Here is a 72,089-nt window from a genome sequence, read left to right on the forward strand (position 1 = left end):
TATATATATATATATATATCTGTGTGTGTGTGTGTGTGTATATATATGTGTGTCAATATATATATATATATATATATATATGGGGGCTGAAATTTGCACACCCTAAATTGCAAACCACACTTCCTTTCATTTTTTTTAATAATATTTCATCTCACATCTTTTTGCACTTCCTAAAATACCCTCGAAGTGAGATTCTCTCTCTCTCTCTCTCTCTCTCTCTCTCTCTCTCTCTCTCTCTCCCCCCCCCCTCCAAAACCACTACAAAACTCTTACTCTTCTCTCTTTTTTCTCCAAATAACGACAAAGTCTCTTCTCCATTAAAAATTTACCAACCTCAACCCTTTGTCTTCCAAATCAGGTCACAATCCCAACTTTTCTCATGACCAATTGCCCATCTAGAAACATAAAAACATACATTTATAATAGATTAAAGACAAACACATACATTAACAGTAACATATATATGTTACATGGAACACGACCAATTGCCTATCTGGAAACACAAAACACAAAACCATAAAGTACCAGCTGCCAATTCAAGTTTCACTTAGGGTGGTGGCAATAACCCCTAAATCGGTAAAGCTAACATATAACACTGGAAAAAAAAAGTCGATATGCAAACATTAAATCTTGTCCATATCTTCATCTTCAAACTCAATGCATCAGCACCTCCTTCATCCTAATCTTCAAGACCCCCAGTAATGCCCTCATTTAAGATGTGTTTTCTTTGGAAGCTCTCCATAAGCCTTCAGCAGTCTAGCCTCATCAGGCATGTACTTGAGAATCAAATCATCTTTGTCATCCTAATAGTCATGGAGGCCAACAAGAATGATATGCCCAGCTGCAATCCAAACCAACAAGAAGGCAAAAACAAACAAGAAGCAAACTTTTGGGTGTGCAGGTTTGTATATTAGCTAGTGACATACAAGAAAGTAATTCACAGAATTTAGTTTGCCTAACCCCATATAAAGAATTCATCAAGTTCAAAGAATCTATTCATACCAGGAAGTTATCCATCTCTTCAATCTTACCAGAATACTATGTACAACAATGTGCAGAACAAAATATGACTACCACTAACATAGGATGCATAACAAAAAAACAGAATGCGTCAATCAAAAGAAAGAAAGAAAGTAAACAAAAAATTTATGACTAACCCAAAAGGCATAAAGATGAAATTTTTTATATTTCCAAATTTCGATTGAATTGCAGAACAGTAATAATGATTGAATTGCAGAACATTAACAACATTTCTTAGTCAGATTGAAGCCTGAACTATATCTTCCACTAAAAAATGTCACTCTTCCACGCCTCTCTCACACATCAATCCCTCTCCTTCTCCAAATCCCTAACCTCCTTAACCTCTCTCTTCCTCCACACAACCTTTAAACCCTTAACCCCAAAGCCCACATTCATCCGAATGGGCGGCAGGCCCAGAACCTTCCCCGGCGGTGTATCCAAGTGGTAGTGCAAGCGCTTGTAGGTCAAGAAAGCCAAGTAGCTCCTCAAGGTCCGCCTCTGCTGCGAGAGCCAAATCTATGAGATGCGAAAGCGGGTTAAGCTCAAAGCCTCCATGTCGGAGCTCGAGCTCCCCTGGGAGACCGTCAAGAAGAGTCCCAATTTTTTCTCCATCAGCGCTGATGAGCAGGTTAAGTATCTTGGCCAATCAGTTCCAGAGGCTGGGAGGGTTTGACTTGTAAACCCAGAGGGATGGGCCGGAGCTGTTTCGGATCATGGAGGACCTGTTGTAGGTGAGGTTTTTTCCCAAGGGGGTGTGCATAGTGTGAGGCCGTATAGGAGGATTGGGAGAGAGAGAGAGAGAGAGAGAGAGAGAGAGTATGATTTCAAGGGTATTTTAGGAAGTGCAAAAAGATGTGAGATGAAATATTATTAAAAAAATTAAAGGGTGTGTGGTTTGCAATTTAAGGTGTGTTAATTTCACCCCCACATATATATGTATGTGTGTGTAGTGTGTCTTGCTATAGTAAGCACCGTATCTCTTTCATTGGACAAATGCTTCACCTGTTAATTGGGTTTTATAATTTACTACCTTTGTTGTGTTCTAGCTGTTTGTTGTTTAATATAAAGTGTCTTACTTGCAAAAAAAAAAAAGGGAAATGATCATTTACCCAATTTTGGGGTCAATTAACCTCAATTACCCACCATAGCAGATTGACTATTTAAACAAGAAGTTACACTTTTTAACCCCATTTACCCATCATTTCAAAACGATCTCGCTTTTCCCCAAATTTTCTGACAATTTTGACCTTTTATAACTGAATTCTTTCAAATTCGTAACAGTAACGAGATTTAGGGAGAGAAGCTCTCCGATTTTGGAGAGAGAGAGAGGATCGGCTTTATTCCCAGAGTGAGGATCGACTAATTTCCAGATAGATGAGCTCACCTGTTTTCAAGGATAGAAGCTCTCAAATTTTAGAGAGAGAATGGAGCTGTGCGATTTGTACAGAGAGGAGCCGTACGTTTTCTATAGTGAGGAGCTCTTCGATTTCTTTTGAGGGAAGACCTGCTATTCATAGAGCGAGAAGGTCTGTTGCGATTATCACATGGAGCGAGATGGAGCTTCTCTTTCGGTTCCTCCATTGCGGTTAGCTTCTTCTTCTCCATGCAATTGTTTTATATTCAGCACGTTTTGATTTTCTAGGTCTTTTCTGTGTACAATTTTGCTTTGTTAACTACTAACTAATTTTCTTGAACCTGAGCTTCGTGTTAAGGTTGAACTGGTTGTGAAGTTTTATTGCAGTTATGATTTGAACTTCCACTACACCAAAAAATGAAACACACAACGGGTAAAAATCATTGTCTGATTTGGGTGATAACCGTTGTGTATCGGCGCGTTGTGTGATTAAAATTTGCACAACGGTGCTGCACCGTTGTATGATATACAAACACACGACATCTTTTTGTTATCACCGTTGTGCCTTCTCTTGGCAGATGCCAGGCACAGTTGCCGCATAGCATGGTAGGTTCATCCTTCATACAACAGAACTTGTTTCCAAACTGTTGTTGGAAAGCCTAGTCAGACAACGTATTCTATAATTTCACCGTCGTCTGATATAGCATCACACTTCAGTTGTACACAATGGTTGTTGTGTGAATTGACTTTGGACAACATTGTTCAGTTCTTATCGTCGTGTGATTGTAAATCAGAAGGCATTTCTTGTTTTAAAACCATTGTGTGATATGTAAAGAATGCATTGAGTGAATGACCCAATTTTTTGTATTCAGACAACGTTAGATTGCTACACTATAAAACTGTTGTACGATCATTTCATTTGCTCTATTTTGTACATATATAGCTCCATTGTACCTAATGAATAGTGATTAATTGGGAACAATACTGATTGCAAACCATCAAATGAGTAATCCAACCCATACTATAAACTTCAAATGTAAAAAGGGAGCATTCCCCAATCATCCAAGCCAACATTAAAAAAAGAAAAGCATTCTATAATACATGCCCATCTACTTGGGACATCAAAAGTTGATACAAATACATATTGTTTCAAAACAAGATAGCATTCTAGTGCCATGCCATTAAAAATATCCACAAACCATCAAAAAATAATATGATTAATGAAAAAAACATGAGCAGCTGCTGCATGTGAATATTATATGCCAGCAGAAGCAGAAAATGGTTCTCCCATAGGATCAATATTTTCCCTCTCTTGTGACTCGACCCTGTATAGAAAAAGAAAAATTATTATTAGTCACAAACAAGTTAGGCCAAGTACTACTACATTGTGATTGTTGGCACTTCAATTCAACTTTTTCAAGCGATGGAATAGAGGAGCCAGATTTGTAAAAAAAAAAAAAGAGATTACTTGATCTAACTTCTAATCACAAGAATTGAAGCACAAGAATAATATCAACTCATGTGAAAATTAGTTTCTAGGACTGCACTAAATTACAACTTGTATGCCAAGTACAAGAGAAAGCAACCCAGAAAGCCAAAACTAGCAGATGGAAGTGAATAGTACTAAATTATAGACCAATTGAACTATGAAACTACACATCGAAACAAAAAAAAAACTATGAAACTACATAAGAAACTACACACCTTTATAAACATGATATTGAAAATTAATTATATGAACAAGAAAGCCATTTCACTCAAAACCAATCGAAATCGATAAAGACATTACAGTTTGTGGTATCTGTGATAGTACTGGAAGGGAGAATGAGCCAGCTATGGAAGCCATATCCGGACATGCCACTCCACATCAAAGATAAACAAAAAGCTACAAAAATCACCACAATTCCATTCATTTTTGGAGATCCAATATGATTTTACAGAAAGTAAAATAGTGAAACTCAGTGCTAGTAACTACCTCAACAATCTGTTGACAATGTAAAACTGGAAGTATCACCATATACTTCTATGAGATATGGTAATTGTTTCAACCAATTACTTTTTTGAGGCAACAACAAAAGTAGTTCGCCAAGCACATGCTATATATAGGACGAAATGAGATTTGCAATCCTGATAACTACAATATCATCAATTTAATTTTACAGAAGTGAGTCATTGATTCTCTCCCTAAAAATATGAATAAAACCCATCCCAGAAAAATATGCAAAGTAGTTAGGCCCAATCGTACCCATTAGAATAATGGAATCACAATGACATCAGAAAAGCAAAGACAAAAATTTCTTCTACTTAGCAACATACAAAGTTCACACACACACACACAAACACACCCACCTATGTGTGCAACTAGTGATTCAATTTTGATCATTAGGGGGGTGGAGGTATTCACGTGACTGTGTTTGTTTGTTAGTGGCAGGGGGGTGGAGGTATTCACGTACTCAATCCTAGTGTTTCTACATTTCAAAGAACTGAAATTGTGATTGGAGTGTCATTGTTTTTATTATAAAACAAGCTTCTTATAACTTCGCAGGGATTAACATTCAAAAAGCATATCCTCCATGAACTTCCCGGAAGTAAAAAATTATTTTAGTAGATCCATATAACATTGAAAATCCAAATAGAACAGCTACTACCTCAGCTAAATGCTGCAAAAACACTAGACTGCACAAGAGCAAACACAATATCATGTGCTGCTACAATTTCAATAATTTTTGACCTCTTTTGCAAAAAAGGCAGAACCATGGCACATGTAGTCTATATCTATCAGAGTTTACAATGATTTTTATGACTAATGAAGCTTAAGTGCATTAAGATTTTCAGCAAAGATTGTTCAAAGAACCGAATACAAGTTCCAACCTTCAATCTTCAATCTTCAATCACAAAATCCTACTTTTAGCCAAAAAAAAAAAAATTTAAAACAGAGAAGTTTTACCATGCGGTTAGCCAAAGTATCACAGATTTTCAAGGTCTTGATCTGTCTGTAATTGCTCGATCAGCTCTTCAAATAGGTTCTCATGGAGATCCTGCACACAAAAATCAGATAAAGAACTTTAACAATTTTGGTTAAAGTCAAGGAGTAGAGAGCTGAAACTGGGAGTACAACTTTCTCAAAATCAATATATATATATATATATATATATCTCCAAATTGAATGAACTTTAGGTATGAAAAGGTAATGCCAATACAGTCCAAACTGTTGCAAGAGTAAGTCAAACTCATTAAAACTTTAAAAAAATGAATGTAGGAACTAACCTAGCATGGTCAGACAATGAACAGCAGCAATGGTGGTTGTTATATGGTTTTTTCAGAAAATTTAACTTTTTAATGTCACAACATATCTCTTGAACCATTATCTCACTCTGCTCAACCTTCGTTTCGATTTCTGGATCTTATACATGATCGAGTTCCTGCCTCAGAGGATCACAAAAGAAATAAATAAACAAAGTAAAAGAGCCACAACATATCACAACAAAAACAAATTAGCCATATATAGCAAAAACAATACTAATGGACAGAGTTCATTAACAGGCCTCCATGGCTTGTGTACCGGCAGTAAGAGAAAAAGGAAAAAAAGAAATATGATAATTGATCATGTCTATGTTGTGAAACAACATTGCTGGGAGATTATACTTGAATAAACTTGAAAGTAAAAAATTAGAAATATCCCAACATATCTGCCAAATTTTATTACTTCCCAACCTTCCCAGATGCTATAGCAATATAGAATTTCATAATTCACCATTATATAGTGCAACTTGTCAAAAAGAGAAGAGCGAAGAGAAAGAACAGGAATCACACCCTTGGATAAAATGACTGCGGAAGTAAAGCCTGTAATTCTTTGTAAACTTAGTATGCCGGACTACAAATCCCTTGCCAATTGCTTGATGGTATTAAAATTAATAAGCACAAACCCAATTGATGAAAATCCCAAACTGAAAACAAAACCACTCAAGAGCAATCAAATCAAAACTACTTGCCCTCTGTGTGTTTCCTCAGATACTACATCTAAAAAGACATGACTATGCCCTCAGATTCAGCTAATTCAGCTACTTTGCTCAACAAATAGAATAACTTATTTTCATTCCTTGTGACTCCTAATGGGTTTCCACCATAAAAATGTGCAAAAGGAACAAACTTGATCCTTAGAGATTCAGCTACTTTGATCTTCATATACACAAGAAAATTAACTTATTTGCATTGCTAGTGAATCCTAATGGGTTTTCTCCACAAATCTATGCACATATTCATAACACGAAAGTAAAAAGGTAAAAGATCTGGGAAAAAATTAACTTATGAGGTGACTTGGGGACCTTTCTGGGAGGCTTGGGACGGGTACATGTACCCAAGGCCTACATGTCTTTCCCTACTTCCATAGTTCCATATTTAATCCAGTTTGTTCGCTGCTGCATTATAATATCAATGTGCAGCTACTTGGCTCTGACTCTCTGACCAAGAAAAACATGAACATGTTAAAAAATTAAACAAATAGATGCAATCTTGAATTTTAGTTGGTGTATATATATATACTCCTAAATATCTCTTTTTTCACCAAACTTCTATTTGTGGTAGTTATGGATTTCACTGCACAAACACAATTCATTGCCAAATAAGCAATTACACCAACAAAGAAACCCACAATTGAAACCAAGACACTGGAAACTTAAACTACTTAAAAAGAAACAATCAATCAACTCCCTATTACAAAACAATAATCATATTACCAATCAACATAAACAAAAGAATCGCAACCCATATAACAAACACAACCCAGAATTGCAAATTCACAGCTACAAACCTTGGTAGCGAGCTGCTTCCTTGAAGCCTTTCCTCAAGTTGACTTACAAGTAGTTTGCTTAGCACAGGTCATCTGAAACACATAATCAAATTCGCTTTAACATAGATCATCAACAAATTACAAGTCCAAGCCATATCAAGAACAGATCTGAACCATACCACAATAAACAATTACCGAAACGCTCAATAACCCAGTATTCTCCCTCATCCTCACCTCACACCCCTCTATCATAACATCGTCCTCCTCACACCTCCTTCTCTTTAGTCGTAACCAGCCTCCGCTTCTCTCTCTCCTCCGTGTTCGTGAACGGCGGCCTCCGCTGGTTGTTGCGATAATCGCTGAGATCGGCCTCAAAGCCTCTCTTCTTCCCAATACCCTGAACTAGTAAATCGAAGAACCTCTTCTTCTTTTTTCAGTATGAAGAACCCTAATCTCAAGTCAAGATACATGAGAAAGGGGAATTACACACCTCTTAAAGTTTGAAAATCGGAAATCGAAGAAAAGAGAATCGCAGAGAGGGAAGTGAAATGAGAGAGAGGGGAAGTGTGGAAGTTTTTTAGCTGAAAACTCTCTGAGGCCAAAGTGGGAGTGAGAGATGGAAGGATCGGGATTTTGCTCAAAGTGAAGAAAGGCTCGGGGTTTTGCTCTTAGACTTGAAAAACAAAAGTGTGTGTAATGGTGCACTCGAGTTGTATAAGGCACCACGCATTAATTTTTTTTTTTTAATTACTCAGACAACATATAGAGTTATATATGTTGTTGAAGTGTAGCAAAGCTGAGTGAACAAAGATGGAAATTTCCCGCCTGTGCAATCAAAATTTCAGTTTTGGCGCTGAGGTTAGACATTTCTCAATCAGACAATAGAAATAGTTCATTGTGTTTTAGGAACTTGTAAGCATAACAAACCATTGAAGCCAAATTTACTTATTTTGGGGAGAGAATGAATGCTATTTTGGAGACTTCTCCAAATTTTGCCACTCACTTGCACAACGGCACATTAAAAACCATTGTATGATGATTTACAAGTACACTCCTACAACACAAGTAACTAAACTGTTGTACAATTTAGTGGCATCTAGGGCACAATTTGGAGCCAAATTTGAGTCCATCTAGGAGGGAAATCAGCCGCATTTTTTTTTTGATTCACACAACAGATTATTCTTGTAACCGTTTTGCAATGACCTTCTAAAAAAAAATTTCATAATTTTAACCACCTTATACAACGTAAGTTTAGTAAACATGTTGTGTGATTCACTTTCCCACATCACACAACGAAAATTTTTTTTCGTTGTGTAAAAAGTGTTGTATGTTAAGGTTATTGGCCTAGTGTTCTAGGCCTTTTTTTGTGTGCATTGTATTTTGGTGTTATCTTCGTGTTGTTTTTGGCTGGTCTGAATTTCGTGTTTGTTTTGAGATTGGCTCTGAGGTGTTTTTATACTTTAGACTATATTACTGGGGTTCAATAATTTTTCTACAGGGGGCCAATAATGTGTTCTAGTTGTTACTCAGATCCTAATTTTGTTGGTTAATGATCTTTTCATTTTTGTGCAGAGCTATTTGTTACATTTTCTGAAGCGTTTCGGTAGTGTTATTACATTATTGGGGCCCGGTAATATTCCTAGTGGGGGTAGTAATGTGTTTTAACTGTTATGAAGTCTCTTAATTTGTTGTCTAGTGATACTTTTGTTTAGTTTAAGAGTAATTTGTAGCTTTTTCTGTTGTTTTTTGGTAGTTCTGTTTAAATCATTGGGGGGCAATAATGTCTTTATTGGGGGCCAATAATAGTTTTGTTCTTTTACTTTCTTTCAGGATTATTCCCGACCCCCTGGTTGCTAGGTGCATTTATTCTGGAAAATGTTATATGATTCCTCTGAATCAATGTATGAGCTTTTCTGACTTGTATGAAGACGTTTTCCATACATTCCAGTTTTTGCCAAGTGATGTTATTGAGCTTCAGTATTCTGTACCGGGTTGTGAAGCATGTTTTCTTCTTTCCGAACGTGATTTCCAGATGCTGTTTTGCAGTGCTAGAATACATAAGTTAGAATGTGTTGATATTTCTGTTTTAAAGATTGGTGGAAGTTGCAGCAACACGTGCGCCGTGGAAGTTGCAGCAACACGTGCTCCGTGGAAGTTGTTGATGAGGACGATTATTTGGGGGAGGCATTTAGGATTGAAGTTCACAAGTTGTATTTGTCTGATGAGTGGAGTTCCTATATTCATCACGTTGGGAAGAAGTTTCATGGTGCAGCTCAACTCCGTGAGAAACTCAGGAAGTATGCAATTGTAGTTGGTTTCGAGTTCGTTTTTTTTTAGAAATGATTTGGACCGTATTTATGCAGTTTGTTCAAATGTTGGAACTGAAGGCTGTGATTGGCATCTTCGCGCACTTTCATCATCTGCCAATGGTTGCCTTTATTAACGGAGTTGAATAATATTCACACTTGTAAGGGTGTAGTTAGGACTCAAAAGCACAAGCTTCTGGGATCCATGGTTGTGAAGACTTGTAGTGCTGCCGATGTTAGCTATAATCTTTCACTGAAGCCAAGGGAAATTATGAGTAAATTCAAGTCTACATATGGTTTTGATATTTCCTACAAGGTTGCCTTGAAAGCGAAGCAAAGTGCTAAGGAAGCGATTTATGGTTCCGATGCAGATTCATTTAGCATGTTATCTTGGTATAAGGAAGCCATTTTGGAGAGTAAGCCGGGCTCTTATTTTGTGTTAGAAGTTGACCCATCCACTAATCGTTTTCATCGGCTTTTCGTAGCTTATGGTGGTTGTATTGAATGCTTCCAATTCTGTTTGCCGGTGTTGTATGTTGATGGAACTTTTGGTAAAAGCATTTACAAGGGTCAGATTCTCTCTACAACTGGCAGGAATGGAAATCAAGGTAATTTCATAGTTTATTGCCCCCCAATAATTTGTTTAGTGGGTACTAGTAGACTGACGTTTTTGTGTTCTGGTTTTGTGCAGGTTTTTACCCTCTAGCCATATGTGTTTGTGATTCTGAGACGAAAACAAATTGGACATTCTTTTTCATGCATTTCAAGAGTTTACTTAAACCTCAAGGAAGAGTAATCACATTTATTTGTGATCGGGGTACCGGACTGTCAAGTGCTTTCGATAAGGTATTTGCTGGACATCCTCACCTGTTTTGTTACAAGCATTTGGTGGCGAACCTTGCCGCTAAGTATGGGGTAAAGGCAATTTTGTGATGATAGAAGAAGTTAAGAAGAATTTTTTTAAGGTTGCATATTATTCTACCGAGAAGGAATTCCATTTCAATTTGCGGTTGCTTAGGCAAGAGGGTGGGGCTGAGATTATTGACCCATTTCTTGCTGAAATTCCAGTTCAACATTGGTGCCGTGCATTTTATACAGGCGGCCGATATGGAATAATGGCCAATGGGATTGCAGAATCATTTAACTCCTGGATTTCACTTGAGCGTTTGATGCCGATATATTGTATGCTGGATCAGACCAGAATTAAGCAAATGGAGCAGATGGGTAAGAGGAGGGATGAGGCACAACGTTGGACTACAGAACTGACTCCCAAAATGGAAGAAAGGCTGAAGGTGCAGATGGAGAAATCTCGTCATTTCAGTGTCCATTACTCTAGCCCTGGTGTTTATGAGGTTCGATCTGAATTTTCGTACGTAGTTAACATTTCCGAGCATTCATGTTCATGTGTGAAATTGCAGATGAATTGTTTTCCTTGTCCTCACGGCCTTGCTGCAATACAAGCTGCTTCTGAAAATATCTATGGTTATATTGATAAGTACTTTCGTGTTGAAATGTTCAAGAAGAGCTACAGTTCTCCTATCCATTCAATAACCAATGTTGATATGTCTTCTTCTGAATCTGCTACTGACTTTATATTACCTCCCCTTGCGAAGAGGTCACTTGGAAGGCCCAGGTTGAAGCAGTTCAAGTCTATTGGAGAGGTCGAAAAGAAGCTGATTCGTTGCGGCCGTTGCAGAAAAATGGGCACTCATAACAAGAAGAGCTGCACAGAACCTCTCGTTCAGTAGTAGTACATGATTCTGTAAATGGTTGATAAGTTTTACACATTTCTATTGGGAGGAAGTAATTCTTTTATTGGGGGCCAGTAATTGTTTATATTTAGGGTCAATGAACCATTATTCTTTTCAGAATTACATATTTTAACTGTTTTTTTAATTTTCGATTCCTTGAAGAGAAATAAAATGAAATTATTAACAGGTTTGAGTTGATGTTGTTGGTTATAGAAGGTTTACTTTGGGCCTATAGACAGATTATTGCCCCCCAGTAATGCGAGATTATGAGAACTTTAGAACATATTGTAATTGGAAACCTAAACTTTACTTTTGCAACCTAATTTAACACCCAAAAAATATACATGTGACCATCTTCCTAACTATTACTGGGTTCCAATAATTATCTTATGATACCCCAGTAAACCTGATTTTAGATGAACTTTGATTTCATCATGTATTGGATTCGAAGATATTTCATCATCTGACCAAAATTTGAAGATTATTGGGGGGCAATAAACCCGTCTATTTAAGTGCATGATTCTACAAGAAGCTTGTTGACAGGTCCTGTTATAAATTGAAAGAAACAGAGGTATATTACATCATTCAATACTGCATGTTATTTAACCATAATTCCAAAATAAATTTAACTGCCCAAGTATTTACATAGCCTATCCCAGTTTTGAAATCCTAATGTTAAATTTCTACATATACTATCCTACTTTTGGAATCCTAATGTTAAATTTCTACATAGGCTATCCCGGTTTCCATTATTCACTTTCTTCCGAATTGTTGGTGCATGATTCTCTCTAGTATTCTTTTTCTCATGTTGTCCCCGCCTTCCTTGCTTGGGTCTTCGCCATTCACTATGCTCTCCATGAAATGGAGCATAAACGGTTCGCAATCAGCACTGTATTGAAGTAAATAAATTCAGTATTTATTGGGTTGGAATAAATAGGTAGTTCATATTTGCAGCTTTTAGATGTAGTCAAACCGTGTTGTTCATGATTTATTGGGTTGCAATAAACAAGTACTTACGATGTTGTGTTATGCTGCGGGAACTCGAAGTCTTCATAGAGTTCATAGTCTGTCTCCACAATGTTGTTCTGCAATATCCAGTTCCTGGTTTCTTTTTCCTCCTCGGTCATTTCCTCTTCAACGATAATTAGGTATCCCTCATCTTCTCCTTTGCATTTTTCTCGCGTGACCTCTGGGTCTTGGCTGTCACCTGATATTTGTCAAGTTCAAAACATGTATGAACTTCTTGATGTGCCTCACCTGTTTTTTGCAGATATAAAGGATTAGTTATTGAAATTAATCCTCAACAGTATGGAAACAAACATGTCAGTAGAATTTGTCACATACCACTCTTGACGCATTCAGGTGGTACTTCTCCTCATTTGTGAATTCATTGATTGGTGGCCTCAATCAGTTCATGTGAGTGAAGCACCTTCTTTCATTGTCGATTACCAGCAAAGTGTAGTGCATGCTTGTGCTGTGGTGAATGGGTACTAGCACAGTTGGGAAACGGAAGATCGACCAAAGTGGTTCAATCAACATTGTTTCGACACCACACTCAAACAGTACGGTGTCTTCACCTGCTTCCTTCTTCAGCTCATGATTTATCGCATAGTATTGTGTACACAACATAACCAAGTTAATACAAGTTTACCTTTCGTAAAATGTACGATTGATAAACTTTTTTGGGAGGCAATAATACGTCTTCTACCCCCTAATAGACCATCACCAAACACTCTACTTACAATCAAAAAGCTGCATTCATCATAGACCTTTTGCAGATAGATGAAATAAACGATTACTAACCCACTATCAAAACATTATCCGGGGGCAATAATGTGTCTATTGGCCCCCATTAAACACACAAACAACGACTACATTTTAGTAATTCACAGTCTACTAACATTAAATAAACAAAAAAATCCTACTGCTAGGTTTCAATTACTTACCGCTGTGTCTACACGGAGAAATCCAACTTTAGCTTTTAGCTTTCCGGCGTCAGACTTCAACAAGTCAATATAAACACTGACCACCTGCAATTGTGACATATTACTCACCATCAGAATTGCCATTTTAATGTGGGGCAATAATCACATTATTGGCCCCCACTAATTTATGTAATAACTTCACCAGGTGAAGACATTACTGGGGGGCAATTATCAAAGTTTTGGCCCCTAATAGACGCAGCAGACAAGACCAGTTTGTTATACTCACCCAGGAGTCGAAGCTTGGGGTACCCTTCACCCCATCATCCAGCTCAATGTCGCCCAATCCTATGTCATCAGTCCACAGTCCAGCTTTGATTAGTTCCTGTTACATTTATAAGTCAATTCTACGTAAATAGCTACGTAAAGTGCATGATAACACAGTTTGCTCGTTTTGCTTACCACAGCCAGGTTCTCATTTTTGAAAACCTGCTCCAAATTGAAAATTTCTTTTATTGACCATCGAAGAAACCTTGGAGTTTCAGTCTGTTTGCCCGGGATCCAGTTCTTTGCCTTTGTCTTCTCAAGGAACCAGTAATAAATCAGAAGCAGCCATCCATTCATTGTTGTAGGGCTGTTTCTCCTATATTTTTGCATCCCTTCCATCAAAAAGTTCAGAATCAACCTTGGTCAATTGTACTTGTTGATGGTCCTAATTTGTTCGCAAACAGCGACCATATCCCATGTAATCTGAGCCCCGGTTCTGGTGAAGAAGAACGTGCTGAATAGGTACGTGATCATCAACACTGCCAGCTTCCGTGCGTCCTTCAGTTTTGACGGCTTCTTCAACTCAGTTATGAGCTTTGTTTCCACATCATATCTAAGTACAGCATGCTTCTTTAAAGGGCTGCCAAAAATTGGAGAGTCTTCCATTTCTTCCCTGACCACCCTCTTGTTCCATCGGTAGGGAGGTGAAACAAAGCCGTGATGTCTGCTTCCGTAATTTCCATAACAACATCACCAAACTTCTAATTGCTGTCCTTGTGGTCGAAGTGCCTCATTATTACCTCCAAGTCTGCTTCATGCTTAATGAGCTGGTTCTCGGTTATCTTGTCTTCCCAGAATGGTTCAATCATCTCACCAAAAACTGTACCCCTCAAAATTTCCTTTGTTTCTTCTGGTATTCTCTCCTTGTGTGAATCTACCACTCTCCAGAAGGAACTAAGTGTGCACTTCTGCTGCCTCCATTCAATCTTACCTTTTTGGACCTCCTTCTTCGGTTCTTCCTTATTCATGATCCCTTTTACTGCCTTCTTCCCTTTACTCTTCGGCGGTTGAACATTTCTCCTCTTCCTTATTTCTGCTTTGCCTGAATTGGCTTATTCTTCAACTGTTTTCCTTTTTGTCTGTTGTCTTGTTTTTATGATAAACCTTTTCGTTGTCTGTTCACCTTGTGATTCTAATTCATTTGAGACTGATTGCTCGTAACCTTGATTGACCCCTTCTTCTGCAGATGCTTCATCGGTAATCTCTTCTGCCTCTTGTCTCTTCCTCTTTCTAATTTGGTTTAGTTTCTGCTGTAGTGGCTGGTTAAATGTACTCTCAGTTCCCGCATCGGAACTCTCCGAACTGTGGACATATTCTTCAGAATCACTGAACAAGGTGAATTTAGGTCTAGACATTCTGTGCACCAAGAAAAAACCAACATTAAAAGTTTTCTTTCCCTAAATAAATACAATATTAAGGCTCAATATTGTGTCTACTGCCCCCAATAGACCTAAAAAAAAAAAGAAGCAATTTCAATGGTTCACAGAGTGTTGCCCATTTTTACAAGCAAAACAACAAATAACTTCTCAATAGGACAAATTTTTGGGAGTCAATATTGTGTCTATTGCCCCCCACTAGAACCTGATTGAGGCTCAATATTGTATCTACTGCCCCCCAATAGACCAAAAAAAAAAAGCAATTTCAATGGTTCATAGAGTGTTGCACATTTTTACAAGCAAAACAACAAATAACTTCTCAATAGGACAAATTTTTGGGAGTCAATATTGTGTCTATTGCCCCCTACTAGAACCTGATTGACGCTCATTATTGTGTCTACTGCCCCCAATAGACCAAAAAAAAAAAACAACAATTTCAATGGTTCACATAGTGTTGCACATTTTTACAAGCAAAACAATAAATAACTTCTCAATACAACTAATTTTTGGGAGTCAATATTGTTTCTATTGCCCCCCACTAGAACCTAATTGAGGCTCAATATTGTGTCTACTGCCCCCCAATAGACCAAAAAAAAAAACAGCAATTTCAATGGTTCACAGAGTGTTGCACATTTTTACAAGCAAAACAACAAATAACTTCTCAATACAACAAATTTTTGGGAGTCAATATTGTGTCTATTACCCCCCCACTAGAACAGCAATAGACACACAATTCCAAATACCAAATTACATGGGATAAATGAACCACAGTTCAGTCATTAGTGGTTGGCAATAATCTACCTATAGCCCCCTACTAGACCAGCAGATATATCTCCTTTTAGATTCAAATAGCAGATTATAGTACTGTAATAAACAGAACATTGATCATTGACCCCCAATACAAAGTCTACTGGGTGGCAATAGAGTTATGTTTTTAGGGTTAGGACTTCAAAATAGGCTTTCAATCAGTTTGCATTACCACTCAATGGAGTGTTTAAAAACAATAAACAAATTCCCAAACAGTATTCCAGACATACAAATCAGAAACCCTAGTTCTCACAGATTTTCGCACATGCCAAGTCAACATCACTGATTTCATAGATATGACTCAAAATGAAGCCATCAAAAAGTGATAATGCAATAAGTATGTAATAGATTCGGCAGAAAACAAGAAAAACTGGAAAAACTAGTCGGAAATCGAATTTATACCTCTTTCAATATTTCCAAAGCCGGAGGAACGTGAAGCGTTGCTGGACCGAGAAACTTGCTAGACCGTCTTCGGAGAGAATCGAGGACGTTTCTTCGGGATTAGAGTGAGTGAGAGAGAGCGAGCGATCGAGAGGGGGAGAGAGAGAGAGAGAGAGTGAGTCGTATATGGAGGGACTTTGGAGTTTCAAACCGATTTGACTTGGGCGTGAGAGAGAGAGAGAGAGAGAGAGAGAAAACAGGCACGATTTGAGACGTGAATTTAGTGGTTAGTGGCAGGGTTGTAAATCGTGATTTTTTCAGAGCTTCTATGCGTCGTGTCACTGGTGGTTTGGGTAAGTGGGCACAAACAAAAGTAGGTGGAGTGTTTGGGGAAATGTTGGGCCAATTTTGGGTAAGTGGTCACAGCCCAAAAAAAAAAAAATGCTTCACCAGATCCTCCATTAAAGATGCAGGTAGAGAAACCACTTCTTATTTTGTAACTACGTACTGTTTCTGGCACGTGCAAAACTAATCACTAGTTTCAAAAGCATATGTTTAACCGTAAATTAATGTCTGTGTGGGGACGATTCATGTTCACGGAGTCATGGTCTTGTTTTTAAATGATCTTCTAGTTCAAAGTGCTATTGACCTTTCATATAGTAACTACTTAAACAAGCTGGCATCTGGAATATTAATTTCTAAATGTGCCTTAATCTTATGTGCCAAATCTAAAATATAGGAGGGGATATTCCCAGGGGAAGATTTAGGATGTCCGGTCCGGGTGAGTGAGAAAAATAAGTTAATTTTTTTTTCCTGTTAAAAGCACAAAAATCTTAAAATGAATGAGTTAATTAAAATTGCTTAAGTGATACGTATTTTATCAATTAACATTAAGTTGTACCAATAATTTAGAGAAATGAAGGAAGAAAAAAAAAAGGAAGAAACTAACTCTAGTGGTGGTTGCACCAAAGACGTGGCATGCATAAACCAATGCCTTAACCATTTGGTCTGTGGGGAACTAATGTAAATTAAGTTTCATGATATATGTAGATTTATTGGATTTATAGGAGAAACTTGAGTTGGGTTGCAGTCCAGATAATCTTGTACGTGAATCAGCTATTGAATATTCCAAGTCAATTTAAATTTACTTTGTAAAAAAATTTGCACTTAAGTGCTGGGATGACTTCATATCTAAGATATATCTACTTTTTACATTGATATTTAGGTTGGGGACATTGGGCAAAGAACAAAAGAAAGAAAAATAGTATACTGTTTAAGGAAAACTGAAATTGAGAGAGAATTGAGCCATACTTTCATTGATAATAGGGGTCTCTTTATATAGAGGATTACAAGACAGATAATAAGAGTTGTACAAGGAAAGATAATCGTACAGTTAATTGGATATCTATGAATATCTCTGAGAATATCTCTAATTTAAAACCCTATTACAACTAGGTCAACTAACCTAGAGTTTGGGCCAGAGACATATTCTGGATTTACTTGAATACTCCCCCCTTATGTCTCCCAAACGTGGTGCTCCTCTCCTTGCCTCATTAAAAACCTTGCCGAGTAACAAAAACATTGTGGGACAAAAATAACCTCGGTTAAAGGGGAAAAAAGCACAACACACCCTTCACATTTCTAAACCATACATGTAGACATCTCCCCCTGATGACAACGGTCATGGGAGTTCAGATAACTTTCACAAACGATGCTACCAACACATTTCTCGGAAGTGAAATTTAGGCACTGACTTAGTGAGCAAGTCTGCCACACTGTCCTCAGATCGAACCTAATTCATTTTGATTTTGAGGAGAGTCTGTTGTTGCTGATTATGCTTGGTGTTGTTGTTTTTGATGTAGCCTTGCTTCATTTGTTCAAAGCAAGCAGCATTATCCTAAATGTTCGTAGGATCATCTATGGTAAACTTCAAACCACAATTGTTCGAACATGCATAAATATGGATCCAATCTATTTACCAACATAAACCGCGATAGAATCGAAAACTTGTGATGGAAACGCGTGGGCATATCCCTTACCAATCAAGTAGTCACTTTAATGAGCGTTTGAACCTCTTTGTAAAACCCGTTCCGTTGTCTAGAGCCACTTGACTTAGGTAAATGAAGTTCACCATGAACCTTCATGTATATTCCGTATCTATATCCCCATTGTAACGTCCCAAACCTTAGACATTCACTCATTCACTAGTTATTGGACGATAAACGACAATCGCTCACGTTTTACTTAAGTTTCGATACTATTAGGAGCCCGAATAGTTGACTTTTTGTTCGGGTCAAAGTTTGAGAAAGTTTTCTTGATGAAAGTTGTAGAGGACGTTAAACTGAGTTCGGGGACAAGTGGTACGCTAAAATCGAAGTTGTAACGAAGAAGTTATAAGGGTTTTAAGTCAGTGGCAGTTTTGTAATTTCATAGAATTCATGTCTATAAATTGAAATCTGGACTTTCCATTTCGGGAAAGCCCCAAAAATTTTCAGCTTTCTTCCTCTCTCGCCGACGTAACTTTGCGGCATCACCGCGGCCTCGTCTGGCCATCTATGGCCATGAAATTGGTGTCAATCTCTTCGTCTTGAAACAAGGTTTCTATCCATATATGCTTTGCACCCTATCATTCACCATAGACAACGAATCAAAGCCAACAAGTTCACTATAGCAGCTCGGGTTTTCTGGAAAAATTTTCAAGATTTCGGCCATCTCCGGCGGCATTTCTGGGCTTGATCGATGCGCCTCGAGACGTGGATGTTATCCCTCCAAGCTTTTTTCCACAAATCGAAGTAAAATTGACGAATCGAAGGTTTGAATTTCTTGAGCACTATTCAAATTGGGTACCCACTGTGCATTTGATGTTTCAAGCAGTTCTAGGTGTTTTTTGGTTTGATGGTAGTTGAAAAAAATGTTTAGAATGATGAGAAGGTGGTGCAGCCGGATTTTGGTGGTCATCGGAGGTGGTGGCCAGCGGCTTGTGGACCCCGCCCGCTGTCACTGTAGATGACGCGTGGCGGCACGTAGAACAGTGATTTAGCTTATGTTTTTAGCTGGTTAAATCCTATAATCGATGTAGAATTTATATATGTGAGTTAGGTGAAGACTGGAGAAGTTTTGAATTGATTATGAATTTTCAAAAAGTTAGAATTTCGATTATCAATTTATGAGAATCTGACCGTCGAATATCTCTCGGTTCTGCCTCAGAACCTTTAAATTAATGAATTGGTATTAGAGGTAAAATTTGGGTTGAATCAAAGAAGAAATGAAAATGTTGAATTATGAGGATATGACGTGGGAATCGTGTTTAATTTCCGGATAGTTATTCACAAATTATAATTGTGTACAGGGTGACGTACCGAGTTACTGCTCGACGAGGGAAACCGTTTGCATGGTCGCCTAAACAGTACTGTGATTTGATATTTATTTTAACTTAATTGTGCATGCAGTATATTATTATTTTCCGATTGAGGTTTAATTTATTATTTGAATTATTGAGTTTTATGATTTTATGAGCTTTGGTTAATTGAGATTTATTTATGAATTACGAGGGTTAGTATTGAAATTCCTTCTCAAGGGCTTTTAGTAGATTTTCTAGATAGTTATTTATGAGTTATTGAGTTGGGAAATGATTTTGGGAAGTGATCGATTAAGAAAATATTATGAGAATTATTGATTTCGAATATCGATTTATATGAGGATACACGAGTAGGAATGTTTATCAAATATTTGAGCATGATGGAATTATCGAGATTTCTTGAGTTTTGAGCTCTGCACTTACCGGCTTTGAAGTTATATTGAGATTTCTTTCCGAAAGCATTTATTGATTTACCGAGTATTTGATGTATGCTTTCGAGGATTTATTGAGATATTGAGCTTTGAGTTATCAAGATATTAAGTTATGCTTTTGGTGAATTATTGATGATCTATTAAATTAATATCGGGTTTCTTTTCGAAAGCAATTATTTTAAAGAGATTGATTCCAGTTCATTGAGGAGATAAATAAGTCAGCGCATGCATGCATTACCTGGTCGGCAGTCCCCTCTAGGTAATAGTCTGGTCAACAGTCCCCTCTGATGCATCATCTGGTTGGCAGTCCCCTCCAGATGACATGAGGTAGTTAGTTGGCAGTCTCCTCTAACTACCTATGGTTAGTCGATAGTCCCCTCTAACTATCACCTCCTCGTCCGGTCGGCAGTCCCCTCCGATGCATCACTGGTCGGCAGTCCCCTTTAGTTATCGTCTGTTTTGAGATATGAGTAATTTAACGAGATGTTTGAAATATCATTATGTATTTGAGGGATTTGAGATTTTAAAGAGATTTCGAGATGTTCTATTTTACGTGATTGAGATTTCAGTAAAGTGGATGATTAAGAGTGTTTTCAAGAATTTTACTGCATGCGAGGTTTTAGAGAATAACTTGGGAAAGCATTAAGTTTCACTTGTTCATTTGAAATTACTTTTTTTTCATCCACTCACTCTAACGATTCTCAAATGTTTTTCCCCTGGGCCCTTCTGTTTTAAATGCCTAGTTTTTAGGCCAGATTAGCTTGAGGTCGAGCGTATATGAGGTTAAGGCATAGCTGTCATAGCTTCCGCAATATAAAAAGAATCGATCATTTATCTTGTATTCTATCCTCTTGTACATCTTGTGCATTAGATTGCTCTAATAAGCCATGAGATTAATATTCTTAAGTTCAAAATTGTTTTGTGAAATGGGAGATGTTGTGATTTAGGGAGTAGGGTGGCTCTAGAAGAATAAGGGTGGATTATTTTAGAAGTGTAAATGTCTTTCTACAAGTTTTGGGTAGTCCACTTTTAGAGGAAGTTCCGCCAAATTTTTGATAGAATTTCTTCTAAGGTGGGCCCCGCAGGGCCACTTAGGATTTCAAGATTAAATCCGGGGCGGGTCTTGTCAGCCATAGAGATACCTAGTGACCACATTCGTAAGCTACTTGTTTAGTTATTTGAAATCTACCAACTAACAGGGTAGTGGAGTGGATTGACATCCATTACAAGAGAATATGTCTCATCATAGTCGATTCTAGGGCGTTTTGTGAAATGCCTTGCGCCATAAGACGAGAATGTATACTAGTGTAATTTTCATAGATCTCTATATTCTCAGGAACAGGTTCTGACGTTGAGGCGTCCCCCAATGATAACCATAATCCGGAAGATATTCATGAGACGGATTTTGAGTGTCGATGATCCAAGGATTGAGTTGTGCCAAAGTATCTTTCGAACCCACGGGCCTCCCATGCATCGTAGTTAGGGCCATGGCCTATAATGCTAGAGTGCCACTCTCTACGGCGTTGGCACCATGCCTACCTCCGTGTAGGGTGGCGTTACGTCCTCTCATAGGGACATCCATCCTTGCAGGCATGTTTGTAGCATATATGTGTGATCTCGTCACTTTTATAGGGATCGAGATGAGACATAGTAGGGACAGACCATGACAATTCTTGTCATTCCTGCTAAACATTCGTATTCTTATCTCCCTCTAATGACGGGAAGACAGTCTCATCAAAGTGACAATCAGCAAGACATGCTGTAAAGAGATCTCCTAGCAAGGGCATTAAGTGGCAGATGATTGTTGGAGTCTCAAATCTAACTTAGTTGCCCATTTGTCTGTAAGGACCCATCATAATGCATTGTACCGGCGTAATTGGCACATAAATGGCTCACTCAAATGTCCGTAAGTACGAAATACTTGTACCCAGTCACTACGTGTAACGCAGAGATAAATTGAGTGGCAGTGGGTCGTAGACGAATTAGCATAGTTGCATGCGATATTGCATCACCCCAAGCAGATATAAGGAGATTGGTGTGCATTACCAATATTTGGGATACCCTCGCAGTTGTTTCCGCGAGACCATTTAGATGTGTTCATGGGAATATGATGTCCAACATTAGTCCCAATGCAATAACCACCGAAAGTTTTTGATGTAAACTCTCTAGCATTGTTGAATCCAATTGATTGAATAGGATGATCCGGAGAGTGAGCTCATTGTCATATGATATGTGCTAGGAGTGTAGCATAAGCAGCATTACAAGTGGACAATGGCACAACACGTGACCAGCGTGTTTGCTTGTCAACCAACTTCATGAGATATTTATTGTCTACCACTAACCTCCCTGCAAGTATTGATGCAGTTCAATATGAATTATGCTAAATTAATTAACCAATTTCTCTCCTTGCATCCCTCTCGGGTATGACAAGGCAAGCTAGAGAGGGAGCGGGACTCCCTGAAGAAGAAAGTGGGCGGCCTGACCTTGAAGGTGAGCGAGCTGGAAGAGGTCACCAAGAAGATCCCGGAGTGTGAAGGTATGATCGGGCAGCTGAAGAAAGAGAATGAGTCTCTTCCGGAGTTTGAAGGGCAAGCTACTTCGTGGAAAGCTAAGGCTGAGCACCTGGAGAGTCGTGTTCCAGTGGAGCGCTAAGAGACTGTTGACACGTACAAAGGTTCCACTGAGTTGGAAAATATGTTTGTAGCTGCCCAGGATAGAGCGGTAATAATGAAGTACAAAGAGTGGGTCTTGGACGGGTATATGGATGAAATGAAGTTCAAACAGGGACTGCTGCAAAAGAAGAAAATGGAGCAGGAAGCTGAGAAAGAGCGAGAAGCCCATATGGCTGCAACCAAGGGTGATGCCTCAGGCAGTCACCCCGAGGTCCAGAAGTAGGGAGCTGCTTCTCCTTGATTTTTTTTTACCCTTATTTTGAATAATGGCCTCGGGCTGTAATGTATTACCTTTAATTCCTTTGCCTAGTAGTCCAGGCTTTTTGCTAATGGTTGTAAAATTTATTTTGTTATCGTTTTTTTTTTTTGGTACTTGAATGGGAATTTTGAAAGGAATTAAAATTGCTTGCATTTTATGCCTTATCGAAGCTTGTATGTTTAAACTACTTATTATTGGAATAGAGTAATTAACAGTATAGCTGATTGTCAACTAAGGTTAAAAAAATGGAAGCAATGGTCTGAATAATTCATTTTCCCATTCAAGTATGCCACATGGTGGCCCATACAAAATAAGTACCCCTTGGGTAGCTTGCCATAGCCAGATGATCAAAAGCTATGGTAAGATGCTCCGAGAGCTATTTGTAACAATAACGGAGGCGTTGCATGTTCCATAGGTGCTGGGAAGTTACTCCGTCCATGTGCCGGATGTAGGAGGTAGCAGGACCAACCTCCTGAACGATTTCATAAGGACCCACCCAAGAAGGGTCCAAGCCTCTTGGCTCTAGGTATACTTGTTTCAGAACCTAGTCCCCCAGTTTAAACATCTGGGACTGCACTTTGGCATCGTAGTAATGGGCTATTTTTCTTTTGTTTGTGAGGTTATGCATGTGCGCTATATCCATTCGTTCTTCTAGTAGATCGGCATCGAGCTGAAGGCCTTTTGCATTAGTACCTGCGTCAAAGTACTCGATCCTTCCGCTTTGGATTTGTGTTTTGGATGGGGAGGACTGCCTCTGTTCCGAAAGCCATGCAGAAGGGGGTTTCACCGATAGCCTCTGTTGCTGTTGTGTAACGCCTCGATTTGCACCTCATTAAATCGAGTACATTACAGTGCCGCGTATCCTTAGAACCTTGACTAATAATTTTCCTAACTTAAGTCCTAGGAACCCGCAAGGCGTAAGAAAGAAATTAAAAGTACTTTAGTAAATCCAATAAGAAAACTTGAGAACGGAAGCATTTGTCAAAGTGAGGTGAAAGGTATAAAATCATCGGAAGTCTTTCAAAGACAAATATAAGTCATTCCAAAAGAATTATCGAATGTTCATCCGGTTCAAGGCCAAATTCCGAGAAATATACAAAAGAAGTATTATACAAACAATCATAAACTCGATAAACAAGTTTTACGAGAATAGAGGAAATAAGACCTATCACACGAATCTAACTCCGTCGATGACACAATTGAAGTATAGGGTAATTAAGCCACATTTAGCATTGTCCAACTGTCCTGTCTTCGTACACAGTACCTGCATCCACAAACTGTTGTAAGGGTGAGCCTTCGTCCTCGCTGCTCAATATGACTCTACCCTAGCCAAGTGTAAAACAATTTAAAATACAGGTGCAGGCAAAGTAAGTGAGAAACCAATGCATATAGCTAAAGATGTTCGAAACCACAAACTGTAGTTCATTTATAAAAGTACAGTAGGGCCCAGAAGAATGAAACATACCTGATGACCGATCGCTATGCCTACTACAACCTTACCACGATTAATATCGTTTACATAGGCAAGGTGTAGCGAGAGTGTCCACTTATGCCGTATCACCTAGAAGCAGTGCCACACCTCAAAGGATGTTAGACACTCTTAAGTCCATACAACCCCTCCGGAGGTTTTGGGGATCGAAGCCGAAGGAAGTCGCTATGCTCCTCTCAATCTCAGGTTATCAAACAATAGATCATAGTAAATGAAATAAAGACCAAATTCTTTTTCATGCATCATTAATTGCCATAAAATCCATGCATAAAATTTTTTAACTGAGAGAGTCCATAATCCCCTACCTGGAATATTGCAGCTTTGAACTCATTCACTTTCCTAGGCCAACACCACCACGTTTCACATTTCGGGTAACTGAAGCCCCTAAGTCCGACAACAATAGTATTCTAGTGTTAAAACAAAATTCCATTCAATAACACACTGCAAATACTACCAAGTCCATTTAAATTATTTTCCTTCAAAATGGATCCCTTTCCTTATCGGGTGTCATCCTTTTTATTTCTTAGGACACCCAAAACTATTTACCCTTTTACACCACTCTTCAGTTTAAGCCAAACTCACACTCAATAACCCGAGTTTGTCAATTTCATATGAACCCAAGTTCTACGTCATCCATTAACACCCAATGTATATGTATCCTTAGAACTTATGTCTAGTATCTTAATGACAAACAAAGTGTACTGGAAACTAGCATATACCAGATTAACTAACAATCTAGACACTTCCATCTCTTGGTTTCATAGTCTCACTAGCAAATGGTATAGCATCCAAATTTACAATCATCATTCTTTTCCTTTTCATTCCACGTTTTTAAGACCAATTAGTCAATACACGATGCAGTTACCCAAAGGATCTATATATCAACATTCAATTCCTAGTCTTTACACATCGAGTAATTTATGCTTTCCACAACTTGTGTTTTGATTTTTAGTCACCAAGCACATATCAATTATCAAGCAGACAACTCACAATTAAACCTTATAATTCACCACCAGCCCAAATTGCAACGTTAACAAGTCCAAAAGTGCACTGTACTTCCAATAACTTGATTACAGCCACCAAGATTCTACCTGTAGACCCTCGTACTTTTTATTGTTTATTTTAATTTGTCGTATAATGTATGAAACTACGTATTCGTAAGGTACACAAGTATTCGCGCTTAGATTAAGACTTTGAGGCCATTTTAAAGGATTAAGAATTTAGCCAATTTGGGTCTAGAATAGTATTTTTAAAGTATCGAGGCTTAGGGCAAGCCCGGAAATTTTCCCGAAAGGATTCGGTAAAGTATCGGAGAAATAAGGATGTTTGACAAGGTAATTTTCAGTGGGCTTAAGGAAAATTAAGAGGAAAATGAAAATGGAACAGCCCAAGCCCATTGGCCCAAAAGGAGGGGCAGATTCGACTTTTCACAATTAAATTTGGGAGAGGTATTTAAGCATCTCATTCTCTCCAAAACCCTAGTCTCTTCCTCATTTTCTCCCTTTCCTCTCTCTCTCTACCCGAGAGCTTCTCTCTCCTCATCCTCGCCGGAAATCGTTGGTCGCCGCTGTCGCCGGAACCCGGATTTCAACCAAAATTTCCAGATTTTCTTCTCTTCATCCCCTCTTTCCAATTCTCCAACCAAAATCAAGAAATTTAGCAATTCAATCCTCCAAAAACCCTAGAACCCGAAGCTAATTTGGGGGTTTTTGTGATTTCTTCTTTCCAAGCTTAAATCAAGGTAATATCCCTTCTAATCTAGCCTCTATTCATCCGATCTACACCTATTTCTTCCTAAATCCAAGTTTTTGATTTGGATTTGTGGTTTTGTTTGCATGAACCCGATTTCTCCTTAAACCATGAAGCTAGGCTACTGGTTTGGCAAGGATTTGTGGTAAGGATCTATCCATGCAACCTTGTTTTTGAGTTTTTTAGTTGAGATGATGATGTTGGATGGATTTGTAGGTGAAGAAGGCCAAGGAGAAGGAATAGGCCGTGATTTTTGAAGAAGAAAGGGTAAGGAATGGGTTTTGGACAAACCCTAGAATTTTTGGAATTTATTTGGTTGATTTTGATTATGTTGAGCTATTGTTGTTGTGTAGAAAAGAAATGGAGAAAATGGATTTGTTTTTGGAAGAAAAGGAAAATGAAGAAAATGGTAAAAGTTGGATTAAATGAGTTTTACTGTGGTAAAGTGGTAAAAAGTGAAGAAGGTGAAAGTAAAGGTAAATTCGGTAAAAAGGAGGTAAAAGGTAAAAGTCATGGTAAAAGTGAAAAGGTGAAAAAGGAGAAGTAAATGGGTAAAAGTAAAAGTAAGAATTATTTACTTATTTGTTTTTAATAAATAAGAATTATTTACTTATTTATTTTTAACAAATAATAAATAATGGTAAATAAAGGAATACTTGGTCAAAAGTCAGAAGTCAAAAGTCAACTCCGAGAGTTGACCAGGGTTGACCGACCTCGAAAAATATGAGGATCGACTCGACTTTGGTCGCTCGGATTGGCGAAAGTTTAGCGGAGCGATAAGGACGTTTTCCCTTTTAAGAAAGAAGTAGTTTCCCAAATTGGTAAAGGTTGAAAGAAATAATTAATGGCCTCATTGAAATAAAGATGATTTAGTATGCGCGATTACTTGGAGTTGATCATGTTGTTTACCTGGATAATTACTTACAAACTAAGTAATGCACTACTACAGAAAATGAATCACTCGACACCTCTCAGACGACGGCACACTGTTTTCCATGGTGTGAATCATTTCTCATTATTGAGACGACGGTTGTAAAATTTCCGTCTTCTAATATTAATTCAACCAACGGGTGTTTTTCATGTTGAAATTATGTATTGCTTCATAAAACGTTTATAAATAGAAGCGTGGTGTGACTGTGAAAAACTTTGAGCGCCAATCTTCCCACCATTTAGTGGTGCCAGTTTTCACCCCAAACCCTAAGCTTTAGCTTCATCGGATATCAAGAAAGTTAGAACATATATTGGTTGGTACAACAGATAAGTCTAAAATTGTGGTATGAATGAAGTCAATTAGCAAGAGAGAAATTAGAAATATGTCCCCCCAAAGCGCAAACCCAAAATTCAAAATTTGAACATTTGGACAAAATGATTGTATGAGGGCTTGTCCATTAACTAATAAGCCCGTGTCCATGCCCGTGTCCATGCCCTAAACGAGGGGTTTCCCTCTACACGGGCAAAAAAATTAAAACTCTCTTCGACATAGCTAGCCTGTCTCTCTATCTTCGACAACTCTTCCTTGGCCTTTCTCTCGACAACTTGTAATATTCAACAAAACCATTCCTCTACAAACCGTGACCCCGACCATGACTATCACTCTTCGACAAACCCCGACCCCGACCGCAACCATCACTCTTCGACAATGCTAAGATTAGAACCAACTCTGTTTCAAGGGTTCTTCAAATCGCTTCCCTTCCCGTCCCATCGCTTCAGGGTTTTTCCCTTCCCATTGCTGTAGGGTTCTTCAGATCTATTGGCGGTGGTGATTGTCGCTTTATTTGGTTGCTTGTGGCTTCAATTGGCTTCGGCGGTGGTCTTGGCTTCGATTCGGCAGTGGTTGTAGCTTTGGAGGCGGTGGTTGGTCTCGTGAGAGGTTGAAATTGAGTTCTGGCGACTGTAGATCTGAATCGAACTCTCAAATCAATTTTGTTCTGAGGCAACATAGGTAGATTTGTCTGGGTTTTGAGATTGGAAATCTAAATATCTTTGATTTCCCTAGAATTTTATCTCTGCTACCATTTCTGTACAGCCTTCTCCATTGGCTAATCATACCAACCCACACAATGACTTTAGGTACCTTTCCTTCAACAACGACGAGGCCAGATCCCCATTCATTCTTTGCTGAATTCGAAATCCCCAATTTTCAACCTCAACCCCCAAACCATGGTCTTATTCAAGAAAGCTCAGGTATTTATCTTTATCTCTCTATTGTCATTTTCCGCTCCAATTTGGGAATTGAGATTACAAATTAGGGTTTTGAAGAGGTAAACATTGGTACTTTGATGATGGCGTGGTGGTTAATTGTGTATGGGAGTTGAGTTAGAATTAGATGGAATTGTGTTGATATGTAAGGGTCTATGGATACAAGCTTGGAACTTTGCTGTTATGGCTGGTGTCAATGCTGGGATATCTTATGTCATGATTAAATCCTTCATAGCTGTATTCGAGATAAAGTTATAACTTTTAGTATTGCCTTGAAATTGAAGTAGAGGTACTGCTAGGCAGAACTGGTAAATCATTTAGCTAAAAAGTCATCTCATTTTCTTTCCACAGGTATCCCATCACAGGTCATGCACTAAACTTGGAGTTATGACAGCTTCTCAGCGCAATATAAGGTAACATGGAGCTCAGCAACTATACAAATCTGCTAGTGCAAGTTAACTACCATGCATATTGAACCTTTTCAATCCTTTTGTTGCTCAAATTCTTAGTATTAGTTGCCAGTAGTGTTTATGGAATAATAGTCTTGATTTTCTTAATCATCTGCAAGTTTATATCTAGTTCTGGATTAACATGTGCGCATTTTGTTATCTGTTTTAGTGTTTTCTGTTGGGATTGTTTGTGTTTTTAAATTTGTGATTGTTTTGTTCGTATTCTATGTATTGAGGGAATCCATGATCATAGGAATAATGGGTTTTGGTTTATTTTTTGTGAAATTTAATTCAAGGTGAATCGGGTGACCATCTACGAGTTTTCTGTCAGGTGAATGTGATTCAATCACAGTTTTTGAATAATAGGTAGTACAATCTATACAGCATTTAAGTCTGAGCCAGTATAACATATTTGAATCTGAACTCTAAGCAGTGGTTTGCCCTGTAATATCTTGTCTTTCTAACAGAAGGAATGTTTATCAGACAACATTATTCTTATATGAACTTAGTACATGTTTGGTTGGCTTCTTCTAATTGTTACATCCCGGCCCTTACACGTTGCTATTTTCTCAAAATCAGTATTATATGCAGAATGAAGCTTGTAATGTATTTAATCACCATTCTTTAGCTAATAGTTCTGTTTCATACGGTGAAGGAAGTCTTGGCAACATCAAATACTTTGTTGGTCTTAATTGGTTTTGTACTTGAACTCTAGCTCTACAAGTTATGGGACTCTTAAGGCTTTTGTTTTTCAGGCCCAATATGTTGATTGGGGGATATAGGCATAATTGGGACCTGGTAAATACTTGGACTATATGCAAGATAAATAGCTCATGTATGTTTCTCTCAGTTGTTTGTTTTTTTTTTTTTCATTTGTACGACTTTGATATTAAGATTGTTTAACTGTTAATATGTTTCCAGGTGTGGGATGCAACTGCAGCTGATCCTAAATTGCTGGTCTTTTTGAAATCGTACAGGAATTTCTTACACACTGAATCTGGTAATTAGATCTACCTAGCTTTTCTAATGTTAATCATGAGAGATCACCATTGAAGAAAAACTGAAGATGTTAAGAAAAAGGCTGTTGGTTTTTACCTGTTTGATTGGTTTCTTGAGCTACAAAGAAGAAGATAATCTGCGAAAATAGATTTTGCTTCCTCAACTAGACCTCTTCCAATACTAGAGCAGAAAATTACTTTTGCCTCCAGGTTTACCTGAAAATCAATACAGAATAAGTGAGTATATTAATGCTAGGAAGTTAGTGATACCGAGCATTTTACAGTTTCAAAAGAACTCTACAATGTCCAGATTCTAGGAAATAAATTGATGGTTTGATATGATTTTTGCTGTCTCAGACACAGAGAAGTTCTATATTGAAGTCCAGGAAATTATACTTGCTAGGAACAATAAAACTTTTGATTGGGCTTTGAAAGCAAAAATGATGCTGGGAAAGAAAGCAATAGAAGCTGCTCGGGTCTTTGTTGAAGACACTGGACTTAGTGACTCTCTTACTGGCTACTGCTGAGGACTTTCTGGTTGAAAGAGAGGCAATGTTGCAGAAATTGTTTCCAACAAACGAGCTGATGCCAGGTACCATTAGTATATGCAAATAGAGATATTAGCACACTTATGCCTTTTTAATTGTGTACTATTATAATGAACCTTTGGTTATGTATCTCCTTTGAAATAATGATATTCGGCAGTTTTGGATGGGACTTGATTAATTGAATCGCTCTTTTTGGCCTTTGTGAATGGGAATATAATCAATTGACAGGTTGTAATTGTATACTTGTATGCTCAAATTAATTATGCTCTGTTATGGAATTATATATGCTCTGTTTTGGTAAATGTGATTGCATATATATATATATATGGAGAAGAAGAATTTGAGGAATAGCCTTGTAAGAATTAAATTTGTAATTTTTTTTATTTCTAAGAACTCATTATTTCATTGTTGTTGAACATTTTATCCATATTAAGATTGTTTAACTGTTAATATGTTTTCAGGTGTGGGATGCAACTGCAGCCGATCCTAAATTGCTGGTCTTTTTGAAATCGTACAGGAATTTCTTACACATTGAATCTGGTAATTAGATCTACCTAGCATAACGTACTTCCTTTTTTCTATTACTTTATTTGGCATACCCCTTTTGCGCATATGATAGTTGTGCACTCTGCATGGTAATGTGACGTGCACTCTGCATATAGAAATTACATGTGCACTGCATATATTAATTATTTATGGCAATGGTAGTTGTAATTAAGTTTTGATAATATACATATGCACTCTGCATATGATAGAGCAGATTCATGACTCTGTCCATGTATCCGTATATGGACTATTACAGATTCATAATTGTATGGACTTTTACTTTGTTCTTTTCCCTTTCTGGAAATCATCTTTTCAAGTGCAGAAGGCTAGCACTAGTTTATTCTGCTGTCTTTTGTATATTTGGATGCTAATATCTCTATATTACAGATATTCAAATGTTGATTTCATATTGTTGTCCTGCGAAGGCTGGCACTAGTTTATTTTGCTGTCTTTTGGATTATCACAAAATTTTATGTAGATCAGTGCATACCACAAACTGTTTCTTAATCTATAGATGCACAATTCTAGCAATCTACCTTGCTATGAGAACCTTGGTGGTAAAAAGAAAATGTGACAATTCAGTATCCTTTTGAGGCATGAAGTTTGACGTGGTGGTTTTGTTCTGCAGGGAGAAGTGGAAACCTATCTTTAAAACACACATTTCTGGCCAAGTTTGTCGTGGTGGTTTTGTTCTAAAAACAATGATCCAGGTTTGAAGGCTGCTTATAAACTGGACAATCAAGTGGAAGATGGAGCAGTGACGAAAGCTTTTGAAGTGATAGAGAGAAATTTGTTTAGGTAGAAGTTGTACTGAGGCTAGAAGTTGGTCTTTTTTGGGTTGGCCTTAATTGCAGTTCGCCTTATTTTGTGATCCCTTATTTTGTGGATACATCGGATCCATTTAGAATGCTATGGGATTATAACAGCTTTCTATTATGATTAAATTACCATTCTTTTGGTCATTTTTGCTTCCAGAATCTGAATTTTGCCATTACAACAATAGTAGGAAAATATGTCATCGGATGAGGTTTTTAGGGTACAATCAAACAAAATTTCTACAACTCAGACGACGGTTTGTATTGATATCATGGTCTCAAATGTCATGGTACAACAGTTTGAGTTATATGTGTCGTGTGAAAGCATACATGCACTGAATTTTTAAGTCATCACACCACATTTTCCTAAAAAGCGTGGTCTGAGTAGAAGTCACACCACGCTGGAATCCTAAAACCGTGGTATGAGTGGAAGTCACACCACGCTGGATTCCTAAAACAGTGGTATGAGTAGAAGTCACACCACGACATATTTCTGTCGACAGCATGTCAGCAGATCTGCCGGTCCATCAGACGACGAAGTCAGCTGCAAACCGTCGACCCAATGATCAGTATACGACGGTTGAAAACCGTAGTCTGACAGCGTTTCATCAGACGACGCCTCGATAGACCACGGAAATGCAAAACGTGAGACGACAGTTTTAAACCGTCGTGTGAAGCCTTTTGTGTAGTAGTGATGGTTCAGGAAACACGATCGTTAAGGAAGCTTAAGCGGAAAGCATCAGAGTGTGGAGTACGCCAGCATTTTCCAGGTACGGTGAGCTGTCCCTTCCTTGTTAGAGGCTTTTCGATATACGTGGAATGCTCTAGTATAATATTATGTTGCCTGCAACTATGTTTTTGGTTGCTCATTAGTCGATGCCTCATGATACCTATGTTTTCATAACTGATGATTGTTGATTGCGAAAACCGAGGCTAGACTTGCATGTTGAGATACTGTACCCTTTTGTATGTTTGTGTTTGTGACCTGAAAGTGAATGGGACCTAGACGTGTAGATTCCTAGGGATCCCACGATGTCGATAACCGTGAACCTCCGGAAGGGGCTGTGCTCTTATGTTTGTCAAGGAAAGGTGAGTACAAACAATGAACCAGTCATAGGAGACTCAGAGCCAGGAAATGGACACGTTCACTACTTGTAGCCATGAAGACAATAGAGTAGTTGGCCGGTTCTCGAAGGATGACGAACCAAGTCGGTCACCGATTTATTTTAGTTTAGCTGGCAGGTAAGTATCTCGGAGCTCCAAGTTGTGTGAAGCATGTTGCATATGATTTCTTGAAACGAAACAACTGTGATTGTTTTTGTTTGCATTTGTTTACTTGATTTTACAAATGCGCGCAACCTATATTTTAGTAGCTATGTTTTACTTATAGTTTTCAAACCTAACTAAGGTTGGGTCGGCCCCTATTGGGCTAGTGAGGACGAAATGCTCACCCCTACATTTCAGGTTACAACGACGTCATTCCGGACGATTTGGATTACAAGTGGGTCGTTGGCCGAGTTCGTGTGTTGCTGTTCCGGTTGCTTGAAGTTCTTCCCTTTTGGTATTCCATCGATTTACTCGGTTTTCATTCCATGTTGAACTTTGTGAGGTCCGCCTACCTGGGAGCGCACTTCACCCCTTTGTTTTATTGTTGTTGTTGAACTTTCCTTTCATTTCAGTTATGATGTAAGCCCTAAGGAGCCATAGTGCACTTGCCCACTTTATTTTTTTTAAAGCATTTCCAGACTTGTTCATTTGAGTATTGGGTTGTTGATTTAAAGTCCTTTCTTAAAAGTTTTCTTGGTCTCCTATTTTCTAAAAATTGTATTTTCAAAAAGGCCTTGTAGTATTAAGTTGGTAGGTCTATGGTACGTCTACGATGTATCGAGCTCCTATTGACTTAATATTATGACACTGTGGTATACCCATTCGGGTCGCCACACTACCTTTAATAAATTATGAAATTAATATACTCCCAAACAAATCAACTTCATACTCCAACAATTTCACATCAATTCTTATCTATTTTCATAAAATTATAGTAACCACTCTCATTCTAGAGTTCCACACCCAAGTTTGGTCCAGCTCCACAAAGTCCCTTCTTGCAGCCCTCCACTCATAAACTTGACAGAGACAAACAAAAATCATTTTAACCAAGTTCTAATCATCAGGTGATTAACCAAATTTTCATGTATCAATATCATCAAAGGAGAGCCCAACTAACTTCGACTCCAAATAAGACTAAAACAAATGGGGTTCACTCCTTTGACGAAGAACACAATAGCTGGGAAAAACTTCCTTTGATCACTCCTCCACAATTTTACCCGACACATAACAGGCCAATACATAGCACTTCGATTAAGAAACTTCCATTCCAATAATTTCAAGCAGAAGACTTGAAGATAAACACAAAACAGATTTCAATTCTCCATGAAGAAATAGCTCACCTTGTTATCTACTGGAATTCCAAGTAGTGAACGCCAGCGTTAACTCATCAACCAAACCGTTCCATGAATTGAACATAACCAACCTCCAATTCCAGTTCTAGGACGAGAATTGTTGTCAGGAGTGAACCCAAAAACACAAGAAAGCCGCTGTGAACAGTGAACTCCGACGAAGTCCGACGACACTGAAAAACACAAATCATCAATCCGTCAATACCCAACCGAAATCGAAAACTAATTATACGGACATGTAGAGCTCGAAGAGCAGGTCACACTTCATACCTCATGCACCACAAACGATCGCTGGAAAATGTTGCGGAACCGCCAGAAAGTTAGAAACTTTCGAGCCTCGAGAGCTCTGGGCTTCTCTCTACTTTTTCGAATTGTCGATCTAATCTAGGCTATATATATGGTCATTCCTTGAATGATTTTCAATAGCTCTAATTAAACAAATAAGAAACAGACAGCCAAGATTGTATTGGAACATTTTCCTTTTCCTTTAATAATTTTTTAAATTTCAGAAATTCGTAATAAATAGCTCCCATATCCAAAAATTTCTAGAAAATTATCACGAACTCGTCGTGAAGCGTACTTTAATATCAAACCTTTAAATCAAAACCTTCACCTCAAGAAGAATTTAGAAAATACCCTCAAAGGTCCTTAGCAATTATCGAGACTACAGATCAAATATCGAACTGTTTCACTTTAACTCCTTGAATATTTCCGGAACTCACATGTTGTTTTGATCGCCCACAAAACCTCCGGGAGTTTTGATGCCCAAAGGCCTTTGGCACCGTCTAGCTTCTTCTTTAGAATCTTCTTGATCATTTTGTTGATTGCTTCCACTTGGCCGTTCATTTGTGGGTGTGCTGGCGAGGCGTACATGATCTTAGTGCCCATGTTCTCGGTGTATGCCCTTAACTCATCATTATCAAACTGGGCCTCGTTATCCGTGGCAATATGTGATCCCCTGAAAAATTTTAGTTGATTTTTGAAGGTAAATTTTTTGCCAATAAAATTTTCGTATGGTGATTTAAGTGAAGGAATTTATTTCGAAAATTATCTTGCGTGCCGAAACTACAATTCGAGCCATTTAAGTATAGTTGGGCTTGACAGACTAACGAGTTACGATTATTGTCGAGACAAGGATTTATCAAAGTTGGTCCGAAGAAGAAGAAGAATTGGGCTTTATTGAAATTTCATATTTTTGGCCTAAGATGGAGTCGAGAAATGACTAAAGACGTCATTGACGAAAAATGATTAACGAAACAAAAACTGAAAACCCGAAGGAGGTTAGCTAAAGCATTCTGGGTAATTTGCCGAACGGGCAAGACAATCTTTCTGTACCTAAACTATAAATAGAAGGTTAGCAACTTGGATACCCCAGAACACCCAAAACTCTTCCTCTCTCTTCCTCTCAGCCACGATACTCTCTTTCTCCCCCGACCTCTCTCTTTCTCTTCTTCCCTCTGCCACCACCGGAGACTCATCTCTGGCCACCATCTCACCACACTGCCTCCACCAATCGACGCAGCACCCAAACCCGACAATAACCCGAGCCTTACCGTCGACATGCACCGCCGGCAGCCACCGCACGCGACCACCACATTCGCGAAGCCAACAATTTTAATTTGCCTCTCTGACAACAACCATTTCACCTCCTTGAAGCTTCAAAAACACGATTTGGTTTTCTCCTCCACAGTGTTGATCCTCCCGAGCACTCTATCGCCCAAAGGCTTAATCGAAGTGTACTGCAAAATTGGAATGACAAAATCATCATGTCAGATAAGGAACAAATAGCATGAGAACAAAAATTTATAGCCTCTCTTCTGAACAACGAAGCAAAGAGAATTCACAAGTGTATTGAGCTTGAAAACATAAAGAGGAGCTTGATTGGATACCTTGTATGTCTCAGGAATGGAATCGAGGAAATAGAGAAAGTGAGAAACCGAGATCAGGTTTAGATCTTGAGCTTCATCGAACTCAATCACACGGATCTGGACTAGAAGACCAAAACAATCGAATCCTCGAAGGCAGAGAGGGAGAAACCCAGAAAGAAGGAGGCGAGGGAGGAGAGACAGGCGGCGGCCGCGGCACAGCTAGGCTACTCAGTTCAGGACAGACGGCTGAACGTGATGATTGGAGGAGGAGTGGAGGAGAGCTGGAGTCTAGAGAGGCGACAGAAAGTATAGGGTGAAGAGTGAAGTAGATAAATTAGATTTGGGCCTTTAGGGTTGAAGATTCTGATTCAATGTGATCATACCTATGATAAGATTTTGAGCCTTATATTATAACCACTAATATAGGGACCCATGCTCTTTTATCTAAAACGGGCCTAAACGGGTTTTTTCATTTGTGAAAGTCAAGGCCCTGCCCGAATCGTTTATGTGAGAGTAGAGGCCCGGCCCGAACCGTTTTACTTACAAAAAAAATAGGGCGCGGCCCGTACGGGTTGGGCTTTGACGGACCGGTTCGGGCCTCCGGATTTTCTGGCTTAAATGCCCAGCCCTAGTTGTCTTGGTTTTGCTTTTCTAGTTTTTAATTGTGTGGTGGAAGACTTCAAGGGTAAACTTATAAAAATTTAACTTGTAGAGATATATATTTATATACAGATCCTATCCAGAGCGGAGCTCCGCTTTGAAATTAACTTGTGAAGTTCAAGTTTTGGGTCACTTTTCAGTCACATATCCACATCTCGACCGTTCAGTTTTTAGGTACTAGTGTATAGATCATCTCTGCAAATTTTCAGCCAAATTGATGATCGTTAAGGTATCTAACTCGCTTAAATCAATGGACGGACTGAATCTGTCAACCTGAACCGTACTAGCTTTAAGGAAGTTATCAATGCCTTAACGATCATCAATTTGACTGAAAATTTGCAGAGATGATCTATACACTAGTACCTAAAAACTGAACGGTCGAGATGTGGATATGCGACCGAAAAGTGACCTAAAACTAGAACTTCACACGTTAATTTTCAAAGCGGAGCTCCGCTCTAGATAGGATCTGATATATATATATATATATATATATATATATATTTTTTTTAAAGAAACTTGTAAAGATAATTAATCTACCATGCATGTGTTGAAGGCATTTCCTATAGTTAATTATCCTATAAAATGGCCGGTCACCAATCGCATTGTACTCGTCTTGGCTGTATTTGTTAGCATATTGTTCGATAATTTCATTTGTAAAATCACAACAAAATTTAATTCAAGGTGCTACTGAGTTGCTTTTATTGTAATAAGCATACGAAGTTACGATTACACATACGAAAATTACAACTAATGAATATAAAAAAGATAGGAGAGACACTATCCGCAATTAACAATTTGGTGATATGATGCACCGGCCAAACTACAAAATAGAAGTTTAAATTACTGGACGAGAAAAGTGTTAAGATGAGTAACCTACAGGTCCTCGAAATTAATATTGGAGTGGTACCCCCTATCTCTTATTCGCTTAACAATCTCTGAATGAACTTCTGTCTGATATCATGGATCGATCGATTGATCGGTGCTTGAACCATTCAAGCTGAAGCTATATACGGACTTGGGGGAGCTCTCTCGGATAGGACGTCTTCTGAAATGTGGTGTGGTGACGGATTAGGTTTCGGAGCTGGCGGTGGTGAAGGTTTTGGGGCATAATCATTATCTTTGTACTTCAAAAACCAGGTTTTCTGTAACCCTGCATACACTGCAAAATAGAAATTAATCAATTGGGTGGTGCTCAGAAGTTAGAAACTCATCATCCTACTAGATCCGTTGACATAGAAACCAACAAATTAAATTATTAATAAGAGAAGAAATAATATTTAATTATTTATAATTTCATGCTTAAAAATTTTGGGCTGATCATCACTGACAGTCTTTCTAGGCCGTACGACACATATAACCTAGGAATGAAACGAAATATGTCTAAAACTGTGAAGCTGTTTTTTTTTTTTTTTGGCTGGAAACGGGAGATTAAGAGAGACAAAAAGTCTCCTTAACTCCAGAATTTATTGAAAAAAGAATTACAATAGGAGGGGGAACAAACCAAACCTCCCAAGCAAAGCCAAATAACTAAACCAACACCAACTACTCAAAACGAAAGTTTGGTAGTCCTAGTGGGTCTGTATTACAATTAGCATGAATAAAAAAACTAGCCGAGTCCCACCAAATATGACTAACAGAGGATGAACCATAATTTGCTAAAATATCAGCAACATGATCAAAATATATACAATACTACACTACTAGGATTTGCCATGGGCTTGCTAATTGTGGCAAAACTGTGAAGACTAAAATTTCGACAGTCAACTACAATACTAGGATTTGCCGTGCAGTTTGCTTGTTAGTTGTAAAGTGTTAATATGGGCATCTGCTTTAGTCACTAAGTCCAGGAGGATGTATAATTAGAATTAGGCCTGTAGAAACAGGCCTGCTAAGATTTCAGCCAATTAGGCCGGACTGGTTAAAATATACAAGCAGTTCTTAGTTCCTTTTTGACCCAGCTAATTAACTAGCAAAACCAAGTTCCATGCTAGGTAAACCAGCAAATTATACATCTTGTGAAGTAGTTGTTAGTTCAGCCAAAGCAGATGTACCCAAAGAGATCTGTAATGAGCTGATAAGAACAATTAGAAAAATGGGATTGAGGATGGCCATCTTCATCTTCTTTGGAATGCTAGCTACTGGACTCGGTAGCCATATTTAATTATATATATACATAGAGAAGGTTAGGTATATATAATGACAGAATATGTATCACTCTCACTGACGTGCTTAACCTCCTCCTTCATTATATATCCTAATTTGCGAATTATTTGCGAACTAACGAAATTTTCAAAAAAACACCATTTTTCCAAATTATTCTTAAAGATTTGGAAACATTTGTCTTTTTTTTTTTTAAGTCAGCCAAATTATTCGCAAATACATAATAAAAAGCCACACATTAAAGAAATTAAAAAAATATTGTTTATTTTATTTTTTCAATTAAAAATGTCAAGTTGAAGATTAATTTTGAATTTTAAACTTGTATATTATTAATAGTATTATTTGCACTTTTCATTTTGTACATACCTCCAACAATATAGAGGATTTGCTACATCACCAAGCATAAGTAACACCCTCTTAGGGGGGCCCACAAGCCATGGTGGGGCCCAACCGAGACATGCATCCTGTAGCCCGATGTCCAAGCTACGCCAGGATAGTTGGAAGCGGCCAATACCTCTCCGGGAAGCCACCTTCCCGGCCTTGCCAACATGCCTCCACAATATGGCTTTCTAGACTAGAATAGTGGTTTTGTATTCCACATCTAAGAAAATGTAAATGAAAGAGGTTCCCTTACCTATAAAAGGGAACCCTCCTCCCACTTAAACATCATCTCATTACATCTCTTGTAATCCCCTTGAGCCGCAAGACCCAAACACACTAGTTAAACTTTCAAGTGGACGTAGTCTCCCGACAAGACTGGAGACGAACCACTATACTTCTTGTGTCTTTCTCTCTCACTCTCTAGTATTTACGTTAATTAAACCCCCTCGATCACTAACATTAACATTGGCGTCATCTGTGGGAAGCCAACACAAAGGCTTCATCACCTACCATGAACTTTGACCCGTAGGCGTCCAGTCAACGCTCGTTCAACATCAAATCAGGGATGGTCAACGCCTATCAGGGTTGGTCAACGCCCATTGGGGCCGATCAATGATTGGTCAACGCCAACAATAAAAGGTCAACGCTGCACTACCTTTGGGTGCCAATTTACTCTGGACACCCGCAAGTCTCCTTTGGGCACTCTTTTTTATCGGTCATCAGTGCCAGTTACAAAGCAAAATTAAGGCTGGGCACTGCCAAGTGCTTTGCAGCAACACCGATAAGCTCCACAAACAACGCCAATAAGCTCCAAAGCAAAAAAAAAAAAAAAAATTTACTGCTAGCAAGCAAAGCCAACTCGAGGCACCCTTCCGCCACGCAACCCAGTGCCAGCGCATAGCCTCCACCTGACAGCCCATCTCTGCCATGACTTCGCATTAAAATCATCTTCAAGATCCGCTGATGTCCTAAAAGCTCCGCTCTGCCGAGCACCACCGCTAGCCAAGGCTCCGCTCCGCCAAACTTCACCGTTGAGTTTGGCCGCTGACTAGAGCTCCACTGGTCAAACACCACCGCTGGCCACAACACCGCCAAACTTTCAACCTCCGCTAAATCGCTAGGCTTCATCCGCCAGCAGCGCACCTCCGTTGGGTAACTCCTCCGCTAAGCAGCACTTCCGCTGAGTAGCACCTCCGCTAGCTCGTTTAGCGCCAGCACCACCATCGAGCAGCCACAAAGCTCAGTCCTCGAGGGAGCAGAGCGTTGAACATTAATAACCAAACCTCACCGCTCACACCTGTACACCGCCAACAACAAACCATAAAACTTGCAATTAATCTAGACATGGGATCAGCGGTCACCTTCATTGTTGACACCCAGTAGCTCGCTGCCCGCTGCATCAGGCCGTTTTCAATTTTCATCACGCCTTATGGCCCTACGCATCGAGCTTCTATCACCGGTCAAAATGATCAATAAGCTAAGTCTTTCTTATCTGATCCTTATATACCAGCACCACGTGCTTCGGTTTTTTGCATAAATTGGGAGACACCTGCCTGCGTACACTCCACACACATCTATATATCTCTTTATGTATGGGCCACTTGTGCTGTTTCCATCAATTATGAACATATGCACCTTTACTGTTTCCACTTGTGTTGCCACTGTGGGTGGCGCGTGGAGCCGTGTAGGCCAGGTTTTTGGCTTCGGTTTTTAGCTAGTGAAATTCTATATTTGATCAAGAGCTTATATATATGAATTTGGTGAAGATTGGAGAAGTTTTGAATCGATTTCTATTTTATGAAGATTTAGAATTTCGATTATCTATTTAAGAGAATCTCAATACTACAAAAATTGAATCAGACGACAGTTAAAAACTGTCGTCTGATATAGAGGGTGGATGTCATCTATCTCAGTGACGTCTGATAAAGGTGCATTTAGAAAACTGTCGTCTGAATGACTCAGCATCCATGTCGACAGCATGTCGACAGGCTCTCGACAGCATTAACTGTTGTGTGAACTTTACTCAGATAACGGGCAACTTAAGCGTCTGTTGTATGTTTCCAATTAAGAAGTCGCTTTTTCCTATAGCCGTTGTGTGACTTACATTCAAACAACTGTTTTTTTATAGCATCAGTGATCTATTTTGAATTCAGACGACAATTTTGTGTTTTGTGGATGTTGTGAACATTCTGTACTCGACACAGTTGTGGTGTAACGCTTTGGACAATGCTTTTGATTCATTCATGTTGTCTGAATTGATATCCAACAATTATATGAGTAACAAATCTACTCAGACGACATTTTTTGCTTTTTGTTGTCCTGATTGTATGATTCACATTTAATAATGAAATCAAAAATCACCAAATAAACAGTAATTACCAATATATATTATATCTAATATTGTTATAATCCACATAATTGTACCTAAATGGATTAGACAATGCAAAATAAGGACCATATCTATAATACTCCAATACCAAAAGATGGAGCACATCTATACTACTCCATTAACAAAATAGGTCCAGAAATGTACTTTAAATTGTCACTTCGGAGCATAAAAACACATTTTCTCCCTATTTCACTCAGAGCTTCTACTGCATGAGTAACTACATACTTTACAGCTTGAGGATGTACGTTCTTCACCACATAACTTGTGATCTCATTACGCACTTCATCAATTTCCACTTGACCATAAACATGGTTGGCTCTCCTAGCCCACTGCACGTAACAGTTTAAAAGCACAATGAATTAAACTATTCATGCCATTTGATAAACTTTATACCAATCAATCGTACCTCTCAAATATCAATCCCATATCAATCGTACCTCTCAAATAAACTTTATACATGCCATTTGACAAGCCCATATCAATCGTACCTCTCAAATATCGAAAGATTGTCTTTATACCAATCTAATGGAGTTGCGTTGATGCGGGGCTATATCTAGCCAACAAGTTCATAATAATTGAGGGTCCGGTATTGTATTGTGCTAAGTACAATAATGCGCCTATTGTACATAAGTAAGCACTTCTGCTATTAACACGTCTTTGTCATCATCCCTGGGACGAAACGGATCCCTTTTAGGGCCAAGACTACGGACGACCATGGTGCATCTTTGACTTTATCAAAAATGTCTCTTGACACGGTATACAAGTTCTGAATTTAGACAAAACCGTGTTCTCCCAAGGTCATTCCTCTCAAACTTGGATTTCAGGTGTTCAGTGGTTTCCCTTAACTCTCAAGGGTTCCAATTATGTTTATCAACATAAACGGCGACAATTGCAAGTCCGGAACTTGTCATGGAAACGCGTGGGCATAGTTCATCATATCCCTTCCCAATCAAGTAGTCATTTTAGTGAGCATTTCAACCTCGTTGCAAATACGCTCCGTGGTCTAGAGCCACTTGACTTGGGTAAATGAAGTCCACAAGAACCTTGGTTATGTTCCATATCTAGATCCCCATAAAGATACGTAGTGACCACATTCATAAGCTGCATGTTCAGTTATTTGGAAACTACCAAACTGACAAGGTAGTGGAGTGCAATGACATCCATTATGAGAGAATATGTGTTCTCGTAGTCGATTCCAGGGCGTTGTGAGAAACCTTGCGCCATAAGGCGAGATTACCATCTCTTTTTCTCATCATGCTATCTAACGAAGACCTATTAATGTCAATAGGTTTTATGTTAGGAGGTGTTGGCATCTCAGGCCCGAAATCATTCATCTTCGTTAGTGAATCCAATTCAACCTGGATCGCATCTTTCCATTTAGGCCAATTTTCTCTACGTTGGCATTCTTCAACGGAGTAAGGTTCGATGTCATTGGTCTCAATAATTCCACATCCTCATGTACACTAGTGTAGTTCGTAGAGATCTCTATATTTTCAGGAACTGGTTCTAACATTGAGGCGTCCCCCAACGATGTCTCTCAGACATAACCACAATCCAAAATATTCTCATGAGACGGATTTTGAGTATCAATGAATCAAGTTGTGCCAAAATCGCTCTCTTCTTAGGGTGAGAATCCATCGAACCTATGGGTCTCCTACTCTCTCTAGCGGAACCCATGGCCTATGACGCCATTATGCCACCTTTGTGGCGTTACCATACCACTATCCATGGTAGTGGTGCAATACCCATCTTCGCTGGGTGGCACCATATCCTCCTGTGGGGACATCAATCCTTGCAGGCATGTTTGCAGCAGGTATATGTGATCTCGTCACTTTTAGGGGATCAAGATGAGACATAGTGGGGACAGAGCACGACAATTCATGTCGTTCCTGTTGAACATTGACGTTCTAATCTCCCCCTAACGACGGGAAGACTGTCTCATCAAAGTAACAATTCTCAAATCCAGCGAAATAGAGATCGCCTAGCAAGGGTTCTACATAGTGGACTTATATTTGGAGACTCATGTCCAACAAATATATATATGCTTTCGTTGCAATGACTCATGTTGATGCGCTGTGGCGGCGCAATTGGCACATGAACCGCACACTCAAATATGCATAAATACGAGATATTAGACTCGAACCTAATCACTAGCTGTAACGCAAATAAAAGTTGAGTGGCTGCTATGAGTCGTAGACGAATTAGCAAAGCTGCATGCAATATTGCATAACCCAAGCGGAAATATTGGTGCGCATTACCAATGTTCGGGCTACCATCGTAGTCGTTTAATGGTGGCTTTTGGTGTGTACATGGGAATATGATACTTGATATCAATACCCAATGATATGCAATAGTCATCGAAAATTGTCGATGTAAACTCTCTAGCATTATCAAGTCAAATTGACTGAATGGGATGATCTGGGTAGTGAGCCCGTAGCCATATGTTATGTGCTAGGAGTGTAGCATAAGCAGCATTACGAGTGGATAATGGCACAACACGTGACCAGCGTGTTTGCATATCAATCAACACCATAAAACATCTATACTGTCCGCAAGTTGGTTGATCAAATCCACAGAATTCCCTTAGATTCTTTGTGAGAATGGAAGTATTTCCTCAATCTCCTTTGCACAGGATGGTCTCAATCCTAAATAATAGGCTTTACAGAACGAAACATGGGCTTTATAATCAACCAATAAAGGTTTTGGTTAAGCCATAATGTCACAATAGACTTGAGAATTAGAGGGAGGAGTTTATGGCATCAATGCCATGTATTTGCCGCAGGGGTAGGCGGCGCTGGCCATGTATGGCCGGTCTTTGCACAATCATGGCGCCATGAGGAGCATGTGCAGCTCCTCGAACCAATTCTTGGTTCTTACTTTTCTTCGTTCTGAAAATGGATGTCCGTGTAAAGTCTTTAATACACCGATCATCATGTCAAAGCCTATATGTGTCAGAATCCCATAAGTTGTCTCTCATGACATGGTTGGATTCAATAACTCAAATAGTGGTTGCATACAACCCACTAGAGCGACACATAAGTTTCTCTAATACTCGTTTATGTCCGTAGTCATTAGAGGTGATGCAAAGGAACTCTGTCCATTCTCATAATGTGTTTCCACATGAAAACCAATGGATCTTATATAATAAAGTTCGAATTAAGGTATATCCAAGACATTAAGTAAAAGAATTGACACTTTATTAATAGCCAATGATTACATCAGAGTTTCCAAAATCTAATCCAAAATAAAATCAAAGTAAGACACATTGTAGTCACTCTATCCGTTTGGTAACTCCAATCAAATATGACCAGGAAAGTAGAGAGAGATGTTGGTGGAGCAAGGCTCTCTTAAGTATCAATAATCTCAATGACTTTCCTAGACATCACATTTTATTGGGTCCGCCACATAAGAAAGAGTTAATACAAATGTCATTTATTGACTAAGGCAAATTGCCATTACAAAAGTTCTTGGAAAAATAAAAGGACTAATCTAATCAAAGTCTGCTGCATCCTTGTGCACTTCATCTTCAGCTTTGAAGTCCTCTATGGTGAGATTGACATCTCCACCATCTTCTTCTTCTTCTTCCAGGTACACTTCTTGCTCTCTCAGGTCCCTATATGCCCTGTATCTTGCAGCTAGTTCCTCACTTGCCTTGCATTGCTTGAACCAATGCTCAATTGATCCACATCGATGACACTCATCATTGCGGTTGCCTCCCTTTAATTGAGGTGCACGTTGTGCACGTTGCGGGCGTTCCCTAGGAGGGTTGGTGCCACCACCACGACCCATTGAGCCACCATTACGGCTAGGGATACCACGACCTCCTCTCCCACGTGTGACATTACCACCACGTGTATTTCCTTCCTGATTAGGGCGGTTATATGGGCCCATACGTCCCTCATGTCCCCCATTCTTAGGGTACCGCTCCTTGCACCCTTCTTTGGGTGCATTATAATTCGCCTCATGAACGCTCTTAGTTCCAATGGGCCTTGAATTATAATTCCTCATGAGTATGTTATCATGTTTCTTAGCTACAGATATAACATTGATAAGCTAATGAAACCTCGTGATCCGTCCAGCATTGACTTCAGTACGGTATTGCTTTCATACCACAATGGCTGAAACGGGGAAGGTGGAGAGAGTTTTCTCAATTAACTCTTGCTCTGTGACAGGTTGCCCACAGAATCTCAACATGGATTGTAAGTGAAGAGCCTCTGAATTATATTCAGCAACAGATTTGAAGTCAGCAAAGCGCAGATTTTTCCACTGAACCTTCAAGTCAGGGAGGAGGGAATCTTGGACATTGCCAAAGCGTTCTTCTAGCGCTACCCATAGCTCTCTTGCATCCTTGATCGACATATACTCCAATCTGAGTGCCTTGTCCATATGGCGTCGCATCAAGATAACTGCTTGAGCATGCTTTGTAGATGTTCGGTTGAACATAAGATCCGGATTAGGTGCCTGGATTATGGGTAATATTCCCTTGGAAGTGAGATGATTCTCAACATCGGTTACCCAACTGTGGTAATCCGAGCCTGTTGAGTCAAGCATGGGAAAGTCGAGTCTAGGTTCATTTGACATCCTGAAAATAAGAAGAGAAGATATATTAGTTTCGGAGTTAAACTTCCACGAAAACTAAAACAATAAGATTTCCGAGCTATGCTACCAAGAAATCAATTTCCAAGAATCTCTTTTGAATTAGACCAAACAATAATGTTTTAATATGGTCACAATTTGATGCTTACGGACGCTCTTAGTCCAAGCATTGTGAATGCTCTTAGTTCACACGAACACTCTTAATTCGTTTAATTATGAACACTCTTAGTTCGTTAAGCGTGAATCCCCACAATTCCGCTTTGTTAAATACTCAAAATCATTTGGCAACATATATTCCAATATTCTGCATAAAATAAAAGAATTTAAAATACATGAAAGCAGCAACCTTAATTATAGAAACTTACGTGATTGTTCTTGGCTTGAAGACACGCGCGTGTTGATGCAGTCGTGTAGCTAAATTAGGATTGCTGGAATCTGGTCGGAAATTGGCAGTTGGTGGCTGCCCTTCTCCCTTCCCTTTTTTTCTTCTTCCTCCCTTTTTTTTTTCTTTTTTTTCCTTTCCGGGCCCAGTCCTTCTCCTTTTTTTTTTTTCTTTTTGTTTCTTCTGGGCCGGCCGGGTCCTTTCCTTTTCTTCTTTTCCTTTTTTTTTCTTGGGTCGGGTCCCTTCTTTTTCTGTTTTTTTTTTCTTTCGGTCTTCCTCCCTTTTTTTTGCGACTTCCTCTGGTTCTTCTCCCTGCAGTTCGCCGGTGTTGCGGTGGCAGAGGGAGGCTGATCGAATGTGCTGCGGTGTGTGGAGGGAGGCTGATCGGAGGTGCTGCAGATCGGAGGCCTGGGCTGCTGCTGCAGTTCGACGTGCTGGTGTGATCGCAGATGGCGGCCTGGGCTGCTGGGCTTCTAGGAGCGGAGGCGCTGGGGAGGAGGCCGGCCGGGCTGGGCTGATGGGTTTGCAGGTACTGCTAGAGAGGTGAGGCTGAGACTGAGGCCGGAATGGAGGATTTTTTTCTTTTTTCTTTTTTGTTTTTGGGTTGGCGGCAGAGAAGAAAAAAGTTTTTTTCTTCTAGGGTTTTTTTTTCTTTTTCTGAAGCTAGGGTTAGAACTCGTGCTGATAACGTGTTGTAGGGGAATAGAATTGTGTGTTTATTATTAATAATAGGAGCCCTTATATAGGGAGTTACAACATACACAAAAGGTAATAGAATCCGAATACATTGAATACCTAGAACCTTCTCCTATTACAACTCTAAACCCTAGTTTGTAGAGGCACACATAATGTCGACATCTTTCAACAGTTTAAACCAAATGAACATATATCATGCAACCTCTACATATTTTCTTTGAAAGAAAGAAAAAAAATATTGAAGATAAAATATTAAGTATAATCCGGAAGGGGGAGTTCAAAGATCATGGCATGCAAGGGGTACATTAAAAGTATGAATGGTAGAAGAACCATATGCTAAACATTGAGCCACATGGTTAGACTCACGGTTAATGTGCCAAATGAAAGACCGGGAACAAAATCAAGGAGATGTCGGACATGCTCATAGGTGGGTGCAAGTGATCAAGAGATTCAGACTCCTGAACTATGGGGCCATGGGGGATGAGTCAGACTCAAAGCGAACCAGAGCCAACCCTCGATCGATAGCAAACTGGGAAGCAACCTCGAGTGATCGTGTATAAACATAGTACAAATCTTTTATGTTGTTCATTGTTAACTACTCAAAACTAATCATTTCAACTTTACCGTCCGTGTTACCTAAGTTCTGAATGGTAACTTCCCCGGTCCATTGGTCAAGTTCTTGGCTAAAGCTAGCTCTCGGCCTAATATTGTTCTAGCTCATTGGTTGTTAAACGAGATGTTTTTGTATGGTTTCACATAGGAGCATAGGTATCTTCTTTGGCAGGTCTTGTTAGTTCAATTTGTGGAGCTAGTGCCTTCTGCGCCTTTTGCCTTTGCCTCTGTAAAAATGCTTACCATAATTTGAAATGCTTATCATCATCACCAACTCTGACCATCTGTTGTGCAACAACCTCAAGTTTTCTTACTATCCTACAGAATAGCTCGAAGCTGCTTCCCAAATATTGGATTGTATCTGAAATTTTTATGCTGGAGATCATCCCTTGCTTAAAACATGTTCAAGCGGATCAAAATTACAAGTGTGAATCAATGTTTAAAAACTATTAGGCAGTAAGCGGGCGGTGGGGAGAAGCCTTCCTCATAGACGCTTAGGCAGATGTTTAGTTTATTTCAACTTTATTATACAACATATAAATAAGTGAAAAAACTATACTTAATAGAATAATTAATTGAAAGCATAAGAAAAACATTAAGCATGCAATGAGTACTTATAAATATAGAGTTCTTTTTAAGTTATTTGACAAAAAACTTAATTTGAGTATCTTTTACTATTTTTTGAACCCGGTCCGTCTAGACGCCGCTCAGATAAATCGAGGTGGCTGGTCACTGCCTAGCGCCTAGATGGCCGTCTAGGGGGATTTTTAGAATATTGGCATGAATTGGTTGTTTACTTTGAGTGACTTCGTAACATATGCAAAATATGAAAATAATTATTTTGATCTAGTCAAAGAGAATCATGGAGATTTCATTTAAAAGGTAAATCCTTCTGAAAGAAAGAAAGATAGATCCTACATACATTAATATTTGGTTCAACGGTTTCAGCAGTCCCAAACAATGAGTGGCATAAGTACTTAATTTAGTGAGTTTTCACTTTTCAGTATGATTAACAATGTGAAACCTGTCGTTATCGGTAGATTTTTCATTTCCAGATTTCCATTACGTGATTCTAGTATCATGAACACATTATTGTACAACATGATTGAAGGTTTATGTCATAACATACATGTATGAAAATTCACAAGCTGCTGGTCTATATCTATATATAGGCACCTATACAGGATTCAATTCTCTGGTCCTTTATCCATGAAAATCCAGAGATATATAATTCTTCATAATTAATTAGACAGAGAAAGCATGCTAACCTTTTTTCTTTTTGAATAAAGGTAATTTTGAGTGCGCTAAGACCAACTAAATATCACAAGGTATGGGGCCAGTTTAAGTCAAAGCTTCTAGGAGCTTGCTTGAATGGAAATGTAAAAGAAAACATGCAACCATTTGTGCCATTTTTCAGAACAAGTAGGTGTTAGGAGATTTCCACTACTACCTGTGTCCATTGGAACATGCACTGAATTGTGGTTTTAGAAATCTGGTCGTGTAACTTCAAGTGATCACTTTGAAGTTTGAACAATGAAAAGGTGGAAGTTTTGTAATGGATCAAAATACATGATAGACCAATTTCATAGAGTAGCTTACCACACTGGTATGAAATGGGTTAACCACGGCACAAAAGGTTTGCACTAGATGTATTAATACGTTGATTTACTGCAGACTACCCGGAAGTTTGAAGCTAAATCTACAAAATCGAACTTCAGTCATTTGGCACCCTTCATTTGTTTTCTCCAATGTCAGCTTTCCTCAACTAACTGTCCCCAGCATCTGCATCTCAATCTGAATTTGTTCATTTACCAAACTCAATTTGTACTTGAAAAGGATTTAAGATTTAGCTTAAAATCACCAATTGGAGCCACGAAGTTGAAGTGGAATGTATGCTGACATTATCTTCTTTCAGAGTCAATCTATTCAAACAAGTAATGAGAGCTCTCTAGTCCTCTGACTCGGTGGCCTAATACACAAGCAGCAATTATAGCACTAGAATATATTAAATGTCAACTTCCCCCGCCCCCATCTCTTCTCTATTATGCTTCCATGTCACCATATGTGCATGTGTGTTTCACCTTCTAACATTTTTTGATCGCATGCCCTACCAATATAGGAAAATCTTCCATGAATCTAGCACCATCCTAATAAATGGCCCTATGTATGGCTACCAATTTATATATGTCCAGTTGATTATCTACCATCATGGTGCAAATGTAACCACTTTAAGAAAAGGATAAAGAGTTTCCACAGTCCCTCCACAAATCATAACCCCCATTGAATTCTCCTTCAAAAATATCATTTTCCACCTTCCCATCCAACCAAATTTCTCTCTTTGATCTCCAATGACTGTGCAACACTCTTAAAATGTTTTTTTTTAAGTCTTCAACTATTGCCTAGTTCTTGCTCTGAATCACAATGAGAGTAGAAGAGAAGAAAATTATTGTCAGGCTCTTTCAGTTTACCAGTATGGTCTTCATCAAAACCATTTTCTTTCTTCTATTACAGCATTTTGTTGTTACATCTTGTAATGCAGTTATAGGTCATCACCACAATCCTCATCACTCTTTGCTTAGAGATAAGGCTGCTCTTCTACAGTTCAAGAAGGCCATTACATATGATCCAAATTCCACTCTAGCTAATTGGAATGAAGCTACTGATGTTTGCAACTACACCGGTGTTGGGTGCAACAAAAAGCATCATCGTGTAACTATACTCCTTCTGCATAATCGTAAACTTGTAGGGCAGCTTTCACCTATCATTTCAAATCTAACCCGCCTTCGTTACTTGGAGCTTGTAGGCAATCACTTTTATGGAACTATCCCTCCTGAACTTTCCTTACTCAGACACCTACATCATCTACGGATTGAGGGGAACAACTTTCGTGGTTCTATACCAGATTCCTTAGTCCTTCCTTCACAACTCACAGTTGTTACTCTTTTGCAAAACAATTTCTCTGGTGCAGTTCCACCTGCTCTCTTCTCCAACTGCTCTCTGTTAAGGGTGTTCGACCTTTCCAACAACTTTCTTTCAGGGAAAATTCCAAGAGAAATTGGAAATTGTCCAAACCTATGGACCCTCAATTTATACAACAATCAATTCACTGGAGAAATTCCTCTCTCTTTGACTAATACCTCACTGGTCAATTTAGATGTTGAGTTCAATCATCTTTCAGGTGAATTGCCCGTCAAACTTGTGGAAAACTTGCCTGATATTCTCTATCTTCACTTATCAAATAATAATATGGTAAGCCATGATGGAAACACCAATCTCGATCCATTCTTCACTGCCCTTGCAAATTGCATTAGTCTAGAGGAGCTTGAACTGGCGAGTATGGGACTTGGAGGAATATTACCTAGTTCCATTGGCGGACTTGGTGTCAACTTTACATACCTGTTGCTGCAAGAAAACAAGATCATTGGATCAGTTCCTTCAAATATAGGTAATTTATCCAAGCTTGTGGTCCTGAATTTGACCTCCAATCTTATGAATGGAACAATTTCAGCAAACATAAGTCAGTTGTCACACTTGGAACAGCTTTTCTTATCTCACAACTTTTTCACCAGCACGATACCAGAAGCACTTGGCCATCTTCCTCATCTTGGTCTGCTTGATCTGTCTCATAATTCGTTCTTCGGGGATATCCCAAGCGGTCTAGGAAATTTGGCCATGCTGAATTATCTGTTCCTCAACAACAACCTCCTATCTGGAACCATTCCTCCATCATTAGGACGCTGCACAGAACTGTACAAGCTTGACTTATCATTCAACAGATTGGCAGGGGCCATCCCCCCGGAATTATCAGGTTTGAATGAGATCAGAATTTTCATAAACCTCTCACACAATCACCTTGAAGGGTCCATACCGATTGAGCTCAGCAAGCTAGAAGATGTTCAAGAGATGGATCTCTCATCAAATAACCTAAGCGGGAGTATCTTTCCACAGATATCAAGCTGTATCGCACTGACGCTCATAAACTTCTCACACAATGCTTTGGAAGGGAGCCTTCCGGATTTCATAGGTGAGCTAAAGAACCTTGTGTCTCTTGATGTTTCAGATAACCACTTGTCAGGAAGGATTCCCCTAAGCCTCAACAAGAGTCTAACACTCACATATCTAAATCTTTCATTTAATGACTTCAAAGGAATGGTTCCTTCTGGTGGCATCTTTGAATCAGTGTCATATACCTCTTTCTTAGGCAATAAACATCTTTGTGGTAAAGTTGCTGCGAAACATGTTTGCCCTCGGACAAAGCATTTGTTTCGCTCCCGCATATTCATAATCATGTTTGTCATAGTCATATTCATTTCAACATCCTTATCAATCATATGCTGTGTGATTGCATTCCGCCGCATTAAGGTGCTGATTTCATCCCAGAGGGCTGCAACCGTAAAGAAACCAACACAACCTGAAGTGATTCAGAATTTCCCAAGAGTTACATACCGAGATCTGTCAGAGGCCACCGGTGGATTTGATGATCAGAGACTGATTGGCACGGGGAGCTATGGACGTGTCTACAGGGGAGTCCTTCCAGATGGGACAACCATAGCAGTCAAGGTGTTACATTTACAATCTGGAAATTCAACAAAAAGTTTTAACAGAGAATGCCAAGTCTTAAGGAGAATTAGGCACAGGAACCTTATAAGGATCATAACAGCTTGCAGCCTACCTGATTTCAAGGCTATTGTTCTTCCTTATATGGCAAATGGTAGCTTGGATAGCCGTCTCTATCCACATTCACAAGCCGGTCTAGGTTCAGGCTCTTCTGATCTGAGTCTCATTCAGAGGGTCAATATTTGTAGCGACATCGCGGAAGGGATGGCCTATCTTCATCATTACTCTCCGGTCAGAGTTATACACTGTGACCTGAAACCAAGCAATGTTCTTCTCAACGATGGCATGACTGCTTTAGTTTCTGATTTTGGGATTGCAAGATTAGTGATAGCCGGAGGAGGAGTGGGAAATGCAGGTCTTGAGAACATGGGAAACTCTACTGCAAGTTTATTATGTGGATCTATTGGATACATAGCACCAGGTAGAGATTTATCCCTCCTCTGTTTAAGCATTGTAAACCAAACATATACTTATCAAGCAGGCAATTCAAGCTTGTAACCAAGTTAGTTATAATTCCAAGTACTAAATGCGGTCCAAAATGCAGCTCCATGATAACCACATCCCATTTCTTTTGTTAATTGTATGCAGAGTATGGGTTTGGATCGAACACATCTACAAAAGGCGATGTTTACAGCTTCGGTGTTCTTGTTCTCGAGATGGTGACAAGAAAAAGGCCGACAGATGACATGTTTGTTGGGGGACTAAGCCTGCACAGCTGGGTAAAGAACCATTATCATGGAAGGGTTGACAAAGTGCTCGACTCTTCCTTGGTGAGAGCTTCTAGAGATCAGCCACCTGAGATGAAAAAAATGTGGGATGTTGCCATAGGAGAAATGATAGAGTTGGGTATTCTCTGCACTCAGGAGTCCCCTTCCACTAGGCCTACAATGCTCGATGCTGCAGATGATTTGGATCGGCTGAAGAGATATCTTGGTGGGGATACTACTGCAACATTTGCCTCTTCATTAGGAATTTCTTCGTCTACCCTAGATGACGACTAGCATCTACCCTGTAACTTCTGTAGAAAAATTGAGATGCTGTTGTCATTTACTTTTATCATGGATTTGAACTTACGACGACTGAGTGATATTGTCTTGCAAACTGCATAAGATCTCTTCAATTCTTGACTGTAAAGGACAAGAACAAGTGGCTAGTTGGATTTGAAAGTGGTGTCGTCACTAGACAAACATAGCTGAATTATGTCAGTCCAATTAGCATCTCGTATGAAACAAGTCAGCATTCATCATAGGTGATGATTAGTACAAGATTCTGATAAAACAGAAAATCTACAGTGACAACCTAGTATAAACACATAGCAGGGATACAGTATTTAGTATCTCAAAAGTGATAACAGATATGGAGGTTAATCCAATCAGAACTATATTACTGGTATTCTCATAATAAAGCAGAAATAGTAGCCAAACAAACCCATGCTGGAATAATATTTCTATTTGGGGCTTTAGTGGTGTTTATTCTTTTAATCAATTATCAATGATGATTGGGTGCACTACACTGTGCTCTTCCCACCTATGCATATGCGACTGTAACAATTAAGTTGAGTGGGCGATGGTTATTTGTACAATGACCACTATTGTGAACCTAATATAAGATGGCCTAGGACACCCAAGTTGTAGAAAATGGCATATTTAATAATTAATTAGATTGAAAAGAATGATTAAGAAGCAAAGCTCTGCTTTGTTAGAGATTATTGTGAGTTTAATAACCAGAAAACCATTGGTCCTAACATCAGCAAGCATATTGAAAATATGCAAAACCTAGTAGCCTGACATAGTAGAGATAATATGAAAGATACTGAACTGAGACCCAAAAAAAGTGAATGCCATATGAAAGGGCATCAAAAGAGAAAACAATCAAAAACACAATGATTACCAATACATGATTGTGCTCAGTGACATAACCTACTAACCAGTAGTGACTCAGCATCAAACAAGTTCTTTGTCATCAAAATAGAATGCAGATGATAATTTTCCACTTGCAGATCAGACAGTCATTGTAGACTCCAAATTGTTGATACAGTAATCACAAATTGACAAAAGATTGCGAATGAGTCTAAATTGACTTTCTCTAGTGCCAGTAGCATTGTGCTATATATAGATTTATATGAACGCTCTTGAAGTTTGCTGCTTATTGTGATATTGTCAAATGTCAACCAAAAAGTTCAGGGTGTACCATTTCCGCATGTCATGATCTTGTAAAAGATGTGCTGTTTCCAGTGGCTTCCAGCATAAAACTATAGTTATCACCATCTCATATTCTCTGGTGCTAAATGATTGAACACAGAAGATATCAACTTATGGCAATACCATACACATATAACATTGATATGAGCAGAAGATTCTATAAATTATAGAAATCAACAAGTTAATCAATCAAATAGCCTCAGTCTAAGAAAAAATCCAAGAAAAATTTAGTAAATGAAGCATATCCAAATTATATTAGCTAATCAGCATATACATGTTTTAGCAAATTGAATTAGTCTATAAATTTAAAGAAAAACTAATGAAGTCTACTCAATGATCACTTCCTCTTTCCCAATTCCCATATCCTATTTTCTGTCTCTACTTTGTAAGAAATAGAATCTGTTTCAGTTGAAGATTACTTGTAACTTGTAAGGTAGGTGAAGCAACATTTTGGCAAGGACGAAGTACAATTAGATCCATTTTTGGGTCGCTGGTTCCTTTCTCATGCTTGTTCGCACTCAAGAATTGAACTACAAAGCACATATGCTCCGATCAGAAAATACATAGCATCAATTTGTGGAGTATTTTTGAAAACATGAATTGGTCATGCTTTATATGGTTAAAAGTGATTTGTTTTCTGGTTTCTTGCAACTTTCCTAAACCATTAACGACGACATATAGAAAAATCCTTCTCTGTTATATTTAAGGAAAGAATCTAACCTACCAGTAATTAGAAGAAATGGACTAGAACACAATTTATATGAAAGGCCTCACTCACTCACTTTTTTCTTCTGCTAGTTCTCCATGTCTTCATCATTATTATTTTTACAGTCGATGTCTTCATTATGGCTTTGAGAAATATTGAACTATTTGTTGTGTTTTGATTCTGATGGGCTGACTTCTCTATTTGTTAAGTTCGACCAATACATGGGTTCATCCAAAGACTTCCACTTTAATAACACCGTAAGTTCTGTTTAAACTTTAAACTCATAACTATAGATTAAAATAAAATTTAGACTTTATTCTAATTGACATAAGTATCATCAAAAGAAACGTTCCCGACTGTTAAAATCAAAAACTATTTTTATAGAGTTCTCTTTGAAGAATAAAATTTTCAGTTATCCAACTCTGCCTATATATGCTCTTGCCCCTAAACTTCTGGCTCCTACACCATCACCCAAATGGCCCGGCGGCTTCTTTATCTGTGATTTTCCAGACCTTTCCAAGCCGTATAAAAGCTTAGCAAGGAGGTTGCCGATCATTCCTTCCAGGTCCATGACCAAGACCTTACCCATCTTCACCTTGGCCTCTCAAACCAAAGTGATACAACCAAGCTCAGCTCAGCTCTCTTCCTTTAACAGTTGGACTACTTTCACCACTCGCACTATGGAACTGTTTGACACGTTTCATGGAATCTCCTCTCTATGAGGATAAATAAGATACATAAATTAAGCACCTCAGTCACCATTGCTGGTTAGTTCCCCGTCTTTGTGTTTTAACTTTTGACTAAAATATCAAAGTAAGATATCATCTACCAACTAACAAGATCAACAAGCGGCAAAGCAGCGGGATATCAATCATTCCATGTATTGTGAAGTTATAATGCAATCAAATACAAGAAGAACGGCAACCTAGAGGTCAAAGGCACATGAAACTATTGCCCAGAATAGCCTTATCCACAACTATATATTCCGCCCACAATTCAAAAACAGAACATGTAAACATATATCGATTCAAATTTTATTGAGGCATTTATTCGAACAGGTAGTGTGCATTATTTTCTGCACATAAGGGAGCTAATTCTGATCACGACACAAATCCAGTAATTGACTGAAAACAAGAATTATACCAAAACAGCTCAATCACTATATCCCAATCTGAGTGGCAGGTAATACCTTGTTGTGCAAGTTGTTTATCCGTCTACTGTTAAGCAGCATCTCTACCCATGTATGGTCTTCTTGAGAGTGGCAATCACAAACTCCCATTCATGGGGTAATCAACACGAGTCGAACAAATATTAAGATGATCGGAACCTAGCTCTATGAATTCACATAGATATGAGCTTTTTTTTTTGAATAATTTTTATTAAATAAAATAAATGAGAGATTGAGAAGAGAACATAATCAAAACTAATGTCAAATAGACTTCCTCTAGTAATAGGTTGAATGCCAAATAGACTACTATATAAAAAAAGAAATAAATTTTTTCGTATTGACAAAAAAAAACAGAGAGAAAAGAGATTGAAAATATTATTATAGTGTAACAAGTACATTAATGACTCAACACACGCACTGTTTAGGACTTACATCCAAAATAAAGAAACTCAGAATCCCGAATAAAAATAAAAAGTAAAACAAAGTTTATGTTTCTTTGCAACATACTCACTCATAAAGAAATAAAATAAATAAATAAAACTAACATCTTTCAAAAGAATGCAAGCCCACAGATTAAAAAATAATAATAATAAAAAATACGAACCTAAAGACTAAATAAATCCAAAGCCACACACAATGGAGGCTTAGTATGCATTGGGAGAAAGAAGAAAAAAAAACAAAGAAAAACATTTAGAGAACAAAAAAAAACTATGAAGAAAATAAGAAGGACTGGGTGGTTCTAGTTTGACTTCCAAATTTGATATCTGGACCTCTTACTTATAAAGCCTCTAATTCACTTTTTTGAATACTTAAAAAGCTAAGTACACCTCCTTAATTTTACCAAAACACCTTTGAACAATTAAATTTGTATCTTCAATAATTTTTTTTTTATCTCTATCAATTCAACCACGAAGAATTTTGAGGGAGCAATTTTGTTAGGGAGCTGCCTACATTTTGGTACTTTTAGTGACTTTTAGTGACGAAACCCGAAAGTGATTCTTAGAGGGGTCGAACAAGCAGACAATTATAAAGGGTTTTTTGTTAATCCAGATCATAGTTTTTTTTTTATTTGTTTTGCAATGTAGATGGTTCTAGAAAATACTTTGGTTCTCAATTAAAAAATTTATTTCCATTAAATCTAATTAAAATGAGTTGATCTTGGATCTTAATCAGTAATAACTACACCAAAAAATTCAATGAATTTAGTTTAAGGAAATTCTAAATCATATTGTTTTGAATTTACTTTTGTATTAAATGATGGGACCATGTATAGCAATTAATTATTTTATGTAAACTATAAAATTATATAGGTAATATGGAACTTCTGGGAAATTTTTTTTTTAACGGGCTGATGCGGCTACTCTCAAGCCTTGATTAATAAAATTGTAGAATACATTGGGGGTGGGCGTAGAGCCTGAACCCTAGATTACAATAGGCATTAAGAAAACATCCCGAAATATTACCAAGAGACTCCACACAAAATCTATGTATTCTAACAAGCACCAACTAGCAAAGAAAAAAAAAACTAAAAACAAAGGAAGTAAAAAAGAACCACTTAATAAGAAGTAAAAAAGGGAGAAAAAAAAAACTAAAAACTAAGTCACACTCAAAGTGAGACTTAGGCCCCGTTTGGGATTGCTTCGCTTTTAAAAAAATCAGCTTTTGTTCAAAATTTTAGATTTCATTATGTTTGGTAAATAAATAAAAAGCAGCTTTAATTGAAAGTTATAGGTCACTGGCAGCAGATTTTAGAAGCAGCCCAGAGGTTGCTTTTAGAAGCTGTTGTGGATCAAAGCACACTCTGCAATTGTTTTATGTACTGACAGCACTTTTAAAAATATTATTTACCAAACACAAAACCGTTTTAATTCACAACTGATTATTCTCACAACACAGCAACAACAGTTTTTTTTTAAGTCACAACAATCTCAAACTAGCCCCCAATGTCCAACTTGAAGCCCAGTGTATACATTGGGAGAAAGGAAAAAATAACAAAGACAAACATTTAGAGAAAAAAAAAAACACATTTAGAAGAAAATAGGAAGTAAAAGAAAAAAAAAACTAAAAAGAACATCAATAGAAGGATTTAACCTTGGGTTGGCTTGATAGAAGTTAAAACACATATCCAAGTCTGCTGGACCTTGAGATATGCATATGTTACATATACTCAGGGTTATATTCTAAAAATCTTGGGTGTGCTTCAACTCAATCGAACTTGTATTTGGATCCGCGCTTGAGTCCTTCTCTGAGGTAAGGTGGGCAATCTACAAAATTTAAGTTCAAATATTGTTGGGCCCTATTCCAAATGGTCCAAATTTTTTATATTTTTTTCCTGCTGTTTAGAAACCCACGCCCCACGGCGACACCCATAATATTTTAGTTAATAATTTTTGAAATTTTTCTCTAATAATTACTTAAAATTTAACTATATTTGAATAAAATAATTATTTTTAATTGGTTAATCCAGAAGATATTATTGAATATCTCTAACTATTCACTGCATTTGCAACATAGAAGGAAATAATCGATTACGTACATGTCACAATTTTGTTGGCCATTGTTGTTGTTACCTATATTCTCTGTTTTTAGTACAGGAATATGTGATGAAGAAATTTAGGGATTTTCTCAAATATGAAATGAGATAAGGGAACTGTTGGAGTTAATATTTAAGAAAATGATTAAATTTTGTGAAATTTACACTTAAAATCATGTTAGTTCTTGATGTTTAATTTCATTAGCAACACCCCTATGTGTACCAATTTGATTAGTCTAGTCAAATCCGTCAATTTTGACCATTAATTACTTATGTGGCTCAAATATGATCACCTTTTTTGATGACGTGGTGGTGATTTGGAATGCCCAATTTGGATCTAATTGGCCAATATGGGGGTTTTACCTTAGTTTTGGGATTAAGTTTGCATTATTCAGTCTTAACTCATCACCACATCATCAAAAAATGTGGGTCCTGTTGGAAAATTTGGTCGATAGATGCTACTTCTTTCTCCAGATTTCACCTCCGGTAAGATCTCAAAAATACAATATATTAATAACCAATAATAATCATAATATTATTGTCATAATAGATTAAAATAATAAGAATTATAGGACTTATCTCTTGCATTTGTAGACTTCCAAAGGACACATCATTCAAAAAGAGTTTAAGGTTGAGGCGTGTCAACACTGCCCTTAAGAGTAGATTTCGCCCCTCGGAGACAATGTCTCGGTGTAGCAAGTTAGTTGCGTCCTACCCTCCAGGGTACAACAACCGTTAATCCTTGTAAGCATACACTCGCAAACTTGGATCCTAGAAATGCTTGATTTTTTCCTTTGGCATTATGGAAGAGCAAGAACAAAGCACGCTCTAGAATATGTATGAACTCACTAGAGAACTATAGAAGATAATAATTTCATTGTGTGTGTAAGAGCAAGAAGTGACAGGTATATATAGCAGATGAAAATACCTAGAGATATGATGCAAATTTAATAAGATAATTGTTGGAATCTTGTAACTCCCGTAACCTTAATATGCTCTAATATTATGACCATAATGAATTAGTAACGTTTTAGAATAAATGTATAGTAAATAATTTTTTAATGAATTGGGAGTTACACAAAGTATTTTGAAATACACAATCAAAATTTCCAACAGGTTCTACTTGAGACACATTAGCACTCAAAAGTGAAAGATTTGACCAAACTGAACAAATTGATAAGCATAAGGGTATTGTTGATGAAATTAAAATAGCAGGAACTGGAGTGACATGATTTTCGATGTATAGTTCAGGGTAGTAAACTGAATTTAGTCCTTAAGAAAGCTCTTATATTTTTGGTAAAAGTAATGTTTAGGGGATCTATTAGAGATGCTCTAAGTTTTACATATATTCTTATAAAGAATATCTTGAATAATAGTAGCAGAAGTCTCGTCTAACCAAAAGTCATTCATACAAGAGTAGTTAAAGTTGAGTCAATCCATGAGCTACACCATTTGCTTCACGATAGATGTGTTGCATTTGAATGGTACTAATAGTTTCCATATAAGTTCGGCAATCATTGATGTTACTATATATGATATCATAACAGCTAGTTAGGGACATTTCAGTTTGGATAGAGCTGGCTCTCCACCACTGAGCAGGTTCTCACAACTCAATACGTGTAGAGATATGCCTTTATCAAATACCTCAATATAACAAGAAAGACCTGGAAATACCTACAATGTTGAACCTTAGACCCAACTGACCCGAATGGTACTGACTAGGCCAGTTTTACCGATCCCAACGCAACTAGATCCTAATGTTCACTATATGGCATGGGAGCTATTATGGTCTACTGACTTACCACTAAGCAAGTTCACGCAACTCAGTATGTGTGGACAGATATACCCTTATCTAATACCTCAATAGCAAGAAATACCTAGTTGTATCTAAAGTGTCGAACCTTGGACCCGACAAACTTGAACGGTACCAACTAGGCCTTTTTTACCGATCCTGACCTAGTTTGATCCAAAAGTTCACTATATAGCATGGGGCCCACTATGGTCCTACTGTTATCTATTTTTTTAATCCTTAGTCACATATACAATCTAATATCATCTTACATATGGTATATATCCGGCATCAGTTATGCTTGTGAAATCAATATCTCAACATGTAAGTACATTGGACTATCCACATTCAACACATGACTTTCCCAAAGCCACAAGGAAATCAAAAGATACAAAGGATCAGGAGAATATCTCTCTTGCCTTTCCGGTGGTTCAAGGCTATAAAGGAAGATTGTAGAATCGGATCATTCAAGAGGAAATCAAGGAAATCATGCTCACTGATTTTGTTAAGATGGTATTCTTTTAATACATATCACTTTGCATGATTTTAAATTAATTTACAATGATTTCAAAATACATATCTTATAAAGATTTGATTGCGTATTCAAAACAGTTTTTAAAACCTTTTCATATTTACCTTATTCGGTGATTAAGAAAAGACTTGTTTGAGGGGGAGTCTTGCTCCTCTATAAAAAAAAGTTTTGAAACTGCATTTTCTGCAGGTAGAGTTTTTGGAGTTAAAAAGTGTGTTGTGTGTGTTGCATAGACTTCACAAAACATTTTCATAAAAACTCTCCATGGTTTATTATTGTGTGTGTTTTCTTTGATGAACTACATGAGATCAGAGGGATAGAATGTTGAGATAGTGCAGATTGCTTTACTGCTATAGATCAGTTTGTTCTTGTGTAGAATAGGTTGTGAAAGGTGTAAACAAGTTAGCTAATTTGCTTGTAATGTGGTTGTGCTAAATACCACAACTTGTTTCTTGTAAAAATCTGATTTCATAGTGGATTGTTTTATATGTGTGGGCTACAAAAACAGCCTCGCAGTGATGTTTCCTCAGTGGTGAGGTTTACACTGCGTCAGCAAGTCTTTGTATTATGAGTTAGTAAATTTACGCTTCTTTACTCAAAATAGTTCCATCTAGTATTTTCAATTGGCATCAGAGCGGGTTCTAGAACTTTCTAGTGATCCGGGAATGATGGAACATTCACGTGATAGGGCTGCTGGTGGATCTGTAAATAGTCCTCCATGGTTCGATGGCGGATGTGAAAAATATACTCAGTGGAAGATATACATGAAATCTTATCTCTATGCTCAAGATGAACATGTGTGGAATATTGTAGAAAATGGCTGGACTGTACCTATAGTGAAAGCAAAAGGAGAAAGCTCTTCCACTGCCACTCCTAAACCAAGGAAGGACTGGACTGAGGAAGAAGGTCGTGATCTGCAAGCAGACTTCAAGGCTAAGAACAGCATTTTCACTGCCCTATCTGAAAAGTAAAAACTGAGGATCAGCCATTGTGATACTGCCAAGCAGGCATGGGATCTTCTACAAACTACATACGAAGGAAATAAAAAGGTACGTGCACAGAAATTACAAGCATTGATCTTTGAGTTCGAAACCATGACTATGGGAGATGATGAAACCGTGGATGACTTTCATGGTAGAATTCTTAAAATTTTTGGTCAGTGTCGTAGCCTGGGAGCACCTTTTGATGAAGATAAGATAGTCAAAAAGATACTCAGGGCCTTGCCAGAAAAATTTCATTCAAAAGTCACTAGTACAGAGGACTCATTTGATATCGATGAGTATCCACTCGACGAGCTTATTGGAAATCTCAAAACTTATGAGATGAGGTTAAAACCGGAGAAGAAAAATAAGGGAGTAGCCTTCAAGGTAGTAAAAGGAGTAGAAGAGGAAGAAGAAACACTAGATCTTGCTCTACTGACAAAGGAATTCAAAAGATTTCTCAAAAGCAAGAACTCCTCTAGAATCCCAATGCTTTTAGGAAAAACACATATGGCGGAAACAGTAGCAGCAATGACTACAATGGCAAGAGTGGAAAAGGAAGCTTCAAGGGAACTCACTTTGGAAAACCTAAATGCTATGAGTGTGGTGGCTATGGCCATATCTCTACTGACTGTGGATATAGAAAGCATGGAAACAACAACAACAAGTCTCTTCTTTCAACTTGGAATGCTGATGAGTCTCAAGAAGTGGAAAATTTGGCTCTTGTATCGTCACTTCTACCTGATTCTGACAGTGACGAAGCATTTTCTGATGATGAAACAAATATCCGCTGCAAACAACTCTACAAAGCTTCAAAAGCCACATTACTAAGAAACTTAAGCTTGGAAAAGGAAGTTGAATTTCTAAGAACATAAAAAGAAAAAGTGGAGCACATGTTGGAGACTTCACAATCCACAAGGGAACAGGAAAGAGGTAAATTTGTAACTGAGATGGCTATCTCGTCAAGTGATTAGGGCTCGTCAAGTTGGAAGGCTGAAAAGGCTGAATATCTCAACAAAATCTAAATGCTGGAACTGGACGTGAGGGGACAACAAGCTCTAAATCAGGAGTTATTGGCTAAAATTGAGTCCCTACAAGATGAGCTGAAATCGACTCAAGATAAATTCACCAGATTTGAGGTCAGCTCTAACACTATGACCAAATTACTTGGGTCAGGAAGAGCACCACATGACACCTTTGGGCTAGGATACACAGGAGAAAATTCCAAAAGTACAAAGTTTGTGAGAGCATCTGGATCACTTGTCAAAAAGGAGGAAGTCGCATATGATGATCAAGTCTCAATATTAAGAAGCATGAAGGAAGGTCAGCCAGCACACACTTCTCAAGTAAAAGTTGACCAAGAATCTTCCATTGGTCAAAACAGGTATCCTAACTCTAGAACTTTTATTCCAACTTGTCATCACTGTGGTAAGATAGGCCATATCAGACCTAGGTGTAATGAGAGATTGTTAATCTCTCAAGTTTCTCAAGAAAAATGTATTGTTGAATCTTTACAATGTGAACTTAGAGAACAGAAGGAACTCCTTAATAAACTAACTGATCTGTTCTCTCAGAAAGACTTTCAAACCAGAAGAGGAAAACCTGTCTGGACCAAGAAAATTACAAGTAAGTGTCTTCTAGCCCTTTCTAAAGAAACTGATAATCCATCTTCTTTGACAAGTGCTAGTTCAGATCAGCAAACCACTCATATAGAGGCCACTTGCCTGGTAGCTTTAACCTCCTTGGCTGACAAGCAACGAGATTTCTAGTATGTAGACAGTGGTTGTTCCAGACACATGACTGGAGACAAAGCCTGGTTGACCTCATTTGAGGATGAAAGCACGACCGGTTCAGTCACCTTTGGAGATGGACGAAAGCAAGTATCCTAGCTCGGGGTACAGTAAAAACTCTAGGTATACCAAATCTTAAAAATATGCTGTATGTTGAAGGCTTAACTGCAAATCTAATCAGTGTCAGCCATTTGGCTGATGACTATGAAGATGTTTGGTTCAACAAACACAGGTGTTTAGTGATGAATCAAAAAAGACAAAGTATCATGGGAGGTAAGAGATATTTTGATAACTGCTACCATATTCAAGCTAATGAAAATTTCAACTTCCAGTCCTGTTTATCTGTAAGATCCACAGAGGAAACATTTGAGCTTTGGCACAGAAGAATAGGACATGTGAACTATCAAGATTTGCTGAAGCTATCCTCCAAACAATATGTTAGGGGTCTACCTAATCTAAATGGTAAAACAGACAAGATTTGTGGTGATTGTAAAATTGGAAAGCAAACCAAGGCACCTCACAAGGTGGTAAACTCAGCAATGACCACAAAAGTACTGGAACTATTACATTTGGATATGATGGGACCTGCTCAGTCTGAGAGCATTGGAGTTAAGAGCTATATACTAGTTGTTGTGGATGATTTCTCACGATATACTTGGTTAAATTTCTTAAAAGACAAGGCTGAAACGTTTGAATCATTTAAGAATCTGAGTCAAAAATTGATAATTGAAAAGAAATCTTTTGATCCTAGCATAGTCAGGGTAAGATCAGATAATGGGACAGAATTTAAAAACGCTTCCTTCACTAACTATTTTTGTGAGCTTGGTGTGTCTCATGAGTTCTCAGCTCCAATTACGCCATAGCAAAACGGCATTGTGGAAAGGAAAAATAGGGTTCTACTGGACATGGCTCATGTTATGCTACATGCAGCAGGACTAAGTACAAATTTTTGGGCTGAAGCTGTAAGTATTGCATGCTATACAATTAATCGAGTGCTCTTGAGAGCAGGTACTGATCAGATAGCATATGAGATATGGAAAGGAAAGAAGCCAAATGTAGGACATTTTCATGTTTTCGGAAGTCCCTGCTACATTCAACGAGACAGAGAGCATCTCGGGAAGTTTGATGCTAGAAGTGATGATGGTGTATTTCTGGGGTATTTCTTGAATAGTAGGGCCTACAGAGCCTATAACAAACGAACTTGTGTTGTTATGGAGTCTATTAATGTCTCTATTAATGATGAATGTATGAAACAGGAAGAAGCGTGTGCAGATACATCATCCTCCTCAATCACAACAACAACAAGCAAGGATATTCAAGCTGAGGACGAGGATACAATTGATGGCATCTTTGAACCTGCCCCCACCTTGAGAAGAGGCTACAAGCAGGTACAAAAAGATCACTCTAGTCAAGACATCATTGGTAATCTATCAGATGGACTAATAACAAGAAGGCAAGCTGCTGCTCAGGTAAGTCAGGACGAGGTAAGTAAAGGAAATGCTCTATTATGCTTTATCACTGAAAATCTGATAAGTATGAATGTGATATCCCATTTCGGTTTCGTGTCCTTAATTGAACCAAAAAATGTTAAGGAAGCCTTGTTAGATGATCACTGGATTAGTGCTATGCAGGAAGAGCTGAATCAATTTTCTAAGAATGATGTGTGGTACTTAGTACCTTGACCTAGTAACTGCAACATTATAGGAACCAAATGGATCTTCCGAAACAAAAGTGATGAAAAAGGAAATGTGATTAGAAATAAAGCTAGGTTAGTGGCTCAGGGATACTCACAAGTCGAGGGCCTTGATTTTGATGAAACTTTTGCTCCTGTTGCACGATTAGAGTCTGTGAGATTACTTTTGTCTGTGTCATGTCATCTCAGATTCAAACTATATCAAATGGATCTCAAAACTGCATTTCTCAATGGTGTGTTACACGAGGAAGTTTATGTGGAACAACCTCAAGGTTTCCAAGATCCACATCACTTGGACCATGTGTACAGACTAAAGAAGACTTTGTATGGACTGAAACAGGCTCCTCGTGCTTGGTATGAAAGGTTTTCAAATTATCTTGTGAAAAAGGGGTATTCCAGGGGTTCCATTGATAAGACTTTATTTGTGAAACATGAAAACAATGATGTTATTATTGCTCAAGTGTATGTTGATGACATGTTCCACATCTAGGAATCTTGTCAGAGAATTTCAATTAATCATGGAAAGTGAATTTGAAATGAGTATGTGTGGTGAACTAACATTTTTTCTTGGATTACAAGTCAAACAGCTTAACACAGGTTTGTTTATTTCTCAAACCAAATATGCGGAAAACCTGGTCAAGAAGTTTGGTCTTCAATCCAAGAAAATAGTCAACAATCCCATGAGCACCACCACAAAGTTGAATGAAGATAAGGAAGGGAAATCAGTTGATTCCTCTATCTATAGAAGCATGATTGGTAGTTTGTTTTACCTCACTGCCAGTCGTCCTGATATCTCCTACAGTGTGGGAGTGTGTGCTCGATTTCAAGCTCAACCCAAAGAGTCTCACCTAGAAGCTGTAAAAAGAATCGTCTGATATGTTGCTGGTACAATTCACTGTGGTCTTTTCTATACCTTCGACACTAATGTAGAGATTGCAGGATACTCTGATGCTAATTGGGGAGGAAATCTGAAGGACAGAAAAAGCACATCTGGGGGATGCTTTTTCATTGGCAACAATCTGGTTGCATGGCATAGCAAGAAACAAAACTGCATCTCTCTATCTACTGCCGAAGCTGAGTTTGTTATAGCTGGGAGTTGCTGCACGCAAATGCTTTGGATGAAGCAAATGCTTCATGACTATGGCATTTCTCAAGGTAAGTGGTCCATCTTCTGTGATAACACAAGTGCTATCAACATCACAAAAAATCTTGTACAACACTCTAGAACAAAGCACATTGATCTTCGATATCACTTCATTCGAGAACTGGTTGAACATAATATACTTGAACTAAGTTTTTGTGCCCACAGATAGTCAACTTGCTGACTTGTTCACTAAATCACTTGACACTGCTAGATTTGAGATGTTGAGAAATGCTCTAGGCATATGTTCTAAGCAGTAAGGCACAAAAACATTTGTCCACTATTGATTGAGAAAATTGTGATTGTAGTATACTCTAACCACTGTCACTACTTAAATGCATATATTTTCGGCTATGTACATATTATGGCCATGCCTTATTCTGGACAAATGATTATGTACTTACGTAAATCACGTCACTTTACTATGTGCTTCACTTCTATCTTTATGTAGTGGCATGTTTCGTGTTCCTTGTCATGGAAGAATAGGTGCAGTAGGCAAAATGCTTAATATGCTCAGATGGCTAATTTCCTCCTCTCAAAGTAATCAGGTCCTTGTTGTGGTGAACTTTCAAGGATTTGTAAGAAACGAGAATGGATACATGTACCCTATCGCTCAAAGTAATCAGGCCTTGGTTGTGGTGAACTTTCCAAGGTTTGCAAGAAATGAGTTGGTAGGTGAAATGCGTACGTAAATTGTGAAAATTCAAACAACAACTCGAGACTCTCTTCTTAGAGCATCCTTGTTATGCTTAGTACCCTAAGATCGTCTGGTCTGGGAGTTACTAAGACGGGTCTTGTTACATGAGTTCTTGTTTACAAAATAAAGAAGTCTATGACTCAAATCAAATAAGTATCTGGGAACAATGTTTCCTACGTCTTCTAGGAGATCTCCTGAGCTCAGTCTATGTGTGAAGTTTTCCTCTTCACTTCTTCTCTCTTTCACTGAACATGTCTCTAAGCCCCATGTACTGCTCATGCTCACATTCTTCTCCGGTCTACTAGGTCATGTCTAATAATGAGTACAAACTCTATTTGTTAATGGAATACATCGTGGTTGATACATGGAAATATGTTCCTTTCATTAATTGATTAGTGCTCTTTTTGTTTCCACTATGCTATATTTTCTCTGTTCAATATGACAACTGCATTCATTGCCTTGCTACTTAGCACAAGAAAAGATTATGCGATTCAATTGCTGATTTTATGACTATGGTCGGCTCTTCGCATTCTCACTTGATTGCCCTCTGGTTGCACTTAATTTCCTTATTGATTAAGCCTAAGTTGAGGGGGAGAAGTAATTTGCATGCATGTATCCCGAAAAACTAAATTGTCATAATTCATCTCCCCTTTGGGATGCTATCCCAACCAGTGTGTCCTTTGGTTTTCTCTAACCCTATTGGTTCCATATATATATCGCCTGTCCTGTCTCTCTCGGATTTTACTCTTGTTTGTCTCAGTGTGCAGGTTCGTTCAAACTTGTTTTTCTCACCATGGTTCGCACAAAGATCACTACTCGACTTGGTGGACATCGACGTCTTCCTCCTCTGGACGAGGGTCGTTAAGCCTCTGCCAGAGCCGGCATCCTTCATCCCGGCATGCACCGTGAACGCAGCCGGAGTCCTCATCTTCACCCCTCTCCTTCTGGTGCACCTTCTGCTGTTCCTCCTCCTCCTGTTTCTCTAGATAGCCTTCGCGACTCCATCCTGGTGGCTGACTGGAGGATTGCATGTCTCACTACTTACATGGACGACATGCACTCTCTTCTGGTTCGTACTCATCATGCCCTGACCAACCTCACCAAGGAGATCAGGAACATGCAGCACCACCCTCCCGGGTTTGACGCTCCCGGTCCATCCACAGCAGTTGAGGAGGCAGTCCCACTTGAGGAGAATTCGGCTTCAATGGCAGCGAGGAGTTTCAGGACAATGTTACCAAGCTTCAGGAGGAGTTCGTCGGGCCTTCCCATTCAAAGGGGGAGAAGTAAAGCAAGACATTTTTTTATTTATTTATTTATTTTGAAATTTATGTTTTAATGTTTTCTGCATTTTAAATTCTGTTGGACAATATTTATTTTTTTGCTTTTGGGATTGTAAGTGCATAAGCACAAACTAATTGGGATGCTTATTATTACCATATTATGTGAAATTTATTTTTGGCAACTTGGATCTGGAAAAGGATGGAAACTGATTCCTGATCCAAGAAGCACATCTTTACTATCTGCAAAATCTAACATGCAGGGGTTCAAACTTGAAAAAAAAATCATGTGTTGAATGGGAATGCCCAAAGGGGGAGATTGTAAGTACATTGGACTATCCCTATTCAACACATGACTTTCCCAAAGCCACAAGGAAATCAGAAGATACAAAGGATCAGGAGAATATCTCTTTTGCCTTTCCGGTGGTTCAAGGCTATAAAGGAAGATTGTAGAATCGGATCATTCAAGAGGAAATCAAGGAAATCATGCTCACTGATTTTGTTAAGATGGTATTCTTTTAATACATATCACTTTGCATGATTCTAAATTAATTTACAATGATTTCAAAATACATATCTTATAAAGATTTGATTGCGTATTCAAAACAGTTTTTAAAACCTTTTCATATTTACCTTATTCAGTGATTAAGAAAAGATTTGTTTGAGGGGGAGTCTTGCTCCTCTATAAAAAAAGGTTTTGAAACTGCATTTTTTGCAGGTAGAGTTTTTGGAGTTAAAAAGTGTGTTGTGTGTGTTGCATAGTCTTCACAAAACATTTTCATAAAAACTCTCCATAGTTTATTATTGTGTGTGTTTTCTTTGATGAACTACATGAGATCAGAGGGAAAGAATGTTGAGATAGTGTAGATTGCTTTACTGCTATAGATCAGTTTGTTCTTGTTTAGAATAGGTTGTGCAAGGTGTAAACAAGTTAACTGATTTGCTTGTAATGTGGTTGTGCTAAATACCACAACTTGTTTCTTGTAAAAATCTGATTTCATAGTGGATTGTTTTATATGTGTGGGCTACAAAAACAGCCTCGCAGTGATGTTTCCTCACTGGTGAGGTTTACACTACGTCAGCAAGTCTTTGTGTTGTGAGTTAGTAAATTTACGCTTCTTTACTCAAAATAGTTCCATCTAGTATTTTCACAACATCAAACAAGAAAGCTCAAGTATTTTGCTAGCAAACAAGAAAAATATTGCAAGGACACGTAGATAACTTTTGGGGTTCTCCAAGCTCGATTTTCTCCTATAAAGAGGCTTGCCTGAGCTTGGTAGTTATATTTTCGTAGCAAGATAATGAAGACGTGCAAAATTTTGCATAACATGATCGTTGAAGACAAGTACGAATCTCAGAGGAAGTCTCCTTACGTGATGTGCCTGAAAATAATACTAGAGAATGAAAAAGAGAGTACGAATCTCTACGCAATGTTGAAGATATACATTGACTTTCAACGGACATATATGTTTTCTTGACTCATTACACTCAGATTAGGAGTGACGCATGATGAGCTCAAAGAAGATCTTATTGATCATTTATAGAACCAAAGAGGAGGTCGGTATTAAGTTGTTCCCATTTTTTAAGTGTGTTTTTTTTTTTGAGTAAATGAAGATTTCATTGATAATCGCAAGCCAGAACAACACTTATATATTTCCTAGAAACTAGAATCATACACCATTCACTTAAGACATCGAAGCTCACTAAATCAAGGAGCCTAAAAAACTACAACATTACCCTATAAAAAGATAATTTTGTGTGAAAAATTTCTTTGCCAAAGCTAGCACTCAATTACGGTGCTCCAGAAGCTTCCATTATCGAGATGTAAAAAAAAAACATCATAATCTGTAGGCTAAAAAATCATCTAACTACACCCGTTACCGCTCATTAAGGAACTAACAAGCATAGCTCCCTAAAAAAATGGAATTATTGGAAATAAATAGCAAAAAACCTATTTAAAACCCTAGTAGCCCAAAAGCCACCCAAGGCCCATAAACCAAGTGGCCCAAGCCCAAGTCGCAGATTGCCCAGTCCATGACGTCACCACCCTGCTTGCTCCTCCCATGTCGTCTCACCACCGTTAGCAATACCTCCTCCACCTACCACACGCCGGCTAAACGCGCTGCCCTTCCCCAAAACGAAACCAGACCACCCAAACTTACTCGATCGATCCGATCTGATCTGAGCACAGTAAATTTAGACGCTGGTACTCCAAGTGAGCTCCGCTTCCACGACACCACCAAGAGCCACTAACTAGGCCGTTCGTGCTTCTCTCTAGGTCCAGGCAACACCATCCCCCTCCATCATGCCATCTTGCTACTGCACTTTGCCGTCAAAAACACCAAGCCCCTAGGACGGCGACGTCGACAACCTGCAACCTTTACTCTGGTCAGACCACCCATTTCCGGACACATGGTCTCATGTGGCTCGTCCTACGCCGCCGCCGCAAGGGCGTGCCATTAGACCGGGCATGCACCCTTGATAGAAAACTGTTGCAGTCATTAGGGTTCTTGAGAGAGAAGAATTTTCTCTCTTGCCGCCGCTAAATAAAAGAAATTGACTCAGGGCTAGTTTGGAATTGCTGTGACTTAAAAAAAAAAAAAAAAAAAAAACTGCTACTGCTGTGTTGTGAGAATAATCAACTGTGAATTAAAACAGTTTTGTGTTTGGTAAATAATATTTTTAAAAGTGCTGTCAGTACATAAAATAACTGTAGAGTGTGTTTTTATCCACAGCAGCTTCTAAAAGCAACCTCTAGGCTGCTTCTAAAATCTGCTGCCACTACCTATAACTTTCAATAAAGCTGCTTATTTATTTATCAAACACAATAAAATCTAAAATTTTGAACAAAAGCTTTTTTTTTTTAAAGCGAAGCAATCTCAAACAGAGCCTAAAAGAACTTCTCACTTTATTTTTTAAGTATGTTGTTGTTTTAATTGTCTTAGTTATATTATGTTTCTTTCAATAAAATAGGTGCGAGGATGGCCTCCTAGCTTTGAACGGGTTTCGGTTCTCATTGAGTTATATTGTAATGAATTAATTTCAATGAATTTTTTTGTTTAATGTTTCATAAATACATTTAGTAAGTATAATTTGTACTCATCTTCTGTTGAAGAATGCTCACCAATCTATTCCATCTTACCGACCACATCGAAATGAAGCAGCCAATCTCAGAACAATCTTTATTAACTATAGAAACAGCTGAAATCAACATGGCAC

The 72,089-nt window shown here is 38.3% G+C and overlaps 2 protein-coding genes across 8 annotated transcripts; both read left to right on the top strand.

Moving 5' to 3' along the window:
• The first annotated feature begins 27,957 nt into the window (after positions 1-27,957).
• Positions 27,958-31,693, top strand: LOC112189301. 7 transcript variants are annotated; one of them, XM_040515145.1, is made up of 7 exons: positions 27,959-28,175; positions 28,542-28,603; positions 29,395-29,437; positions 29,561-29,639; positions 29,995-30,229; positions 30,647-30,725; positions 31,360-31,693. In XM_040515145.1, exons 1-5 carry the CDS (start codon positions 28,152-28,154, stop codon positions 30,162-30,164), a joined length of 378 nt encoding a protein of 125 aa, XP_040371079.1. In that variant the 5' UTR covers positions 27,959-28,151; the 3' UTR covers positions 30,165-30,229; positions 30,647-30,725; positions 31,360-31,693. The 7 variants fall into 7 exon arrangements, 2 of the variants coding, with proteins under 2 accessions (XP_040371080.1, XP_040371079.1); XR_005807003.1 differs by lacking the exon at positions 31,360-31,693 and having other exon boundaries at positions 27,958-28,175; positions 29,355-29,474; positions 30,647-30,683; XM_040515146.1 differs by lacking the exons at positions 30,647-30,725; positions 31,360-31,693 and adding an exon at positions 30,343-30,558 and having other exon boundaries at positions 27,958-28,175.
• A 17,547-nt stretch (positions 31,694-49,240) lies between these two features.
• On the top strand, positions 49,241-53,645 carry LOC112186026 (putative leucine-rich repeat receptor-like serine/threonine-protein kinase At2g24130). Its single transcript, XM_024324378.2, has 2 exons — positions 49,241-52,784; positions 52,952-53,645. Exons 1-2 carry the CDS (start codon positions 50,168-50,170, stop codon positions 53,362-53,364), a joined length of 3,030 nt encoding a protein of 1,009 aa, XP_024180146.1. The 5' UTR covers positions 49,241-50,167; the 3' UTR covers positions 53,365-53,645.
• The last annotated feature ends 18,444 nt before the right edge of the window (positions 53,646-72,089 follow it).

Source organism: Rosa chinensis, chromosome 2 (assembly GCF_002994745.2).
Source record: "Rosa chinensis cultivar Old Blush chromosome 2, RchiOBHm-V2, whole genome shotgun sequence".
Taxonomy (NCBI): domain Eukaryota; kingdom Viridiplantae; phylum Streptophyta; class Magnoliopsida; order Rosales; family Rosaceae; genus Rosa; species Rosa chinensis.

Bases quoted from the DNA above. Each gene is read 5' to 3' on its own strand.
- LOC112189301 (XM_040515146.1), top strand. From the start codon at position 28,152: ATGGTCTTATTCAAGAAAGCTCAG. The intron at 28,176-28,541 runs GTATTTATCTTT...TTCTTTCCACAG, and splicing joins TCTTATTCAAGAAAGCTCAG to GTATCCCATCACAGGTCATG. The intron at 28,604-29,394 runs GTAACATGGAGC...TTTGTTTTTCAG, and splicing joins GCTTCTCAGCGCAATATAAG to GCCCAATATGTTGATTGGGG.
- LOC112186026 (XM_024324378.2), top strand. From the start codon at position 50,168: ATGAGAGTAGAAGAGAAGAAAATTATTGTCAGGCTCTTTCAGTTTACC. The intron at 52,785-52,951 runs GTAGAGATTTAT...AATTGTATGCAG, and splicing joins TATTGGATACATAGCACCAG to AGTATGGGTTTGGATCGAAC.